The sequence below is a fragment of the Lepus europaeus genome, chromosome 6 (genome assembly GCF_033115175.1).
Source record: "Lepus europaeus isolate LE1 chromosome 6, mLepTim1.pri, whole genome shotgun sequence".
In the NCBI taxonomy this organism is placed as follows: domain Eukaryota; kingdom Metazoa; phylum Chordata; class Mammalia; order Lagomorpha; family Leporidae; genus Lepus; species Lepus europaeus.
The window spans coordinates 2,409,631-2,479,086 of record NC_084832.1 but is presented as its reverse complement, the minus strand read 5'-3'; the positions used below and the strand labels follow the sequence as shown (position 1 = coordinate 2,479,086).

General features: G+C 61.1%; 1 protein-coding gene across 1 annotated transcript; it reads right to left on the bottom strand.

The window, feature by feature from the left end:
* Positions 1-11,281: 11,281 nt before the first annotated feature.
* On the bottom strand, positions 11,282-39,371 carry ANKRD10 (ankyrin repeat domain 10). Its single transcript, XM_062193931.1, has 6 exons — positions 39,054-39,371; positions 37,522-37,674; positions 33,817-33,908; positions 22,765-23,000; positions 14,809-14,904; positions 11,282-12,713 (listed from the first exon to the last, which is right to left on the bottom strand). Exons 1-6 carry the CDS (start codon positions 39,261-39,263, stop codon positions 12,244-12,246), a joined length of 1,257 nt encoding a protein of 418 aa, XP_062049915.1. The 5' UTR covers positions 39,264-39,371; the 3' UTR covers positions 11,282-12,243.
* Positions 39,372-69,456: the final 30,085 nt, after the last annotated feature.

Here is a 69,456-nt window from a genome sequence, read left to right as displayed (position 1 = left end):
CTCCTGTGACCCTGAGTCTCTTCGTGTTCCCGTGACCCCGTGTGTCCTTGTGTCCCCGGGTACCCTGTGTGTCCTTGTGTCCCGTGACCCCGTGTGTCCTGGTGTCCCGTGACCCTGTGTGTCCTTGTGTTCCCGTGACCCTGTGTGTCCTTGTGTCCCCGGGTACCCTGTGTGTCCTTGTGTCCCGTGACCCCGTGTGTCCTGGTGTCCCGTGACCCCGTGTGTCCTTGTGTTCCCGTGACCCTGTGTGTCCTTGTGTCCCGTGACCCTGTGTGTCCTTGTGTTCCCGTGACCCCGTGTGTCCTTGTGTTCCTGTGACCCCGTGTGTCCTTGTGTCCCGTGACCCCGTGTGTCCTTGTGTCCCGTGACCCTGTGTGTCCTGGTGTCCCGTGACCCCGTGTGTCCTTGTGTTCCGTGACCCTGTGTGTCCTTGTGTTCCCGTGACCTTGTGTGTCCTTGTGTTCCGTGACCCTGTGTGTCCTTGTGTTCCCGTGACCCTGTGTGTCCTTGTGTTCCCGTGACCCTGTGTGTCCTTGTGTTCCGTGACCCTGTGTGTCCTTGTGTTCCCGTGACCCTGTGTGTCCTTGTGTTCCTGTGACCCTGTGTGTCCTTGTGTTCCCGTGACCAGGTGTGTCCTTGTGTCCTGTGACCCCGTGTGTCCTTGTGTTCCAGTGACCCTGTGTGTCCTTGTGTTCCTGTGACCCTGTGTGTCCTTGTGTTCCTGTGACCTTGTGTGTCCTTGTGTTCCCGTGACCCCGTGTGTCCTTGTGTTCCCGTGACCCTGTGTGTCCTTGTGTTCCTGTGACCCTGTGTGTCCTTGTGTCCCATGACCCTGTGTGTCCTTGTGTTCCTGTGACCCTGTGTGTCCTTGTGTCCCATGACCCTGTGTGTCCTTGTGTCCCTGTGACCCTGTGTGTCCTTGTGTCCCGTGACCCCGTGTGTCCTCGTGTTCCCGTGACCCCGTGTGTCCTCGTGTTCCCGTGACCCCGTGTGTCCTTGTGTCCCCGTGACCCCGTGTGTCCTTGTGTTCCCGTGACCCCGTGTGTCCTTGTGTTCCCGTGACCCTGTGTGTCCTTGTGTTCCCGTGACCCTGTGTGTCCTTGTGTCCTGTGACCCTGTGTGTCCTTGTGTTCCTGTGACCCTGTGTGTCCTTGTGTCCCGTGACCCTGTGTGTCCTTGTGTTCCCGTGACCCTGTGTGTCCTTGTGTTCCGTGACCCTGTGTGTCCTTGTGTCCCTGTGACCCTGTGTGTCCTTGTGTCCCATGACCCTGTGTGTCCTTGTGTCCCATGACCCTGTGTGTCCTTGTGTTCCGTGACCCTGTGTGTCCTTGTGTCCCATGACCCTGTGTGTCCTTGTGTCCCATGACCCTGTGTGTCCTTGTGTTCCCGTGACCCTGTGTGTCCTTGTGTTCCCGTGACCCCGTGTGTCCTCGTGTTCCCGTGACCCTGTGTGTCCTTGTGTCCCCGTGACCCTGTGTGTCCTTGTGTTCCCGTGACCCCGTGTGTCCTTGTGTTCCCGTGACCCTGTGTGTCCTTGTGTTCCCGTGACCCTGTGTGTCCTTGTGTCCTGTGACCCTGTGTGTCCTTGTGTTCCTGTGACCCTGTGTGTCCTTGTGTCCCTGTGACCCTGTGTGTCCTTGTGTCCCCGTGACCCTGTGTGTCCTTGTGTTCCCGTGACCCTGTGTGTCCTTGTGTCCCATGACCCTGTGTGTCCTTGTGTTCCTGTGACCCTGTGTGTCCTTGTGTCCCTGTGACCCTGTGTGTCCTTGTGTCCCGTGACCCCGTGTGTCCTCGTGTTCCCGTGACCCCGTGTGTCCTCGTGTTCCCGTGACCCTGTGTGTCCTTGTGTTCCCGTGACCCCGTGTGTCCTTGTGTTCCCGTGACCCTGTGTGTCCTTGTGTTCCCGTGACCCTGTGTGTCCTTGTGTCCTGTGACCCTGTGTGTCCTTGTGTTCCTGTGACCCTGTGTGTCCTTGTGTTCCTGTGACCCTGTGTGTCCTTGTGTCCCATGACCCTGTGTGTCCTTGTGTCCCATGACCCTGTGTGTCCTTGTGTCCCATGACCCTGTGTGTCCTTGTGTTCCGTGACCCTGTGTGTCCTTGTGTCCCGTGACCCTGTGTGTCCTTGTGTCCCATGACCCTGTGTGTCCTTGTGTTCCCGTGACCCCGTGTGTCCTCGTGTTCCCGTGACCCCGTGTGTCCTCGTGTTCCCGTGACCCCGTGTGTCCTCGTGTTCCCGTGACCCTGTGTGTCCTTGTGTCCCATGACCCCGTGTGTCCTTGTGTTCCCGTGACCCTGTGTGTCCTTGTGTCCCATGACCCTGTGTGTCCTTGTGTTCCTGTGACCCTGTGTGTCCTTGTGTCCCTGTGACCCCGTGTGTCCTTGTGTCCCGTGACCCCGTGTGTCCTCGTGTTCCCGTGACCCCGTGTGTCCTCGTGTTCCCGTGACCCTGTGTGTCCTTGTGTCCCATGACCCCGTGTGTCCTTGTGTTCCCGTGACCCCGTGTGTCCTTGTGTTCCATGACCCTGTGTGTCCTTGTGTCCCGTGACCCCGTGTGTCCTTGTGTCCCGTGACCCCGTGTGTCCTTGTGTTCCGTGACCCCGTGTGTCCTCGTGTTCCCGTGACCCCGTGTGTCCTTGTGTTCCCGTGACCCTGTGTGTCCTTGTGTCCCATGACCCCGTGTGTCCTTGTGTTCCCGTGACCCCATGTGTCCTTGTGTTCCCGTGACCCCGTGTGTCCTTGTGTTCCCGTGACCCTGTGTGTCCTTGTGTTCCCGTGACCCTGTGTGTCCTCGTGTTCCCGTGACCTTGTGTGTCCTTGTGTCCCATGACCCTGTGTGTCCTTGTGTTCCTGTGACCCTGTGTGTCCTTGTGTTCCCATGACCCTGTGTGTCCTGTGTTCCCATGACCCTGTGTGTCCTTGTGTCCCGTGACCCTGTGTGTCCTTGTGTCCCGTGACCCTGTGTGTCCTTGTGTTCCTGTGACCCTGCGTGTCCTTGTGTTCCTGTGACCCCGTGTGTCCTTGTGTTTCCATGACCCTGTGTGTCCTTGTGTTCCTGTGACCTTGCGTGTCCTTGTGTCCCATGACCCTGTGTGTCCTCGTGTTCCCAGGTACCCTGTGTGTTTCCCAGGGCCATGGCACATGCCTGCGTCTGTTCTTTCTCACTGATGAGCAGCATTGCTTGGGACACGATCAGCCTCCTGGGGACGGCAGGGCAGCGACCCGGCAACGCAGGAGAGGGAGTGATACGAAGCCAGACGGAGCCGCAGTCACACCAGTGACAGAGTCTGGGCTGGGGACAGCATCCATAGCAGTCATCCCTCGTCCCTGCCCCACCCCTGGCTCACTCTGCAGGAAGCACGGGGATGCTGGAGGCCGTGAGGCTGGGCACGGAGGCAGGGGAGCCAGCAGGGAGCCTCCGGGGCCCGGCCGCGGTCCTGCAGGTCCGGAAGTGAGCAGTTAGAACACAGTGACGCTAAGCACTGATGGTGAACGAAGTCCTCAGGGTCTAGGAGAACGCACAAGTTCACAGCAGGAACCACAAGCGAGTGGACACGAGGGGCCCACGCCCCACCCCTGCCTGCAGGGCAAACAACACGGGGCAGGCGGCCGTCAGACGGAGGCTGTGGCCAGGTGGGGACAGAGGCCCCGGCAGCCCCAGAGGAGCCTGCTCTGCACAGCACCCCCAGGAGCACCTGCTCGCCGTTGGCAGCTCCCCTGTGGCTGGCCTGCAGATCCTGCCGTGTCCACACGGCTGTGCCCTGAGACCGCAGGCTCGGAAGACGTGCACACACCAGCCAGCAACACCCATTCCACCCACGCGCCAAGGTCCCACTTACTCTCCTACTAAAAATAGCCGCCGTAATGTCCCCAGCCTCCTCCCGCTCTGAGAAATCAAACACTGCTCACTGGAAGCTGCCGTCGCCTGCGGCTGTGAGGAAGCTTCTAGAAAAACCGCACAAACCAGTGCCTGGGATGCCCACGTGCTGCCTAGAGAAGAATGAGAGCGGGCCGCCGCACCTCCCCGTCCGGGCAGTGTGCCCGCTCCTGCCCGGGGCATCTCCTGCCTGCCCGCACGGTGCCAGAGCCGCCCCCCAGCCTCCCTCGACACCTCACTGGCGGTGGATGGCGGTGCTGGCCGGGGTCCTGCGGCCCGGGTGCTTCCTGGCGTGCTCAGCTCTGCCCCGCTCACGGTGCCTCCGATGAGTCCACGCACCTGCCCCGTCACCTGAGGACGCTTCTCCCCGGTTCTGCACCATCCGCTGGGCAGTGCCCGGTGCTTCCAAAGCGGTCACGCACACACGGCCACGTCCACCCTCTCCGGGATTGACGAGAGTCCACACTGCTGCCGGCTCTGCCATGGCCTGACTGTCGGTGTGAACTGGCGCTGTTAGCCTCCACCCTCCACCGTGACTAGTGAGGTTGGGATTTTCACACGTGTAAGCCTTGTGCCAGACTTCAGCTGCCACTCCAAGGGGCTGAGATGCGCACTTGCCTCGTGGTCAGAACTGTTCACATTTCCACCGGTTCCTTCTGGGAGGGTCCCTGTGGTCTTTTTGCCATCAGTGTCTCGTGTGATTGGCTGTGGTGAGACAAAACTCAGTGTGGTCCCACTCTGAAGTCCTGTGCTCAAACCCGGTCACAGCGGCTGGGCCACTTCAGCCCCAGCCCCTGCCACACACATGGCCAACACGGCCAGCGCGGTACAAGCAGCGGAAAACACTTGCAAATCCCGCGCCCACAGGGCCGACGTCCACAACCGGGAGAGCTACAAAAGGACGTTTGAGAACCGGCACAGCACTCGAACAGCCGCTCCCTCCACGGAAGAGCTACAGCTGCACAAAACAGGCGTGAAAGATGCCCACATCACCGGGGAAGGCCGCGCTCAGTACTGCACTATCACCTCCCTCACCCAACAACGCCCGGACAGGTACTGAGCCCTCACCTCCCTCACCCCCCTCACCTCCCTCACCCCCCACAGCACTGAGCCCTCACCTCCCTCACCCCCCTCACCTCCCTCACCCCCCACAGCACTGAGCCCTCACCTCCCTCACCCCTCACAGCACTGAGCCCTCACCTCCCTCACCGCTCACAGCACTGAGCCCTCACCTCCCTCACCCCCCTCACCTCCCTCACCCCCCACAGCACTGAGCCCTCACCTCCCTCACCCCCCACAGCACTGAGCCCTCACCTCCCTCACCCCTCACAGCACTGAGCCCTCACCTCCCTCACCCCCCACAGCACTGAGCCCTCACCTCCCTCACCCCTCACAGCACTGAGCCCTCACCTCCCTCACCCCCCACAGCACTGAGCCCTCACCCCCTCACCCCCCACAGCACTGAGCCCTCACCTCCCTCACCCCCCACAGCACTGAGCCCTCACCTCCCTCACCTCCACAGCACTGAGCCCTCACCTCCCTCACCCCCCACAGCACTGAGCCCTCCCCTCCCTCACCCCTCACAGCACTGAGCCCTCACCTCCCTCACCCCCCACAGCACTGAGCCCTCACCCCCTCACCCCCCACAGCACTGAGCCCTCACCTCCCTCACCCCCCACAGCACTGAGCCCTCACCTCCCTCACCCCCCACAGCACTGAGCCCTCACCTCCCTCACCCCCCACAGCACTGAGCCCTCACCTCCCTCACCCCTCACAGCACTGAGCCCTCACCTCCCTCACCCCCCACAGCACTGAGCCCTCACCCCCTCACCCCCCACAGCACTGAGCCCTCACCTCCCTCACCCCCCACAGCACTGAGCCCTCACCTCCCTAGCACTGAGCCCTCACCTCCCTCACCCCCCACAGCACTGAGCCCTCACCCCCTCACCCCCCACAGCACTGAGCCCTCACCTCCCTCACCCCCCACAGCACTGAGCCCTCACCTCCCTAGCACTGAGCCCTCACCTCCCTCACCCCCCACAGCACTGAGCCCTCACCTCCCTCACCTCCCTCACCCCCCACAGCACTGAGCCCTCACCTCCCTCACCCCCTAACCCCCCACAGCACTGAGCCCTCACCTCCCTCACCTCCCTCACCCCTCACAGCACTGAGCCCTCACCTCCCTCACCCCCCACAGCACTGAGCCCTCACCTCCCTCTCACCCCTCACCCCCATAGCACTGAGCCTTCACCTCCCTCACCCCCCATAGCACTGAGCCCTCACCTCCCTCACCCCCCACAGCACTGAGCCCTCACCTCCCTCACCCCCCACAGCACTGAGCCCTCACCTCCCTCTCACCCCTCACCCCCCACAGCACTAAGCCCTCACCTCCCTCACCCCTTACAACACTGAGCCCTCACCTCACACACCCCCTTCACCCCCCACAGCACTGAGCCCTCACCTCCCTCACCTCCCTCACCCCCCACAGCACTGAGCCCTCACCTCACACACCCCCTTCACCCCCCACAGCACTGAGCCCTCACCTCCCTCACCTCCCTCACCCCCCACAGCACTGAGCCCTCACCTCCCTCACCTCCCTCACCCCTCACAGCACTGAGCCCTCACCCCCCTGACCCCCCACAGCACTGAGCCCTCACCTCCCTCACCCCTCACAGCACTGAGCCCTCACCTCCCTCACCCCCCACAGCACTGAGCCCTCACCTCCCTCACCCCCCACAGCACTGAGCCCTCACCTCCCTTACCTCCCTCACCCCCCCACAGCACTGAGCCCTCACCTCCCTCACCCCCCACAGCACTGAGCCCTCACCTCCCTCACCCCCCACAGCACTGATCCCTCACCTCCCTCACCCCTCACAGCACTGAGCCCTCACCTCCCTCACCCCCCACAGCACTGAGCCCTCACCTCCCTCACCCCCCACAGCACTGAGCCCTCCCCTCCCTCACCCCTCACAGCACTGAGCCCTCACCTCCCTCACCCCTCACAGCACTGAGCCCTCACCTCCCTCACCCCTCACAGCACTGAGCCCTCACCTCCCTCACCCCTCACAGCACTGAGCCCTCACCTCCCTCACCTCCCTCACCCCCCACAGCACTGAGCCCTCACCTCCCTCACCCCCCACAGCACTGAGCCCTCACCTCCCTCACCCCCCACAGCACTGAGCCCTCCCCTCCCTCACCCCTCACAGCACTGAGCCCTCACCTCCCTCACCCCCCACAGCACTGAGCCCTCACCTCCCTCACCCCTCACAGCACTGAGCCCTCACCTCCCTCACCCCCCACAGCACTGAGCCCTCACCCCCTCACCCCCCACAGCACTGAGCCCTCACCCCCTCACCCCCCACAGCACTGAGCCCTCACCTCCCTCACCCCCCACAGCACTGAGCCCTCACCCCCTCACCCCCCACAGCACTGAGCCCTCACCTCCCTCACCTCCCTCACCCCAACAGCACTGAGCCCTCACCTCCCTCACCCCTCACAGCACTGAGCCCTCACCTCCCTCACCCCCCACAGCACTGAGCCCTCACCTCCCTCACCCCCCACAGCACTGAGCCCTCCCCTCCCTCACCCCTCACATCACTGAGCCCTCACCTCCCTCACCCCCCACAGCACTGAGCCCTCACCCCCTCACCCCCCACAGCACTGAGCCCTCACCTCCCTCACCCCCCACAGCACTGAGCCCTCACCTCCCTCACCCCCCACAGCACTGAGCCCTCACCTCCCTCACCCCCCACAGCACTGAGCCCTCACCTCCCTCACCCCTCACAGCACTGAGCCCTCACCTCCCTCACCCCCCACAGCACTGAGCCCTCACCCCCTCACCCCCCACAGCACTGAGCCCTCACCTCCCTCACCCCCCACAGCACTGAGCCCTCACCTCCCTAGCACTGAGCCCTCACCTCCCTCACCCCCCACAGCACTGAGCCCTCACCCCCTCACCCCCCACAGCACTGAGCCCTCACCTCCCTCACCCCCCACAGCACTGAGCCCTCACCCCCCACAGCACTGAGCCCTCACCTCCCTCACCCCCCACAGCACTGAGCCCTCACCTCCCTCACCTCCCTCACCCCCCACAGCACTGAGCCCTCACCTCCCTCACCCCCTAACCCCCCACAGCACTGAGCCCTCACCTCCCTCACCTCCCTCACCCCTCACAGCACTGAGCCCTCACCTCCCTCACCCCCCACAGCACTGAGCCCTCACCTCCCTCTCACCCCTCACCCCCATAGCACTGAGCCTTCACCTCCCTCACCCCCCATAGCACTGAGCCCTCACCTCCCTCAACTCCCACAGCACTGAGCCCTCACCTCCCTCACCCCCCACAGCACTGAGCCCTCACCTCCCTCTCACCCCTCACCCCCCACAGCACTAAGCCCTCACCTCCCTCACCCCTTACAACACTGAGCCCTCACCTCACACACCCCCTTCACCCCCCACAGCACTGAGCCCTCACCTCCCTCACCTCCCTCACCCCCCACAGCACTGAGCCCTCACCTCACACACCCCCTTCACCCCCCACAGCACTGAGCCCTCACCTCCCTCACCTCCCTCACCCCCCACAGCACTGAGCCCTCACCTCCCTCACCTCCCTCACCCCTCACAGCACTGAGCCCTCACCCCCCTGACCCCCCACAGCACTGAGCCCTCACCTCCCTCACCCCTCACAGCACTGAGCCCTCACCTCCCTCACCCCCCACAGCACTGAGCCCTCACCTCCCTCACCCCCCACAGCACTGAGCCCTCACCTCCCTTACCTCCCTCACCCCCCCACAGCACTGAGCCCTCACCTCCCTCACCCCCCACAGCACTGAGCCCTCACCTCCCTCACCCCCCACAGCACTGAGCCCTCACCTCCCTCACCCCCCACAGCACTGAGCCCTCACCTCCCTCACCCCCCACAGCACTGAGCCCTCACCTCCCTCACCCCCCACAGCACTGAGCCCTCCCCTCCCTCACCCCTCACAGCACTGAGCCCTCACCTCCCTCACCCCTCACAGCACTGAGCCCTCACCTCCCTCACCCCTCACAGCACTGAGCCCTCACCTCCCTCACCCCTCACAGCACTGAGCCCTCACCTCCCTCACCTCCCTCACCCCCCACAGCACTGAGCCCTCACCTCCCTCACCCCCCACAGCACTGAGCCCTCACCTCCCTTACCTCCCTCACCCCCCCACAGCACTGAGCCCTCACCTCCCTCACCCCCCACAGCACTGAGCCCTCACCTCCCTCACCCCCCACAGCACTGAGCCCTCACCCCCTCACCCCCCACAGCACTGAGCCCTCACCTCCCTCACCTCCCTCACCCCAACAGCACTGAGCCCTCACCTCCCTCACCCCTCACAGCACTGAGCCCTCACCTCCCTCACCCCCCACAGCACTGAGCCCTCACCTCCCTCACCCCCCACAGCACTGAGCCCTCACCTCCCTCACCCCCCACAGCACTGAGCCCTCACCTCCCTCACCTCCACAGCACTGAGCCCTCACCTCCCTCACCCCCCACAGCACTGAGCCCTCCCCTCCCTCACCCCTCACAGCACTGAGCCCTCACCTCCCTCACCCCCCACAGCACTGAGCCCTCACCCCCTCACCCCCCACAGCACTGAGCCCTCACCTCCCTCACCCCCCACAGCACTGAGCCCTCACCTCCCTCACCTCCACAGCACTGAGCCCTCACCTCCCTCACCCCCCACAGCACTGAGCCCTCACCTCCCTCACCCCTCACAGCACTGAGCCCTCACCTCCCTAGCACTGAGCCCTCACCTCCCTCACCCCCCACAGCACTGAGCCCTCACCCCCTCACCCCCCACAGCACTGAGCCCTCACCTCCCTCACCCCCCACAGCACTGAGCCCTCACCTCCCTAGCACTGAGCCCTCACCTCCCTCACCCCCCACAGCACTGAGCCCTCACCTCCCTCACCTCCCTCACCCCCCACAGCACTGAGCCCTCACCTCCCTCACCCCCTAACCCCCCACAGCACAGAGCCCTCACCTCCCTCACCCCTCACAGCACTGAGCCCTCACCTCCCTCACCCCCCACAGCACTGAGCCCTCACCTCCCTAGCACTGAGCCCTCACCTCCCTCACCCCCCACAACACTGAGCCCTCACCCCCTCACCCCCCACAGCACTGAGCCCTCACCTCCCTAGCACTGAGCCCTCACCTCCCTCACCCCCCACAGCACTGAGCCCTCACCCCCTCACCCCCCACAGCACTGAGCCCTCACCTCCCTCACCCCCCACAGCACTGAGCCCTCACCTCCCTAGCACTGAGCCCTTACCTCCCTCACCCCCCACAGCACTGAGCCCTCACCTCCCTCACCCCCCACAGCACTGAGCCCTCACCTCCCTCACCCCCTAACCCCCCACAGCACAGAGCCCTCACCTCCCTCACCTCCCTCACCCCTCACAGCACTGAGCCCTCACCTCCCTCACCCCCCACAGCACTGAGCCCTCACCTCCCCCTCACCCCTCACCCCCCATAGCACTGAGCCCTCACCTCCCTCACCCCCCATAGCAGAGCCCTCACCTCCCTCACCCCCCACAGCACTGAGCCCTCACCTCCCTCACCCCCCACAGCACTGAGCCCTCACCTCCCTCTCACCCCTCACCCCCCACAGCACTAAGCCCTCACCTCCCTCACCCCTTACAACACTGAGCCCTCACCTCACACACCCCCTTCACCCCCCACAGCACAGAGCCCTCACCTCCCTCACCCCCCACAGCACTGAGCCCTCACCTCCCTCACCCCCCACAGCACTGAGCCCTCCCCTCCCTCTCACCCCTCACAGCACTGAGCCCTCACCTCCCTCACCCCCCACAGCACTGAGCCCTCACCCCCTCACCCCCCACAGCACTGAGCCCTCACCTCCCCCTCACCCCTCACCCCCCATAGCACTGAGCCCTCACCTCCCTCACCCCCCATAGCACTGAGCCCTCACCTCCCTCACCCCCCACAGCACTGAGCCCTCACCTCCCTCACCCCCCACAGCACTGAGCCCTCCCCTCCCTCTCACCCCTCACAGCACTGAGCCCTCACCTCCCTCACCCCCCACAGCACTGAGCCCTCACCTCCCTCACCCCCCACAGCACTGAGCCCTCACCTTCCTCACCCCCCACAGCACTGAGCCCTCACCTTCCTCACCCCCCACAGTACTGAGCCCTCCCCTCCCTCACCCCGCCCCCCACAGCCCTGAGCCCTCCCCTCCTTCTCACCCCGCCCCCCACAGCACTGAGCCCTCACCTCCCTCTCACCCCTGATGGCTCACAGCACTGAGCCCTCCCCTCCCTCTTACCCCTGACTGCTCACAGCACTGAGCCCTCCCCTCCCTCTCACCCCGCCCCCCATGCCGCTTTGCCCGCCTACCCTGGAGAAACACACAGGTCACAAGCAATAACCGGGTGGGTTTTTATTCAGTTCATAAAGGACAGTTTGAAAACAAAATACTAGCAACACTTCTAGACCGTTGGTTTGTCCATCTGACATTTCTCTATCTGCACTGATTTTATTACAAAAACCAGAAAAGTAAAAATTCATTACAATATTTGCACGTTGTGCCCACTAGTTGCCTAAGCAAAGTGAATTTCTATAAAACCATGAACTCAATGCAAGTTTATCAAGAGAGATAAAATCCTCCCAGGTAACTGGACATACATAGTGGTATATACTTTAGAGCAGAAAAGCCCCCCAACAAAAACAAGAGAAAAACAAAGCGCTAAGTCAGAACGGTCAGTTAAATATCCCCACCTGACGGTTCCTACCAGTAGGACTTCCACCACGCTAGGGAGCCATTACCCGTGGCAGGAAGTCCAGAGACCGAGTAGGAAAGTGGCATAGAAACAGAAGTCAGACGTCGCCCCAGGCACCGGGCGCCATCGCAGCAGGCAGCTCCGGGGGCCATGCCCACGCCCACGGCCAGACCCGGGGATGCTCCAGGGCCCCACTGAGCGACACCGGGAGAGAAGGGTCGTGTTTCTTCATACCAACCATGCCAAGAAGCCCTGGTGAGGCCGCACCTTGCACAGGGAGGCCGCTGTGCTGTCAGCTACGCCGCAGGCGCCAGCCCGGCGGGCTGGGCTAGCAGGTGCCTGCCTCTGTGGACCTCCAGCAGGGATCCCTGACTTTGACAAATGGAGAACCGGGACAGTGTAAGGAGAAACGGTGGAGACCGGCGCCAGAAAACCCGGACCCCGAAGGCGCACCTCGGGACGGGCCCGAGGCCCGGGGCTGACACCGGCGCAGGAGCGAGCACGCGCGGGGAACCTGTAGAACCAGAGGCTGCCGCTCAGAAAGGGAGAGTATAAAAAACGGTGCTGCGGGCTGGCTGCCTGGAGGCCCGGCCGCCGGCCTCCCTTAGGAGCCGTGGTAGAGGTGCATGGTGCCCAGCAGGGCGCTGTCGTAGCGCTGTGCCACCTTCACGGAGTCGGAGTGCTCCAGCACGCTGTTCAGCTCGGGCAGGCTCTCGGCCGTGTCCCCGAAGCCGTGGTAATGTCCGTAGTGCAGAGTCTCCTCGGGGTCCTCCACCCAGCTGGGCCTGCTGGCCACGCAGCTGCTCGGGCTGCCGTTGAGGTGCAGGGAGCCGCACATCTCCGCGCTGCCGCTCCTCTCCGGCTCCTCGCTCCGGTTCACACACACAGAGCCCTGGTCGCCGGCGAACGGCCGGGCCGGCGCCAGCGCGGGGCTCATCCCGGGCGGCCCCGCTGAGCACGGGCCACTCCTGCCTTCCATGCCACCGAGCCGGGCCGGGGAGGGGAAGTCCGAGTGTCCGCTGATGACACAGCCGTTTGTCAAGGCATTCGATACGGAGCTACTGTCTTTCATATCTGCATTAAGAAATACACCTGTCACCAGAATTCAGAACCAGCACTGGACGAGAGATTTTAAAATGCTTCACTGCTGACCCAATTTTAAAGGATTCTGGTTTTTTTTTCTTCTATACAAACCAGTTTCTTTTCCACAGGGGAGGAAAAAAACCCACAAAACGTGCGTGAGAAGGTTGGAAAACACGAGACAGGAGCGCGGGCAGCCGCACGGGGAGGCCACGCCGGGGAGGCGCCCGAAGCCGGTCTCAGCGAGGCTCCCGTGAGCAGTTCTGAAAACCAGCCCTGCGTAGGTCCATCCTGCGAAGTGAAAACGCGCACAGAGCTCGGGTCCCAGGGAGACGCACGAGGCCGTGCGGCCGGTGTGGGCAGCTCTTCTCCACGCTCTCCTCGCAACGGGGCAGGAAAGGGGGCCGCGTTCTCCCGCGGGGACTCCCGCGCAGTCTGCCGGGGGCGTCTTCCGAGCCCCGCCATCCCAGGGACCTGGACAGCCAGTTTCCTTTCAAAAGCCACGCATGTTGTGGGGAAATGCGCACGGGTTACCCTGTGTGCGCACACACATCCTGGAGGAGGGAGACGGCTTATGGGGGAAGAGGCCAGCCCAAGCCTCTGGGCAGCGCGATGACCTGCCCGTGTTCCGGAGCTACACAGGCTCAGAGGTGGGGACAAAACGATCTGGTGCTTGGTGACACGGACTCCCATCTCCATCCTGTGCTCCTAGGCAGGCATGGCAGAGCTCAGTTCGGACAGCCTCGTCCTAACCACGCCCTACCACCCCACCCCTCACCCACGGCTCCCCCGGCCCCCACTGGGTCTCCCGGCCAAATTCAAGAGTTCAGAACAAGTGCTTCAAGGGCCAAATGTAAAATGGAGAGGGGAAGAAATGGAACTGGCTGTGCCCAGGGAGCGCCCTACGTTCCTCCTCCAGGACAGAGGTGTGGCTTTTCCTGGGTGCTGGCCCCAGCAGTCACCCGCGCCTACCACCACCGCACCAGGGTTTCCTCTGGAGGTCGGCAGGCCGCTCCCCTGGCTGCTCCACACTGTCGTGCCCACGTGGGAGCGCCCACCCCTGCCAGCCACCGGGGCCACTCTGGCTGTGCCACAGGCTCGGGCTGAGTGGGGCGAGGGCTCCGGCTTCCACCGCCCCCAGGCTAAGGGCAGCAGCTGAACACGGTTCTTAAGGAACGCATGATCCTACGACGGCGTCACCGGAGACACAAACAGCCCTGAGGTCCTTTGGAAGGATTCAGAGCTAACTCTGCGGCCCTGTGATTGCCGGGGGTGGAGCTACGGGTAGCCCAGAAACCCCGTGTGAGGGCGGGGCCCTGCAGCCTTGCTGTCCATCTCCGGCCGGGGTCAGGCAGCCCCCACGACAGCCGGCCATTGACTAGCGGCCGAGCCGAGCACGGGGCTTCACGCCCCCCTTCCTCTCCAGGGGAGACGTTAGCATGAAGACGGGACAAGCAAACTGCTTAAAGAATGGGGCATTTTTAAAGAGCTGATCTTCGTGCTAGGAAAAGGCCCGAAGAATTTCACAGATGCCTTTGTTCCTGGGGCTCTGACGGCAGCGGGGGACCCCAGGGGAGCATCCTTTCACCACCCTGGGCCCTGGGAGACATGGAGCCTTTGAGATCTGAGAAACACGCCTGTCCCCTCTCTGGCAGTAATCACAGCCCAGACGTGTCCGCGGCCTTCGCTCCCGGCTCCGCGCCGTCTGTGCTTACGAACACCGGGAGCTGCGCACCTCAAGACTTCTCAGAAAATCAAAAAAAAAAAAAAAAAGAAAAAAAAAAAAAAGAAAAAGAAAAAAGAAAAAAGAAAAAAGCAAACCTCATCACAACCAAACAAGGCACATGGACGGCCAAAGCTTCGCACCCGGGGAGGGCTCCACAGCAAGCAGCACGCCACTCCTCCTCGTGTCTACACACGCCGGGACGCGCCGGGGAGCACCGCGGCCCGCGGCACCCGGCTCAGAAGTAGTGGGCGTACTGGCTGCGGCACCGGCACGGGGTCTGCATGGCGGACACAGTGTATATCTCTATCTCCTTCGGGGCCACGGCGCCGGCGTGGCAGCGGGAGGGAACCTGTGCACCCCCACCTGTTAGGGCACCACTCTCTCTGTCAACGTGCATCCTATCCGCTTCGTCTTCCGCCTCGCCGTTCGCCAGCGGCATGGCGCAGTCCAGGCCCGGAGCTGCGGGGAAAACAGACAGCGTCTTAGACCCACGGGAAGAGCCGCTCCTGCCCGTCAGCCCTGGCCCCCGGCGCCGCCAGCGCGGCATGCGGCTCAGAACCCGGCTCCCCACACTGAAGGGCGCCTTTTCATCAAAGCCAGGAAATCCCAGGTCCCTGTTCTAGAATTTACCGGGCAGCAAAAGTCCCAACATAAAAATGGTTACACAGCCCGGGCACAATTCTGAACAATTTTTTTTTTTTCAAATTCAGCATTTTCCAAAAGTACAAAGGCTTTCAAAAAAATTTAAGGATGCACATTGTGAAAAAGCTACGCGTGGATTTCAGTGAAATGTTGGCAGCAAAATTGTCTTTAACTCCAGTTTCCCACAAACCTCTGGCAATGCCCTCACACCGAGACAATTCTTAAATAACGTAAAAACCAGTAAATGCACCTTGAGGTCACAAGAAACTCGCTGGCCTCCTGAGCGGACGCCGCGGCTGAGCCTTGCGCTGGCACCAGACCCGAGCTCCGGGCCTGACAATGGATGTGCCAAGTCTCTGATCGGGCAGATTGGCGCTGCTGCACACGTCTGCTCCAACACGCCCGCACCTCCTCTCCCCCCACCCCTCAGACACAGCCTGGCCCCGGGTGCGTGGCCTCTGCCCTCGGCAACAGCAGCTTTCTTAAACCAACAGGGCCAGAAGTCCCTGGTGCACCTTGCACGCTTTGCCTGTGTCTGCTCCAGGCGACTCGCAGGTGGCTGTCGCCACAGTCCCCAGCCCGAGGCCCTCGTGGTCTGGGCTGCCTCACCTGCCTTCCCTGCCTTGGCGTGCATTTCTGGTTTTTGGTTATTTTTAAAAATATCTTTATCATTTAAAAAAAAAAACAAAAAACATTTAGCTGAAGGGCAGAGTTACGGGGTGGGGTGGGGGCATATCTTTCATCCACTGATTTACTCCCCAAACACAATGGCCATGGCTGGGCCAGACCAAAGCCAGGAGCCAGGAGCTTCTTCCAGGGCCCAAGTACTTGGGCCATCTTCTTCTTTTTTTTTTTTTTTTTTTTGACAGGCAGAGTGGACAGTGAGAGAGAGACAGAGACAAAGGTCTTTCTTTGCCGTTGGTTCACCCTCCAATGGTCGCTGCGGCTGGTGTGCTGCGGCTGGCGCACCGCGCTGATCCGAAGCCAGGAGCCAGGTGCTTCTCCTGGTCTCCCATGGGGTGCAGGGCCCAAGCACTTGGGCCATCCTCCACTGCCTTCCTGGGCCACAGCAGAGAGCTGGCCTGGAAGAGGGGCAACCGGGACAGAATCCGACGACTTGGGCCATCTTCTACTGTTTTCCCAGGCCATAGCAGAGAGCTGGATTGGAAGTTGTGCAGCCGAGACTTGAATCAGTGCCCATATGGGATGCCGGCACTGCACAACACCAGCCCATTTCTGGCGCTTAAATACCCAGAAGCATTTCTGGGCCAAGTAATGCAACAAATGACAACTCAGTACGACAGATGTCTCAACACAGGGAGATGTGAACTTTGCAGCTTTAATTGGTTCTAATTTTACAGGCACACCGGTTATTTTTCTGCACTGGTTCCGGATGATCCTCCAAAGATGCGAATGCCCAGAAAGAGAAACCTAGATTCTGTGAGGCTGGATGGAAACAGGGCGGCAGGATTCGTGTGGCTGGGAAAAGGCGGGAGGCCCCCCAGGTAGAAGTGTTCCTGAGATGTGGGTGCTCTACACAGAGGCACCTGCGGCCTGCCCTCCCCCCCCGCTGTGCCCCCAGACCACATAAGCGCCGGCTGGCTGTCCTGGTGAACGAGACACCTTACCCATAGGCCAAGGCCAGGCTGGGGCTGCAGGCGGCTGGAGGAGGGGCAGCAGGGCCAGTCTCCTGCCTCCACACTCCAGGCACCTGCAGAGCAGGGACCTGCACGGCATCTCTAACCCCAGTGCCTGGGTCTGCCTTGTATTCAGGTGCCAGCGTCCCTGAAGTCAGTGGCAACCAGAGGTTGTATGTGCAATCCCACGCCGCTGAAGAGATCAACACACAAAACAGGCCAGCGCTGTGGCGTGGTGGGTAAAGCCGCCACCTGCGAGGCCGGCATCCCACATGGGCACCGGTTTGAGTCCCAGCTGCTCCACTTCCAATCCAGCTCCCTGCTAATGGCCTGGGAAAGCAGTGGATGGCTCAAGTGCTTGGGCTTCTGTTTGGCCCAGCCCTGGCCACTGGGGAACTTGGGAAGTGAACCAGTGTGTCTACGATCTCTCTCCAATTTTGACTTAGAAAACAAAAAAAACAACCCACACAACAAACTCCTGACAGCCATGACATGAGGGCGCAACACACACACACACACACACAGACAGGGGCTCACAGAAGCAGGGCTGCTGTCTCCTCGCTGGGCCCAGTGCCTACAAGCACGCCCATGTCCACTACGCCCACTCCCCAACCCAGAAGCGGACAGCCGAGCAGCCAGGAGCCCTGCAGAGCCGTCCCGCCAAGCGTCCAGCAGTGGCTGGGACACCGGGCAGGGCCACTAGGGGGCAGGAGAGCTGGGGGACACTGAGCAGTACCCACTCCCACGGGGAGGAGCAGCTGCAGCTCCTGTGCTTACCAACGCAGGGTGAAACCCCAAGGCTGGCTCAGCCACCCAGTTCTCCGATGTGGGAAACTCGTGAAATAGCCCCAGTCTCCCCTCCGTAGCGTCTGTCCCCACCACGGGCCAGCCCCTGCTGCCCAGCACCACAGCCTGGAGGCGCTCAGCGGCTGCAGGAAGTGCATTCCCAGCTCCTGGCTCAGAGCCAGCCCCCGGGGACCCGAGTGGTGCGTCCTAGCACAACTGCGAGGCTGGAGCCGTGAAACGAACACCCAGCCTGCCTCCTCACGACCATCGCTGAAGAATTCACCCCGCAGACGGCTCAGGACGGCCAAGTGCCTCCTGCACGCCGCCTTTCACCCTTAGGTCTTGGGAGGGCTTGTTCTCTCCCCTCCTTCCCCTTGACACATGAGGAAAAGTCACCAACACGTCTGAGGACGCCACCTGCAGTGACGCCTCACCCGAGCCATGGCCCGGATGTGCCCGGCCTCCCCCGCCCTCAGCGGTGAGAACAGAGTGGTCAGCCTGCCTGGACCTCAGGGGCCAGCATGTGCTGTGACCCCGCTGTCTAAAACCCAGGTCTCACTCACAGGGCGCTGCTGCGCCACTGCAGTGACCTCATGGCCCCTGGGGCACCTGTCACAGCAGCCTGGGTGCTGGGAGCCACCTTGGTCCATCTCACAGGGACACAGGGGACAGGGGCAGAGGCCTGGCTAACCGCCAAGACCACGTGCACATGTGCCCAGGGCTCACAAAAAACACCCCAGTGTACTGGACCGTGAAGGCAGGTAAGTCCCGCTGTGATGTGCCCCAGCCGGCACACACTGGACCTGGTCGCTGTGACCCCCGCAGGAGATGCTTGTTCCCCCATGGCAGAACCACGTCCACAGCCACCCCCAGCGAGGTGGGGTCAGGGAGCAGTCGGCCTTCCCTGAGGCAGTCCCTGGTGGCCTCCTGGGTGCCCTGGGAACTGGGGAGACCGGAGTTCCCATCAAGCAAGCAGGGAAAGACAGGCCCCCGCAGCTCCCTGCCAATCACAACTGTGCTGGGAGGCTCTGCAAGTGACCTCCGATGGGGCTGGACTCCTGCCAGGGAGGGGTTAGGAATGACCCGAGCTCACGGGGTGGCTGGAGCAGGCAGGTGCAGACGGCACCGGGCGTCCTGGAAGAGGCGCCAGAGGGCTCTGGAGTTAGCAGGGAAGGGGAGCTGTGAGACAGGAACGCAGCCTCCGAGCCGTGCAGAGGACCACGCGGGCACACAGGACGGGCCTGCCGCCCAGCAGTGCTGGAGCAAGTCAGACACGGCTCTGGACGGGCCAAACAGAACCACAAGCACGTCCGTCTGGCCACGGTCTAGGAAATGTGGACAGCTGCGCACTGCTGCTCTGTGTCACTCACGGTCACTACCGCAGAAGGGACGGAGGAGCAAGTCTTCAAGCCTGCCAAGGCGAGGGTGACATGACGGACAGGCCTCACTGCCTGAATCCACCCCGGGGGAAAGGGATTTACTGCACACCCAGTCCACCTGCGGCTCCCGTCCCTGCCACCGCGGGCAGCTCCCCCCGGGATGGAGAGACACGGGGCTACAGGGGCTGTAACCGCGTCCCCAGCCCCCTGCAATGGCAGAGTCTGATGCTGGGCCTGACGGTGCTGTCACTCAGAGGGGACTGCCACTCTCCTCTGGCCCGGACCCCGACGACTGTGACACAGCTGGGTGGAGTTACTGCTGAGGGTGACCCGGGACGCTAGCTGACCTCAGCTGACCTGCACAAGTGCAGCTGTCACCCTGGGCTCCACTTGCCACGCCCCCTCTGATAAACAGAAGAGCTGGCAGGATGATACTTTCTGTACAAAATCCCACTGGGCCAAGTATGATCCGCAAGCACTTCTCACGAAGACACCCGCTCTGGCCACAGCCCGGCCCTCGGCAGCCCACACCCACGGGGCCACAGGTCACGGCAGGCACCCACTTCCAAGCAGCAACACAGCGGCAGCAACTGGCCATCTTCTGTGTCCGGCTTTTCCCAGGGAAAATGGCTTCGGATCCAACTACCTGAGTGGAGTCCGAGTCACGAGCCGACGGCGCAGATCCACGCCCTGTGGGCAGCGGTGGCACGGTCAGCCACCCCTGCTGAAGTCGGCCCAGCCTGCAGGACTGCTGGAAGTAACTGCTCTTATGAACACGAACTCGGTCTAAGTGGTTCTTAAACTTCAGCGGGCCAAAGTGGACTTTATTAATGAGGCCCGAGTTACACAGCCTATACGGACAGGACAGCCCCCAAATGACAACTGCACATCTGGCCAATGTTTCAGATGAAGTCACTTCAAGAAGTACTGTGTGTGTATGTTACGAGGGGAAGGAAAATACTTAACTCTTACTCCAGTGTGAGCCCCAAAGGCCAACAAGAGGAAAAGTGAGGCACACAGATGCACACAGCGAATCAAGTAACAAGAGATGACAAAGTGACTGAGCGCTAAAGCAAGCTACCCTGCAAAGTCAAGCAAACCCTGGCGAAGCTCACGGCAGCAGAGCAGCGAGGCCCACGGGGCACAGCTTCGCGGTGCGCACATCCGGGCTGAGTCCTGCTGTGATGTCCAGAGCACCCGCCACCACCCAGCGCATTCGAGAGGCGCTTCACCCTCACTGAACAGACACGCGTGGCCCAGCGTCTTCCCCGAGGCCAGCACCCTGGGCCGAGAACGTGCAGTGGGGAAGGCTGCTGGGCCAGCGTGACGTGCAGCCACCAGGGCCTCTGACCGCGGGCACACACACAAATCCCTGTTCAGAAGAGCCAGCCTGCGCGGTAACCAGGCTTCGGAACGCAAGCAGTTCCTGGAAAAGCTTCGCAGGATTCCTGAGCAATGGCGTACCGGCCAGGCCTACTGACCTCAACAGCCCCCCAGGCATGTTTCCGAGTCTGAGCAGAACGTGACGTGTCGGGGCCAGCACTGGCAGCCCACCTGGGCGTGGATTCGAGTCCCGGCTGCTCCACTTCCAACCCAGCTCCCCGCTAATGGCCCAGGGCCGGCCAGACAGCAGAAGACGGCCCAAGAGTCTGGGTCCCTGCCACCCACTTGAGACCTGGAAGAAGCTCCTGGCTCCAGGCTTCTGCATGGCCCAGCCTCAGCCGTTGCAGCCATCTGGGGAGTGAACCAGAGGATGGAGGATCTGTGTCTGTCTGCCTCTGCCTCTAACTCTTTCAAATAAATAAATCCTAATAACAAAACAAAAAAAGAAGTGTCACTTTTGTAAAAACACTGAAGAGGATTTAAGGTTGATCAACAATTAAAGGGGAAGTCACAAATCTTTAAAGCATATTTATCCCATAAATCAACACACTTGACAAAATTCATGCGTGAGGTCAACCCTAAAGTATTAGAAAAAACCCCAATGCATGCTGGGAAGTGGCAGAACCTCTCCTCTGAGAAGCGTTCTGCCAAATCCACTCTTCCATGTCATGCTTCTGACTTTCATGGCATTTAAAAAAAATTTTATTTATTTGAAAGGCTGATTTCTAGAAAGAGGAGAGCGAGTGAGCGAATCTTCCACCTGCTGGTTCACTCCCCAAATGGATGCCAATGGCTGGGGCTGGGGCTGGGCTAGGCCAAAGCCAGGAGGAGCCTGGAGCCTGTTCCAGGTCTCCTATGTGAGGGCAGAGGCCCAAGTACCTGCGCCATCATCCGCTGTTCTCCCGGCGCAGTAGCAGGGAGCTGGATGGAAGCAGAGCAGCGAGGACCTGAACAGGTGCCCATATGGGATGCCAGCACTGCAGGCGGTGGCTTAACCTTCCATGCCACAGTGCCAGCCCTGTATGGCATCTTTTTCTTTTCTTAAAGATTTATTTACTTGAAAGAGAGAGGAGAGGCAGAGAGAGAGAGGTCTTCCATCCTCTGGTTCACTCCCACATGGCCGCACCGGCTGGAGCTGCGCCGATCTTTAGCCAGGAGCTTCCTCCGGGTCTCCCACGCAGGTGCAGGGGCCCAAGGGCCTGGGCCGTCTCCCACTGCTTTCCCAGGCCACAGAGAGAGCTGGATCGGAAGTGGAGCAGCCGGTGCCCACATGGGATGGCGGCACTGCAGGTGGCAGCTTTACCTTCTATGCCGGCCCTACGGTATCTTTCTAGAAATTATTGTGCTCACAACTTATGAAAATCCTGAATTCAACCAACCATCACATTTAAGGTTATAGATTCACTTCTATATAAAAGTCACCCAATCACCAGGTTTTTGAAAGTACCAGGATTTAAACAGCCGTGAAGCAGGTGGGAGACATTTTATTAGCTCATAGAGGAACAGCGTCCTGTGTGGACACGTACTCCAGTGGAGCGCGCGAGGCGAGCAGTGCACGGAGGGCAATGTGGACCCATGTCCAGCTTATATTCAACCCAGACCCCTGCACATCTTCAAGTGATGAACGCGGCTATGCTCGAGCTGTTTTTTTGAAAACGCAGAAGGGCACACCTTCCAGCTGACCCTGGCAGGGCTGTCCCAGCGACCAGTGAGTGCACACGCTCCTCCCTGGCGAGAGCAGCTCTCGTAACGAGAGTGACCAGCTAACCTTCTTACGTGCAAACTCCAGAACTGTCCTAAAAGGAAAGAGGTCAAGGAAAACTTACAACTAAAGTGACGGGGCTGGCGCTGTGGCGCAGTGGGCTAAGCCGCCGCCTGTGACACCCACATCCCATCCCATACGGGAGCTGGCTCATGTCCCGGCTGGTCCTTGGACCCCTGTACCCACGCGGGAGCCCAGGAAGAAGCTCCTGGGTCCGGATCGGCCCAGCTCTGGCTGTTGCGGCCATTTGGGGAGTGAACCAGCAGATGGAAGATCCGGAAGCTCTCTGTCTGCAATTCTGCCTCTCAAGTAAATAAAATCTTAAAACAAAAACCTAACTAACCTTAGAGGCGTAAACCTGCGCCATCAAATGTACCTGGGCCTTGCTATGGACGTAAACCTGGGGCACGGAGACCGGCTGAGGACGCTTTACTGCCAGCCCACTCAAGATTCTCAGTGACATTCGCAAGAGACAAACAAAACCAGGCACAGGGGCAGACGTTTTTTAATAGTTACAGTTCAACCGAATACAGTGAGTGAAGAAAATACTTCTAATCCGTGGCAGGTAAACGTGGGTTACGCACAGCGACACCGGAGCTGTCCAGGCTCCCCCTCTGTTTAAGTGGCAATCCGGGCCGGCACCAGACTCCTCCAGGCCCACACTGGTGACCTGGCGCGAAGTTCACACTGAGAAGAAAACGGTTAAGGGGACCCCGCGCCGGGCGCTCACCTTCCGCCCTGGCTTTCTTCGCTCCCATGGGTTCCGGGTCTTGCAAGCACCTCTTCCGATGTGCTCCCCCGCCAGCGTGGTGAGGAAGCACCTCCTGACGGCCCCCATTCAAGGGGCCGTCCTGGCAGAAGCGGCTCAGGTGGCGGTTCTGCAGGCTCAAGAGAAACCGGGTGCACTCCTGGAAGCCCTGCGTCTGAGCAATGTCCGCTGCCGTCAGGCCACTGGCATTTCTCAGGCTGCGCGACACAAACACAGCGAGTTACAGCCCGCGGCAGGCGCCCGCTCTGCTCCTGTCAGCTGACTAGCTAGCTATCTGAGGGCGACAGAGGAGGCGAGTCTACAGCAAGGCTGGGTTCAGGACGTGGTCACCCTGCCGGTAACTAACTCCGCTCACATACATTTGATTTCTCAGCAGGATTTGGGAAGCAGTAATTAAAAGAAATCAATACACTACACTTTAAAAAAGCCATCTTCCTATTTAACGTCTCAAAATAATGCTTAATGTTAGTCTGAAGGATCTGAACTTAGGCTAACTTCAGACTTAACCTGCCACTAACTGCTCTACTATCTGCTCTTACTTGTAATAACCCACTCTTTCAGCTCGAGTAAAATCATAACAAACAAACATGTACTGAAATTGTCCATGGCATTCTTTAACAGGAAGTGGCGGCTCACCAGCCACCAGCGCTTTCGGCGACTCGTGACACTGTAAGTGGAAGGACCCCCGAGGCCGGCTCCAGCGGCCACCAGACTGCAGGCCGCAGAGGCCGAGTGCCCTGTTCCGCTCTGGGAGGAGCATCCCCCAGCACAAGTGAAAAGCCTCTCCAGCCGGGCCTGGGGATGGAGAACCGCCCACCTGGCCAACAGCACTGAAACACAGAGCTCCGCCCTCTCGCCAGGATCTAAGTGACAAATCCAGATACAGATCAGCTGACCTTGCAAACCTCACTCAGGGCACCGAATCACCAGTGAGGAACAAAAGCTGGAGTCCCTGGAAGAACACACACCGGGGACTCCTCGGCGGCACAGGGCGCACACACCTGCACCAGCTGCGGGCCTGTTCCGTGCCGGGGAGACGGCTAACCCAGGACCCAAGGCTGCTGTCCTTGGGGCTATGTCAACATAAAAACACCAGAAGCTGAGTCAGAGACATGGGCTCCGTCTTCTACCACAGGAAGGCACAGCTCCGTCCTCCTACCTGCCACAGCACCCGTGAGGCTCCAGGCTCAGCAACAAGAAGCCCGCACGCTCTGGACACCCGCAACACAGGTCTCCGGCTTCTAAAGCGTGAGACAAAGAAACACTCCTCACTTGGACAAGGTCCACACTCAGTTCAACAGGCACAGAAGAAGCACAACTTGAGAATCCCAGAAACCACGGGGCTGTTCGTGACCCAAGCTGACACTTTCCTTGTCAGGAGCCTGCACGGCTGTGAGTTCTGGTGAACAGTAGCCCAGCAGTTCTAATGTGCTTATGAATCCCATGACAAGGCAGCTCCACCGTGTGGGCACGCACGCATCACACGCGTCCAATAAGGTCAGCTCGTTAGGGAGACACAGCACACCCAGGACACGGTACATGGCTGGGGGACTTCTGGGAGGGGTCCTGGGTTTTCTGAAGGGACACAAAGGAAAACAGCCCACCAAGACCCTCGCTCTATGAAGAGCAGGGTGCCAGATGGGAAGCTGACAGAGCACACATGCAAAGTCCCCGATCCAACTCCCTGGGGAGGCCTGGACTCGCACTCCAGAATCAGATGGTGTCGGGCAAAGCAAGGCACCAACAACGGCACTGGTGAAGGCCACTCCTAGGGACTCCGAGGTAAACAGCGGCAGGCACAGGTTCAAAAGGCCTAGACGGCCACAAGTGCCAGTTCACGGAGGAAAACTCACGTGCCAGCCAAGGACTCTAAGTGCTCTGGCGGGAGTGTGCACCTCCACCCAGGTAGCCCTCAAGGTCTCCCTGCTGCACCTGCTCCCTTCTCAAGGTCTCCCTGCTGCACCTGCCCCCACCTCCACCCAGGTAGCCCTCAAGGTCTCCCTGCTGCACCTGCCCCCACCTCCACCCAGGTAGCCCTCAAGGTCTCCCTGCTGCACCTGTCCCCTCCTCCACCCAGGTAGCCCTCAAGGTCTGCCTGCTGCACCTGCTCCCACCTCCACCCAGGTAGCCCTCAAGGTCTCCCAGCTGCACCTGCTCCCACCTCCACCCAGGTAGCCCTCAAGGTCTCCCTGCTGTACCTGCTCCCTCCTCCACCCAGGTAGCCCTCAAGGTCTCCCTGCTACACCTGCTCCCACCTCCACCCAGGTAGCCCTCAAGGTCTCCCTGCTACACCTACTCCCTCCTCAAGGTCTCCCTGCTGCACCTGTCCCCTCCTCCACCCAGGTAGCCCTCAAGGTCTCCCTGCTGCACCTGCCCCCACCTCCACCCAGGTAACCCTCAAGGTCTCCCTGCTGCACCTGTCCCCTCCTCCACCCAGGTAGCCCTCAAGGTCTCCCTGCTGCACCTGCTCCCTCCTCCACCCAGGTAGCCCTCAAGGTCTCCCTGCTGCACCTGCTGCACCTGCCCCCTCCTCCACCCAGGTAGCCCTCAAGGTCTCCCTGCTGCACCTGCTCCCACCTCCACCCAGGTAGCCCTCAAGGTCTCCCTGCTGTACCTGCTCCCCATCAAAGTAGCAGCACTGGAGCCAACCACATTTCCAGGTAGTTTTAGGTACTATGTTCAAAACTTAGCGTTTCTACCAAAAAGAGCTCGTAAGATATCAGCCCACCTGAGCCACATTAGCTGTCTGGAGCAAGCTGGCCAGGCGGGTCCATCCCAGGAAAACTGAACTTCCCTTGGCTTCTCAGGCAAGCTTGAAAGGGAGAGCAAACATTCTGGAAGTACCGGTCTGATGGCAGAAGGTGGACCAGGAGTGACGTGAAGAGCCAGTCCGAGATGGTGATTCTGCTCCAGGTCTAGGGGCCCCGTCTGTGTCGCACTGCCAGGAAGCGTCCTCTCTGCGTCCAGCACCCACCCGAGGTCTCGGTCCTACCCTGTGCAGCGTCACCGGGAACGGGAGGGCTGAGGCCAAGCTAACAGCATCTCTGCTGCCAGCCCTGTTCTCACCTGACGCCGGCACAGCCAGCACCAACGTCCGTCCCTGGCCCACTCATCTGCACCCGTCACCTCCTCTCCACACCTGTGTCCTCTGCTCACACTGCCCCCCCCCCCCCCCCGGGGTGGCCTCACATCCTCACCCCCCGCTCAGGTCCTTGGTGCAGTCCGAGCACTCCGACTCGGCAGGTTCCCGCGAGCCTCCACTTCTGGGGAGCGGGGTTGGCCCGGTGGTCAGGCCTCCGAGCCGGCCCCACCCGACTCCACCTTCCCATCACCACAGACCCTGGGGGGCAGCAGTGCTGACTCAGGTGACTGGGAACCACCCACAGAGACCACGGTGCTGCGCTCCTGGTCCCGCCTCAGCCCAGCCCTGGCTGCTGCAGACACTCGGGAAGTGCAGTGAAGTGGGTGTGCTCGCTCGCTCACCTCTCAGCAAACAAACACACAAAACCTCTGCTTAGCGTCACTGAAACCTGGATTGCATACGATTTTATAGGTCATGAAATATTCTTCGATTTCTGTCCAACTAGTACAGTTGGAAGACCCATCCCCAGCTCACGGCCGGCCACACGGCACGGCGGCAGGGCACCCACTCCTCTCGAGGTGGCTCTCCTGAGAACCAGCTGGTGATCTGAAGCGCTATTCAGTCCAACAGACCGCCCTAAACCTCACGTACAGACACGTGCAGGGGCTTCAGAAGCCCCTTTGGCGCCCAGGTGCGCGTGGCAGCGGAGCTCCTCGCCAGGCCCGCGCTCTGTGCTTCCTCCGTTACTCCGTTCTCACGTGAGCTTGCCTCGCTGTCGAGTGACACCTCCGCTGTGGAGCTGTAATGGCTGAACTAGCAACCCTGGCTAACACGTACCAAATCTTTGACTGTAACTCTGTGCAGCAGTGTTCCAAGTTTGTCACCCCCGCTTTGTTTTCCTGAAAGGCAGCGGGGTGGGCACACGGACCCGGAGGGGCAGGACTGTGCTACTTGGCACCCGGCTCACCCTTCGTCCCCATTCACCGAGAGTCCTGAGCGACCAGGCAGGAACCCGCAGCCACTCCCGGCGGCCTCAGCCGAGACAGGATGAAGCTAACCTACAAGGCAGTACTGACGCTGTCCCAAAGGGAGTAGAGGAAGACACTTTAAAACTCCTCTGAGGGGAAGACGCTGTGGCAGTGGGCTAAGCCCCCGTCTGCAGACCAGCATCCCCTACGGCTGACAGCTGGAGTCTCGGCTGCCCCGCTTCTGATCCAGCTCCCTGCTGATCTGCCTGGGAAAGCAGTAGAAGATGGCCCAAGTGCTTGGGCCCCTGTACTCACGTGGGAGACCCGGAAGAAGCTCCTGGCTCCCGGCTTCAGTCTGGCCCATCCCTGGCAGCTGCATCCATTGGGGAGTGAATTAGCAGAGGGAACATCTCTTTCTATTAAAACAAACACAAAACCCCCGAGGGGCCGGTACTGTGGCGCAGCAGGCTAAGCAGCCACCTGAAGCGGCAGTATCCCATGTGGCTACCACTACTGGTCCAGTTCCCTACCGATGTGCCTGGGAAAGCAGCAGCAGCAGAGGTCCAAGTCCTTGGACCCCCGCACCCACATGGGAGACCAGGAAGAAGATCCTGGCTCTTGGCTTTGGCCTGGGCCAGCCCTGGTCCTTGTTGCCATTTGGGGAGTGAACCAGTGGAGGCAAAGATCTTTCTCTATAACTCTGTCAAATAAACAAATAAAACTTGAAAAGAGAGGAAACTAGGAGGTAACCTGAGCGTCCACGGTGCCTTCAGACTCCATCTTTAAACAGAGCGGAGCTCCCTGGCAGGACGTACGCCCTGCACAGACCGGCCCGGCCCCGGCGTGACTGCTGCTGACGGCGGGCAGCTCCAGGCCCTCTCCCTGCTCCTGACGGCCACCCGGAACTGGCTCTAGACCACTGAACCAAACGGGCTGCACGTTATTATGGAACCATGACGACTGCTTCCTTGCACCTAAGTTCTGGCTCCTACAACGCCCAGCAGGAGTGGGCAGGGCGGTCGGTCACTGGGCAGGCAGGCCACCTGCTCTCTCCCCGTGGTTCCTAAGGTTCTCTCCAAACCACAGCACCGGAACACAGGCGCCCCAGGCTAACGTGCGCTATGGACGAGGTGTTCTGCTGAGTAACTGGCGGTGACCACACTCGGGCTGAACACAACGCCGCTGTGCCGCACTGCCAGCCAGTGTTCCCGAGAGGATGCAGTGTAACTCCGGAAACACCCCCCCCCCCCCGACAGCCTGCCGCTTCCACTTACAGTGCCACAACCCAGAAGCCGTTCTCAGATACGGAGTTTTGGTCGGTTTTGTTTTGGTGATTTTTTAAAAATTTTTTTCAATTTTGTAAAACCACGGATCAGGAAACTCCTGAAATGCAATTTTTTTAGAATTCAAGCTGTCACATCACCTCCGTGATGTTTTTTGTTAATGCCATGTGACAATAAAAAAAAAAAACCACAATGTTTATATAAATATTTCTGTTAAAATTCTGATCTCAACTTAGCTATTGTTAGTTTACAAATAAAAAGGTAGATATCATAAATTAGGGTAAGCAAAGCATGCAAATCTAAAGAGTCTATATCTGAATTCCTAGATTAGCATTAAAACCAATCACCGCAACAAATACCTCAACAGTATGCCTCGTGTGCAGAAAGGAAGCCATACTGACACTCAATGCCACAACCGTAAGGTTCGGAGAAGCACCTGTGGCAGTTTCAGCCGTTTCTATATGGAATGCTCCCCCTTGCTAGGGTTACTTGAAAAAATCAAGTCAATTCGAATTACGTAGCTGTAAGACATTGACATGTGTGGTTTTTACAGATTCAGAATCTTCTGTGTGATTTAAAACGGGCAATGGTTCATACACAGGAAACTTAAATAATAAGGGATCACATATTCGCAGGCAACATTTGGATTAAAAATACATATACACATACAAGGTGCAGGAGCACAGCACTGTGCCCGACCAGGAAGCCACGGCTTGAAAACACTGCCCTTCAAATTCTCTCCCGTAATTTCTCAGCATGAAGCCAATTTCAATAGGTCAATATTTCAACAAGTTTAACAGTACGGACTAAAAACCATCAACTCACGATTCTGGTTACTTTAAAATTTGGTATGTTGTATCTCAAATACATTAGTAACTACTCCTAGATGGGAATAAGCAAATACATGGTATCATTAAAAAAAAAAAAAAAGATAAAAACATCACCAAATGTCCATTTGTACAGACAGAACATAAGCAAACATCTGAAACATCTTCAAGAAAGAAATACATGTGTATTTTTAACCCTTTGGTATCCAAACTCTCAGAATTAGAAAGACTTTCTTAAATATATTCTTTAGTTAATTATACGAAGAAGCTATTTAAAAAAAACAAGTTTCTATCTGAATAGATTTGGTGCCAAGTTTTCATTTCAATCCCAACACTGCTGAGGACAGTTCACCTTGCAAGTAAATCACAATTATGTTTGTGTACGTTACAATCCACGAGCATCACACCTGGAGTTTGAGAAGTGCTTCCCGCGCTCCCATTACGACTCAGCACGGGGAAACACGTCTGGGTTTGGAAACCACCGACAGCAGTATCTACTGAGGCAGCGGTTAAACACCTCTTCCACATCCATCATTTAACGCGTATGAAAAACGACTGAATTCTAACTACACTCGCCGAAACTCTCACTCACAGGATCTGATCTTTCGGAAGAGCTGCAGGAAACGCGCGGTCAGCGCAGCCTGCTCTGAGGATGGCCAGGGGTCAGGGCAGCTGCACGACCATCCCGACGGGCAGGAGTGAACAAATGAGAAGTGACCGCAGGTTTCCAAGTTAAGTCTGGGTCACATTCTGCCAAGGGCAGTGGCGACAGGTGTCTGCCACTCGGGGAACGCGTACCTCCCGTGCCGCGGGCAGAGGTGGGCTGCCACTCGGGGAACACGTACCTCCCGTGCCGCGGGCAGAGGTGGGCTGCCACGTCTGGGTCACATTCTGCCAAGGGCAGTGGCGACAGGGGAACGCGTACCTCCCGTGCCGCGGGCAGAGGTGGGCTGCCACGTCTGGGTCACATTCTGCCAAGGGCAGTGGCGACAGGTGTCTGCCACTCGGGGAACGCGTACCTCCCGTGCCGCGGGCAGAGGTGGGCTGCCACTCGGGGAACACGTACCTCCCGTGCCGCGGGCAGAGGTGGGCTGCCACGTCTGGGTCACATTCTGCCAAGGGCAGTGGCGACAGGGGAACGCGTACCTCCCGTGCCGCGGGCAGAGGTGGGCTGCCACGTCTGGGTCACATTCTGCCAAGGGCAGTGGCGACAGGTGTCTGCCACTCGGGGAACACGTACCTCCCGTGCCGCGGGCAGAGGTGGGCTGCCACGTCCAGCCCCTCAGGCCTTACACTAAAGCAGCTCCACCTCGGCACTGCCTGCAGCACCCACGTCCGTGAGCGGCGCACGGCAGCCGACCAGCTGTTTTCTCCATGAGGAGGGAAAGGGCAAATCAGAGTCCCTGAACTCGCTGACGGAAGGCCACACACGTCTTCTCCAGCTACCCAACCACCAAGCATGGTCAAGTTTCTCCTGGGATCCAATGAAGCTAAAACACAAACAGCCCAGTGGCGACATGCTTACCATGAGCCAACGGCTTCTAAAGAAACCCAGAACAGTGGCCAGCGCTGTGGCTCAATAGGCTAATCCTCCGCCTGTGGCGCCGGCACCCCGGGTTCTAGTCCCGGTCGGGACACTGCATTCTGTCCCGGTTGCCCCTTTTCCTGTCTAGCTCTCTGCTGTGGCCCGGGAGTGCAGTGGAGGATGGCCCAAGTGCGTGGGCCCTGCAACCCATGGGAGACCAGGAGAAGCCACCTGGTTCCTGGATTCGGATTGGCGCAGTGCGCCAGCCGCAGCGGCCACTGGGGGGTGAACCAACAGAAAAAAGGAAGACCTTTCTCTCTCTCTCTCACACTGTCCACTCTGCCTGTCAAAAAAAAAAAAAAAAAAAAAAGAAACCCAGCACAGACCCTGCTGCTGACGCTGGCCTCTGCACAGGTGCTACAATGGGCTGGCAGATCTGAGATGCCAGTCATGCCGGTCCCATCCTCAACCCAGCTAAGTCCCTCCGTCTGCGCTCAGGGCCCAGGGACAAGGACAGGGAAGCACTTCCCACTTTCTCTCTCAGAAAGTAAAGCAGCAGCCAAAACCCCTCTGAGCCAAGACTCAACAAAGTGAATTCTCGGCTCAACAGGAACGGTGGGTGGGTCTCTGTCACCAGTCTTCAGGCGTTTTTCCAAAACTCACGCCGAGACTTCACCACAGGCGTCCACAGGCAAGCGAGGCAGACGCTCCCGCTGCGACCTAGAGCCCCACGCGGCACGCCAGCACCAGCTGCAGCGGGCAGCCAGGGTGACGACCACTGAGCGCCCCTCGTGAGAACGACTCACGGGGCCGCAGAGCCGTTAAAGTACACAAACACGGGGTCTGGGCGCAGAGCGGAGCTGCGTCCACCGAATTTCAATCCTCAGAGCCATGGCAAGTAATACAGAACCTCCACGGAAAGGAAAACTTGGCACCAAAACTCAAGATTTAAAGTACGAGAAGAAAAAGAAAGTCCGTTCACATACTCACGTGCGGTGCTAGACAATTTACTAGGGCGCACGGCAGCCGCAAGCCACGCCACACGGACGCGCCTACATCCACAGTGAGCCCTGTGACAGCCCGTCCCAGCCCAAGACACTCAGTACACTCGCCCCCATTATTAGCTACCTGATGACCAAGAGAGCACAATTTCAGACTGCGGCCACTTCACGTAGCAGATATATGAAAGGCAAAGTAGGAATTAGAGCAACGTTATTAATTTGAAAATACTGATAATGAGGAAGCTTTTACTCTACTCACAGGAAAAGAAAAAATTTATATTGTCTTCTAAATAGTACAGCATGTAATGTAACAAATTAATAACCTGGTTCCTTTTGAATCGGAAAAAAATAACTTCTAGTAAGAAAGTTAACTGTCCCCCTTTGGTCTTCAAAATGGAAAAGGCTCGTCACCTGCCAGGACAGGTGCGTCACAGAGCAGCCACAAAGAACCGAGCACACTGGAGGGGACCAGACTGTCACGTGCTGGCCGACCACACGGGGGACACCGTGGAAGCTCCCGCTCACTGGAAAAGCAGACATCTTATCTAGATGTTAAATGCAAATAAACACACATAACAACAGCATTCTACAGTGATCACGGGTGTTCTAGCTCCAGGCCAAAGACTTGTCATTTTAAGAACTGCTTTTAGCTATGTAGCTTAGGCCAAGTACTTCTAAAAAAAAATCTGGCCGCTCAGTCCAGGGAGGTCAGCACAGTGCGGGTCCCGAGGGGGCAGCTCAGATACTGAGAAGGAAATGGCCTGGCCCAGAGGCCACGCTCAGCCACACCTGCTGGGAGAGACATGCAGGCTCCTGGAACCAAGGACAGAATGATAAATAAAAGACTCTCATTTTTAAAAAAGATACCTCCTTAAAAAAACACAAAAAAACCAAGAACACAGTGTGCAGTGTTAGATGTCTATTGGCACAAAAGATCCAGCTACCCCTTAAAATGAGAACCAATATCCTTTTAACAAAATCTTCAGGATTGATTATTGTTTAGAAAAGTAAGTTTTAAAAGTTCAACTTCTAATTATCCATTATTTTAATACATGACAAGCAATGTTATATATGACTATTTTAAAATCAAACCTTCTGTTAAAGTAATCAAAGATTTGAATTTTTAATCTAAATATAGCTGGAAAAAAAAAAAAAAACACCCAGCATCTATAACTTTGCTTTAAAGTAACTCATTGAGAATCACCTTGAAGTTTTACAGCTGTATAGTGAACATCCATATTAGCAGTTGTTTTTACATTACCTTCAGGCATAACTACATACGGAGTCACAAGGGTCCCTGCAATGTAAGAGTTAACACGGCCACAGTTATACCACCAACTCCCGACGAGCAGCGGGGCTGAGCCCAGTTAACGGCTCGCCTCACGCTCGCCGATGCCAAGAGACCACCGAGACTACCGGCAGCCGCTGGCCGCTCCGCAGCCTAGCATCGTGTCAGTATTTAAGCGTCAAAACGACGAAATGGAAACCAAAGGGTTAAACTAAGTTGGTCTGGTGGGTTTCATTTCTCCCAAAGCCCCGGTTTTCACATTCCCAACTGGAATCAAGTGGTTCACAACGAATGCCCACGAATCATCTGCGACACTTAGGGTCGAGTCATCAGTCTGGTTATCGCGGCTCGACAGCTTACACAGCACGTAAGGTGACAGCCGCGTCCAGCGTGTTAATGCTGTCAGCTGCAGGAGAGACATCTCACAGTGGGAATCTTTAAGAGAACGTTAATGCAGTGAATGGAACACCTGCAGTACAGCAAGCACACCCCGTTACGGCTAGCTAAGGGTCCTGCGTACAAGAGCCCTTTTCTGAACGAACCTTTCAACACTGAGCCGCTGTGTCCGGCCACAAGGGAGCTGGCTGGGGGATGCCATGAGACAGGCCGGCAGGCAGCGCCACCTCCGGGCTGTAACGCCCGCGTCCCGGGCCTGCTAATGGGAGGGAATCAACACCAGAAAAGCCAGTGCTCTTAAGAATGCTGTGAGCCCGAGAGGCCTGGCGGACGTTCTAAATCCAAGGCCCTGGTTTCCCGACTGGCACTCAGCAAGGAGCGGTCTGAAGACTCGCCCTGGGTGACGCCAGTTAGCGGCAGTCAGCGGTGCCGGGCTCCCAACCTACTTTGTGAACCCTCTCTGGAGTCCTGCGAGCCTCAGGAGCCCGCTTCTGCTCTGGGCCATCATCCACGCGGCTTCGTCAACACAAGCGCTCTAGCGGGGAAATGCTACAGCTCCAGGAATTGTGCTGGCTCTGAACTCTGCCCTCAGACAGGACCCCCGACCACCCCCACGGCGGGAGGGGCGCCTGGAGACACTCACTCGACACGAGCCCCGCTGGCCACCAGGGCGCTGATGCAGTCCAGGCTCCCGGAGCGAGCCGCCTTGTGAATGGGAGTCTCGCCCTCACAGTCCTGGAACACAAGAGCAGAGCCAGACTGAGACCCCGCCCACGCCACGCACAGGCAGGAGGCCGCGCCCCCGGTGTGGTGCAGAGCTGCAAGCACACAGGTGAGGAGGGGAGCAAAGCCAGGGACACCCCCAAACTCCTGCAGCTGCCGGGGGTGACAGCACAAGCCCTCAGCGGCGCTGACCAAGGCACTTGGTGCTGGATCTTGGCAAAAGTGCATCATTAAAAAAAAAGTCATTCAAACAGTAAACAGAGCCAAGAAAAGGACCTACCAGTTCCACTCTCACCTACCCCGCTCCTCGGGGTCTACCACAGGCTAGGCCAGGCCACCTTCAATGCCTGAACTTGGACTGAGCCCACATCTCAGGGACGGTTAGAGGAACACCAGGGCCAAACAGCAAGCTCTGCGACAGGCTGGGGGGACCGGGCCTCACGGTCACCCTGACAGGGGAGCCCGCACACAGCCTCCGCGGCGTGAACAAAGCCCCAGACACGCAGCTTCCACAGGCTGTCAGGCCAACAAGGAAGGGTCAAAGACACAAGCAACCAGGAGGGGCCGTCTGTGTGAGGAAACCTAACCGCAGACCGTGCGCCTGGGACACTGAGGCCGAGCAGCGCCGTCACGGCGGGGAAGGTGGCGGCACGGCCACAACCCTGCGACAAAGGGACGGAGTGCCGCGACTATGCCCGAAAGAGTGCCCTCGCCACGCCGCAGGGGAGCACGGACTCCTCCCCGTGCGCGTGGACCCGAGGTCTGAACAGCTGAGACCGAGCACCCGACAGAAAAAGGAGAAACACAGAAAACCATGTGGCCATTCGTGTAGATCTAGCTAGCAAATCCAGTGTTTTGTTTTTTTTTCCTCTTCCAAAGCAAAAACCGAGCCCCATTCTCCCAAAAAGGAAGGAAGTACTACATACTAAGGACAAGTAAAAACTACACAAAACACGGGCAGGAAAATGACAGCTGCTACACCAGAAAGCGCAGAAGGAGAGGAGCCAAAGAGGCAGAGAAACCCGAGATGACACACAGGTACCCGGGGGACAGACGTGTCCTCAGGCACGGGGCTCTCTGCCAGGACTGCCAGGAGCAAGGTGGCTTCTACAACGGTAGCCCGTGGCTGACCGGACACTGGACACGCCTGGACTCCTTCACGAGGCGCGCCGGGTGTGGCACAGGGAGGCCGCCGCACAGGGCCTGGGCTCACCTCCACGGCAGGGACACAGGGACACGAGCCCCACCACTGAGGCCTTTACAGCTATCCTTGGGACAAAGTGAGGCAGCAGGGTCTGTTATTCCACGAGAGACATTCAGGAAGCTCATCAAAAACACGAAGACCAAGGACACGTGGATTTCAACAGTCTTGCGTCGGAACATGCGCTCTTCTAACTCTCCCTGCCTTGAACTTTCTGGGTTTCCCCATACTACAAAACGACGGTGGGGGACTAACAGACAAGGATAAAGCCGTCTTCCTGCTCCCGCTCTGTGCTCCACAGGGAGAGCAGGCCACACGGGCCGCACACTGCACCCCCAACAGGCCATCCGAGCGCCGTCGGAGCCAGGGCACACCCCGGGCAGTGCAAGAAGGCGGCTCTTTTGATTTCCATAAAGCAACATCCAGCGGTGGCAGAATTCCAAGAGAGATGGCGAGCCTCACCCAGCCTGGACAGTCGAGACGAGCCAAGAACAGAGGGCGCGAGACAGCACATCGCGCTCAGGCATCTCGGGCCCACCTCCGAGATGCTGGACACCCTGCGGGAACTGGCGAGAAGGGACCCTGATGGTCAACAGCCTACCTGTCACACACCGAGTTCCAAGAAAGGAGACGTCCCCCGACAGCGAAGACAAGAAAGGCCCAGATCCGGGTGCTGCCAAGTCCACGCGAGAACAGAAAAGCCGCCGCCTTTGGGGTCACCAGTGTGTGTGGGGAGCTGAGAACAGGGCCACTGTGACCTCAAAGGCCGCGGGGTGCCCATCGCGAGAGGCCCCACTACAGGGCCAACAGTGCCACCCCACCTTAGGTATTCCAACACGCGAGGGGCTGCGAGGAGAGAGCGGGGAGGCTCCCCAGGGGCACCTCAGAGGAAAGCGGGGGCTGGAGCCCCAGCCCCCTGCGCCGCTGAGAACTCGGGACTGCTGGGAAAGGTTGTCTGAGCAGCCCTAGACAATTTCTTAGAATCAGACGCTGCTTGACGAAAATGAAACTCCCGATGAATACTGCTGAGCAGGCCCCTCACTGTCAAGGCGACGGCCATGGCCACAGCCTGCCCCCAGCCCGTGGCGCCCCTTCTCCTGGGAGACGGGTCGGGGGTGGACAGACAGCTGATGGCCAGCACAGCACGGGCGCCCCGTGGCAAGGCTCCACGTGCACACGGGGAGGGAGGCGTGTGTGTGGAGATGGAGCAGTGGGGGAGCTCGGCCAGCCCACGTCGCCCCAACTCCAGTCCAGCAGCAGAAACACGTCTACGACCCGCGGACAGCTCGTCTGCAAAGCCAAGTCACCGACGACCCGGCTCACTCAGGTGACAGCAACGTGAAGAACCTGGCACGTTTACGTCCACGTCTACACAGCTGCGCGCTGAACATGCAAGCACGTGGGCCCTGCCAGAGTTCCAGAGCCCTGGCTTCAGCCTGGCCCAAGCCCAGCCACCCGGGAAGTGAACTGGCAATGGAAGACCTCTCTCTCTCTCTGCCTTTCAAATAAAGAAGGAAAGAAATCTTCACATACGAAAAACAGCAGAGGGGCTAACGCTGTGGCGTGGCAGGCAAAGCCACCACCCCGCAACACCGGCATCCCACACGGGTGGGGCGGCTCCACTTCCTACCCAGCTCCCTGCAAATGGCCTGGGAGAAGCCGTGGGCAATGAACGAGGCGCTTGGGCCCCTGGCAGCCACGTGGGAGATCCGGATGAAGCTCCTGGCTTTCGGCTGGGCCCAGCCCTGGCCACTGCGGCCACCTGGGGAATGAACCAACAGCTCTCTCCCCCTCTCCTTCCAATAAATAAATATTCAAATGAAAACCACCACGCGCTGCCCCATGCAGGTGTGTGGCCTGGGCCGCCGCTGCCCCATGCAAGTGTGTGGCCTGGGCCGCCGCTGCCCCATGCAGGTGTGTGGCCTGGGCCGCCGCTGGCTTGGATCTGCGCCCAGAGGTCCCCACAAGACCATGGCCAACGGCACACTTCGCAGGATGGCGCCTCCCCCACTCCCCTCTAACCACAAGTGCTCCAGACACCACTCTGCCCGCCCACCACATGCCCCAGGGCATCTGAAGCAAGGCTCTGGCTCACTGGGGAGCTGGCTGCTCCGGGGCAGCGCCACACTCATCCGTGGAGAAGCAGCCGGGCTCCGCGCCAGACGCCTTCGGCGACTGGCTGTGACCTTGGACCCATGAGCCTGGCTGGGTGATTCAGGAACAGGTGAAAGCTCTCTATAAATGAGAGGGGCCATTCTCCAGAGACCGCAGGAGCACACACCCCAGCCGCCCTCGCCCTGCCCTGCCCTGCCCTCGGGGAGCAAGTGCTCATTAGAGCCGCCAGCCACTGGAGATGGGGCCCGGGAGTAACCACCACTACAAAAAGAAGAGCAAGTGCCAACAGACGCCAGGGGACCTGCTTACTGGTTTGTTAATGTTGGCTCCCGCTTGGATCAGCCAGACCAGGCACTGGGGGTGTCCGCCGAAAGCCGCGCTGTGGGCCGGGGTCTGGGCGAAGCGCGTAGTGCAGACGTTGAGGGCGGCTCCGGCTCTCACCAACTGGACCAGGCACTCCAACTTGGAAGGCAGCGGGGTGGGACAAGAACACACAGACATGAGGGTAAGCCACCCACGGCACCCGGCCCAGGGCCCTCTCGGCGGCCAGTCTCCCCCAACACCATGCAACTCCGACAAGGCGTCTGTCTCAGGACAACGGGACACCCGGCCGTGAGCGGACCCCAGTGTTCCCGTGCTCCTACAGCTGAGAAGCCCAAGTCCAAGGACGAGAGGGCGTCAGGCAGAGAACCAGCTTCGTGCACGCGGAGTGAGAAGGCGTCCGGCGGCCGGACTGCCCATGGCGCACAAGCGCACGGGCATCCTTCCACCTGTCAGCCCCGCCACACGGGGGTCCCCCACACAGGGGGTCACCCCTGGCGCACACCGTGCACCACGGGTCGGGCTGACCTGCGCGGCTGCCCTCGGGCGTTCTGAACTCCCCAGAGACCTGAGACGCTGACCTGACCGCGGGGAGCACAGGGGCACTACCGTGGGGGGGGGGGGGTGTCACACTGGCGAGGCCCGATGCAAACACAGGGCCATCCCCGTGTTGTCTAAACACAGCCCCGTGCAGCCCAGGCCCCCAGCACGGTGGGCCCCAGCTGGCCAGCTCGGACGAGCCGGCGGGGCCCCGACTCCGCCACCGCCGGGCTCCACAGACCCTACCCGAGCCTGGGCGCCCAGGCCTCCCGGTCACCCCGCGGTCAGCTGACGCGCCGGCGCCCCAGGGCCCGGCCCTGGCCGGTGTGGCCCCAGGGGAGCGCCCCTCCAGATGGACGACCCCCCCCCGCCTTTCAAACAACAGATCTGGGGGGGGGCTGCGCGCCCCGCCACCCCGCCGCGGCCAGTCCCTGCGCCACTTCCGAGGACGCTGCACCGGGGGGCTGTGGTCCCACTTCCTCGGTGAAAAAACGCAGAGTGTCCGCTGGCTGCAAGACGCGGTGGAGCCTGGCCCGACAGAAGCCGCAAGGCGGGCCGGCCCCTGCCCCCGCCACAGCCCGGCGGCGGGCCTGTCTCGGCCCCGGCCTCAGAGACCACCCCAGGGGTGCAGAGGCCGCCGCCCCGCGAGCAGCGGCCGCGGAGGAAGGCGGACGGCCCAGCCGCGAGCGCCGCTGAGCGCTGGCGCCGGCCTCCCGGGAGCGCTCCCCGTTTGAAATGAGGCCCGCGCGCCGCCGCACATGCGCGCTACGCCCCGCGGCCGCGCCAACGGCGCCGACCCCGCTTCCGCTCCGCGCCCCCCGGCCGTGCGCACCGCCGCACATGCGCGCTGCGCCCCGCGGGGCGCCGGCGCCTCCGAGTCCACTTCCGCCCCGCGCTCCCGGCACGCCCCGCGCCCCCCGCCTGCCCTGACCCCCGCAGGAAAGCTGCGGAAAATGGCGCCTTAAAGCGCCCGCGCCCACCTTGCCAAAGTGCGCGGCCCAGTGCACGGGCGTCCAGCCGTAGAAGGAGTCCTCGGCGGCCAGGTGGGCGCACGGCGTCTGCTGCAACAGCGAGCAGAGCGCGGCCAGGTCCCCATCGCGGCAGGCGCGGTGCAGCGGGAAGCGGAGCGACAGCAGCTCCTCGCTAGAGAAGCCCGCCTCCACGCCGGCGCTCGCTCCCGCCGCCGACATGGCCCGTCACGAAGAGCGCGCGGGTACCGGGCCGAGAGGATGCGCCGGTGAGGGCCGAGGCCGCCGCCGCGAGAGCACAAAAGAACGAGGCCAGCGCCGCCGCCGCCGCCGCGTCCACCGGCTGCCGAGTCGAGCGCGCACTGGGGCCGGGGCGGGGCCGGGGGCGGGGCCAGGGCGGCGGGGCGGGGCCTACCTGGAATGGGCGCCGGGAGCGGCCGCGATGGGACCAGCAGTGGGCGGGGCCTGGGCGGGGGCGGGGCCCGGCTAGAATGGGCGCCGGGAGCGGCCGCGACGGGACCGGCGGGGGGCGGGACCTGTAGCAGGGGGCGGGGCCTGGCTGGAATGGCGCCTGGAACGGCCGCGACGGGGCCAGCATGGGGGGGCGGGGCCAAGGCTGGATGGCGCCCGGATCGGCCGCGACGGGAATAGCGGGGGCGGGGCCTACCTGGAATGGCGCCCGGAGCGGCCGCGACGGGGCTAGCGGGGGCGGGGCCAAGGCGGCGGGGGCGGGGCCTACCTGGAATGGCGCCGGGAGCGGCCGCGACGGGGCTAGCGGGGGCGGGGCCAAGGCGGCGGGGGCGGGCCTACCTGGAATGGCGCCCGGAGCGGCCGCGACGGGGCTAGCGGGGGCGGGGCCAAGGCGGCGGGGGCGGGGCCTACCTGGAATGGGCGCCGGCGCCGCTGAGCGGGCGGCGCCCTTTTCGCCCTGAGGAGAGGCGGAGGCCGCCCTTCCGCGCACGACGCCGGGCCCCGAGGGAGGGCGTGAGGTGGGTGTCCGGCGCCCGCGAGTCCCGGGCCGTCCCGAGGCGCGCCTGCCACCTTGAAGAGCTGGGTCAGCAAGAAGGGGACGTTCTGGCGGCGAATGCCGCCGGGACCAGGGTGCCGGTGCCGTGGGCCCCCGGGAACAGGCCTGGCCGTGCGGGACCCACTGAGGTGCTGGTCCTCCCGGAGCGCCCCGCGGCGGGGAGCTGGGGGAGCGGCGGCTGGGGCCGCGTCCGTGCGACCCCAGCACCAGGGTTCGCGGCCCAGCGGGGCCGGCGGGGAGGGAGTCCGGGTACCTCCTCTGACGAGGCACCCAGATCTGCAGGTTAGATGGTTGGAACGGGGTCCCCGGACGTGGGAGAAGGGAAACCGAGGACTCGCGCGTGCAAACAGATGGCGAGTGTGTCCTGCGGAGGAGCTGCCGGTGGGGCTGGGGGCTGGGGCTGGGGCTGGGGCTGGGGCTGGGGCTGGGCTGGGCTGGGCTGGGGGCTGGGCCTGGGCGGGGCTGGGCTGGGGGCTGGGGCTGGGGGCTGGGGGCTGGGCTGGGCCTGGGCTGGGGCTGGGGCTGGGGCTGGGCTGGGCTGGGCTGGGGCTGGGGCTGGGGCTGGGCCTGGGCTGGGCTGGGCTGGGCTGGGCTGGGCTGGGGGCTGGGCCTGGGCGGGGCTGGGCTGGGGGCTGGGCCTGGGCGGGGCTGGGCTGGGGGCTGGGGCTGGGGGCTGGGGGCTGGGCTGGGCCTGGGCTGGGGCTGGGGCTGGGGCTGGGCTGGGCTGGGCTGGGCTGGGGCTGGGGCTGGGGCTGGGCTGGGCCGGGGCTGGGGGCTGGGCCTGGGCCGGGGCTGGGGGCTGGGGCTGGGGCTGGGGCTGGGGCTGGGCTGGGGCTGGGCCTGGGCTGGGCCGGGGCTGGGGGCTGGGCCTGGGCTGGGGCTGGGGGCTGGGGCTGGGGCTGGGGCTGGGGCTGGGCTGGGGCTGGGCTGGGGACTGGGGGCTGGGGGCTGGGCCTGGGCTGGGTCGGGGCTGGGGGCTGGGCCTGGGCGGGGCTGGGCCTGGGCTGGGGCTGGGGCTGGGCTGGGCTGGGGCTGGGGCTGGGGCTGGGCTGGGCTGGGGGCTGGGCCTGGGCTGGGCTGGGCTGGGCTGGGCTGGGCTGGGGCTGGGCTGGGCTGGGGGCCTGGGCTGGGGCTGGGGCTGGGGCTGGGGGCTGGGGCTGGGCCTGGGCTGGGCCGGGGCTGGGGGCTGGGGGCCTGGGCTGGGCCTGAGCTGGGGCTGGGGCTGTGCTGGGCCTGGGCTGGGGCTGGGCCTGGGCCTGGGCTGGGCCTGGGCTGGGGCTGTGCTGGGCCTGGGCTGGGCTGGGCCTGGGCTGGGGCTGGGGGCTGGGGCTGGGCCTGGGCTGTGCCGGGGTGGGGGCTGGGGGCTGGGGGCCTGGGCTGGGCCTGGCCTGGGCTGGGCCTGGGCTGGGGCTGGGGGTGGGGCTGGGCCTGGGCTGTGCCGGGGCTGGGGGCTGGGGGCCTGGGCTGGGCCTGGGCTGGGGCTGGGCCTGGGCCGGGGCTGGGGCTGGGGCTGTGCTGGGCCTGGGCTGGGCCTGGGCTGGGGCTGGGCCTGGGCTGGGGCTGTGTGTCAGGGCCCGCTCCCCGCGTCACCTTCCAGGGAGGAGCCGGGCTTGGGTTCCCGGAGTGTGGGGACCTGCGAGGAGGCTAGGCTGTGCCGGTGTGGGGACGGTGGTGATGGGGTGTGGGGTCGGGAGCCCACCGTGCGGGCGCCTGCAGCAGGGACCAAGGTGGGCTCGAACCCTGCACTTCTCTGCCCTCCTCCCTCTGTCCGTGTCCACGCGCCTTTCTGGAAGGCAAATCTGGAATTCAGAGCAGCTTCCCATCTACCGAAGTGTATGTCTACACGGGGTCCACAGCGGCCTTCCGGAAGTTCATGGAAAATTCCTATCGTGACAAAAACCACACACAGGCTTCTGAAATTTTGTGTACCCAAAAAATAAGCTTAGCTTTTAAGGCTTTCACACATACTTGTGAACTAGCCTCGTACGCAGAGTTGAAACCCCTCTGGAAACAGGCGCCTGTTTTTAAACGGAAAACTTCATCCCGTCCTCCTCACTGGCAGAGCATCAGTGATTTGATGGGGCTGGCTCAGTGTTTTCTTTCTACCCCTTTAACAAAGGTACCGCAAAATAAATTTCTTCAAGCACTGCTCGGACTGGACGCCTCCCACTCAAGGTGCCCAGACCGCTGGGGGAGAGGCCCTGGACACCAGCCTGGGTCTATGAATGTCCCTTGTGTGGCCAGGGCCTTCCTGCCTCTCCCTGAACTGCTTACCGGGCCAGCGTGTGGGGCCGCCCTGGTGGTCGTGTCCAGCACCAAGCCCCTCTACTCTGAATTGGATTGTGCCCCCCTCCCCATCCATGTGCTGAAATCCTGTCAACCTAAGTAAAAAAGAGAGAGAGAGGGAGGGAGGCCTTCCAAAAATGATGTTTATTTGGAGTAGCCGAGTGCTGCAGTGGGAGTGTGTGTGCTGTGGTACACTGAGGCACTTTCAAGGAGGCTGAGGCAGGAGCGGCTCCACTGTGAGGATCCATCAGGTGTTTTTAGACAGCAGACCTTGTGGATAGCCAGGGTGGCGTGAGCGCGAGGAAGAACAGATGCATGCTGGGTAGCCGTCCCGGAAGAAGCACTCTGTGTGTCAGGTGTGGGGGCCTCTCTGCAGCCTGTGAGTCACTCTCAGGGGGTCGCCCAGGAGGACCCTTCCCACAGAACCTCCTGGAGCTATTGTTGATTTTTGTTCTGGTTGCCACGGGTGCCTCCATCTTGATCTGGACTACTTTCGTTGTCCTAATCTCACATTGTGACCTTATTGGACATAGGGCCATTGTGGATAGGAGAGATGGGTCTCACTGGAGTCGAGCGACCCCTGATGGATATGAATGGTGCCCTTACAAAAAGGGGACGCGTGCACACAGGCACCAGAAGCCCTGTGCCGACTGGAGAGAGCAGGAAGATGCTGCCACGAGCCCCAGGGTGCCGAAGATGGCAGCACACTGGGAGCTGGGAGACTGGAGTCGATTCTTCCTGTAGCCTCCGATGGAGCCAGCCCTGCGCCACCTTCATCTCGGCCTACCAGCCTCCAGAGTGAGAGAGAGAGGACACATCTGTAGCTGAAGCCATTCAGGAAAGCGCACGGGCTCAGGGCTGGGGAGACGCCTGTCCCGCGAGCTCCCAGCCCTCTGGCTCCGGCACCGCCCTGTCCAAAGTCCCTGCCTTGAGGGACAGCTTACTTCCCTCTGGGCAGGCCGGGACGGCCCCAGGTGCCTCGTGAAGTGCTTGTCACCTGCCAGTGAAACAGTTTCGAAACCAGACAGGTGGACATTACTGTTCGTAAAATATTTATTGATTTTTATTGATTTAATTTGCTTATTTCGGAGAGTTCTCCCAAGCCCTGATTCGCTCCCCAAATCCTACAGCAGCCAGGGCTGAGCCAGGAGGCAGGAGCTCCATCCGGGTTTCCCCACGTGCGTGGCAGTGGCTCCTGCGTGAGCCACCACCTAGCAGGAAGCTGGAATTCGGGGCGAAGCCTGGACTTGCCCCAGGCACCGTGACACGGGACGTGAGTGTCCTGAGCGGCGTCTCCATGCGCTCCAGACGCCACCCTGTGTGAGGAATGGAAAGCCTCAGCTGTGAGGAGGGGGCTGAACTCCTGTGTAAAGACCCTAAGACTCTAGAATCTTACTGATGGTGCTGGGTCTTACTTTTGTTTAACAAAAAGCGGTGAGCACAACACTCTTTCAAACACAGAGACCTGGGTTCTACACAGAACCAAGGCCAGAGCTGCCAGACTGGGGAAAGGAAACACAGCAGGTGCCCCTACTCAGGGAACCAGGCGGCCGGGGGGGTGGCCAGTCCAGGGAAGACCTGGGGTGAGGATGACCCGCAGGTGGTTTCCTGGCACCTTGACCTCTAATCTGGGAACCATGCAGCCCTTGAAAGTGTTTTCAACCACTTCCCAAATTTGCCCATGTGGTGACCACAGAGCAAGCTCCCAGCGAGTCATGGCTATTATTAACTGTGCTTGGGCAGGTCCACCTGTGAGGGCGTTGCTCGCCTCCACCCAACACAGGTGCCAGGCTCCAGGCCACGCTGCCGCCTGCTGCCAGCTGGACCGACCCTCGGACCTGGGCCACTGAAGGGACTCGTACTTTCCCCACCCCTAGCATCACCCCTGTTGTATTGATTCCTGGGAACATTCCAGAAGCAGGAGCGTTCACCCTGATTGGAATCTCCAGGACCCAGGAAGAAATCCTCATAGCCACCTTGTGTTCTGATGGGACTCGGGTCAGGAAGTCAGAATGGCTCTCGCCTGCTGTTACACAGTGGAGCACAAGACACCGCGCGAATGCGGGCGTGCCAGGGCGCAGGTTGCGAGGGGATAGGACCGCCTGGCTGTGTCGCCCCCTCCCGCACCCCAGCCTCCCGCCTGTTCCGACTTGAAAGCAGCCTCCAGAAGGGACTGGGGCATTTGGGGAGGCAGCCTGGGACGGCACAGAAGCCAAAGCAAACAGCGCAGCCCCAGCGTGGGGGAGGCCCGGGGAACTGCTGCTGGGCCCGTTAAAGCCATGGTGGAGGCCCCGGGGGCTGCTGGGCCCGTTTCATTGTCACTGTGTCCTCCCTGGGCCCTCAGGCTGCTGCATCTGCTTGCAGGGAGCCTGTGCAGGTGTCCCTTGCTGGAGGGACTTTCTTTGCCTGTCTGGCCGAGCTTCCCCATGTAGTAAGGGAGACAGTAGCTACCCTGTCTAGGTCGAGGCCCATTGACAGGGTCAGGTGAGATGCAGACGAAGGTGTAGGTTGTGGACTGTTCACCAGCAGTCTATAGAAATCTCAGCTAACAGGCCCAGCCGGTTAAGCCACCGCCTATGACGCCGGTTCGAGTCCCAACTGATCCACTTCCAATCCAGCTCCCTGCTAGTGTGCCTGGGAAAGCAGTGGAAGGTGACCCAAGTGCTTGGGAAAGCAGTGGAAGGTGACCCAAGTGCCTGGGAAAGCAGTGGAAGGTGACCCAAGTGCCTGGGAAAGCAGTGAAGGTGACCCAAGTGCTTGGCCTCTGACGTGGGAGACCTGCAGGGAGTTCAGCTCCTGGACTTTGGTCTGGCCCAGCCCTGGCTGTTGCAGCCATATGGAGAGTGAACCAGTGGATAAAAGATCTCTTTCTCTCTCTCTCTCTCTCTCCCTCCCTCCCTCCCTCCCTCTCTCTCTCCCTCTTCCTCTCTACATGTAACTCTGCCTTTCAAATAAATAAATAAATGTTTTTTAAAAAACAGATAAAATCTCAGCTACCAATTCTTTCTGATATTAGCTCTTGCCATTAAGTTCTTTGTTGTTCTCCAAGGCTGAATCCCAATGGTTACGGCCCCCAGAGACTGTGTTGTCAGACACTGGCACCGCTCTGAGTGCACACCTGGTGCCGAGAGCGTCCCCAGGGCTTCCTCTTGCCCTGCTCCTTAGAGAGGGAGGGGCAGTGCCAGGCACCGCCATCTACGAAGGCCACCGATGACACAGCATGCTGACCTTGGTAGGTCACTGCTGTCCCTACCCCTACACCCCAAGAGTGGGGTGGCCGTGCCGTCAGTCCCCACGGTACAGCAGAGGAGCCTGGGACTACTGACAGCTCGGGTCAAGACGAGGAGGCGCTCCTGGGCAGAGGACCCAGACTTGGGCCTGGGCCACTCTGCTGGCCCCTCACTGCAGCCTGCCTCTGCGGAGCGCTGGCCAAGAAAAGCCGGGGTGAGGCTTGAGAGTGAAAGCAGGGTGAGAGGGAGCGAGGGAGAACAGCCGAATGGCGGCGTGGATCTCAGCGAGACCCGTGGGGCACAGCCGCTGAGTGACACGAGCAGGCCTGACCTTTAATAATGTCAGCTGCCGGAAACACCGCGGACCACGCAGTTGTTTGCCAGTCGGTTACCCAGGGGTCCACGTTCAGAACCCCACCGGGGAGGACACGCTGATCGACACGGCAGAGGGGCCAAGGGCGTGGTGGGCAGCACACTGCAGGGAGACGTGGACACTCAGTGTGGTGAGGCTGTCGCTCCAGCAATGCTTCTGCCCTGCACCTTGCCGGCCCCGCCCATCTCTGCCCCCTCCCCCAGCCTCGGGGACCGAGGTGGCCTAACCGGCTGGGCCCTGTTAGCTGAGATTTCTATAGGCTGCTGGTGAACAGTCCGCAGGCTCCCAGTCCCCGCTTGGCCTCTGCGGGGAGCAGCCCTGGCCAGATTCACCACAAACTTTCCCAACCGCCAGCCCCAGGCCCTTTCTCCAGCCCCAGGCTGTATTCTAGCTCTCAGGAGTTGGCCACTGCTCCTCTGAGACGTTTTGTTCTCGTGGCTTCTGCAACACCAGCTGTCTTGTCGGACCTCTCAGTGGTCCAGGCCCCCTGGGCCGGGGCCTAGATCCTGCCTGGGTCTTCCGGATTCTCTCCCTAGGCAAGGTCATTTAACCCCACATCTTCAGATGCTATTTATATGCTGCTGATTCCGGAATTTGTGCCTCCAGCCTGGCCCCTCCTCGGAGCCTGGGAACCATAAATCCGGTGGCTGAGTTAATATCTCCTTTTGGATCCCTTGGCGGCGTCTCCACTTGGGCCCCAGATGAGATTCTTGAGTCACTCTCCCCGCACCTGTCACCCCTCCCACACACGGGTGGTGTTCTCCCGTTCCGTAACTGACACCGGTGGGTTTCCAGTGGCTCGGGTCCAGCCCCCTGGGATCAGCACTCCTGACTCCTTCCTGCAGCCCAAGGCTGGCCCCTGGGGGGCTTCTACTCCCACCCCCACCCGCACTCTCTTGCTTCATCCAAGGCAACAGCCTCCCAGCCGCTCCCGGGCAGCAGCCAGATCCAGACAGAGACTCAGCTCCCTGATGGGCACTGTGACTTCAGCCCGGCTTTTCCTGGCTTTCCGGTCATGGTCACACGGCCTCTTCTTTTCTGGAAAGTTCCACGTGCTGGGAAGGGTCTGACCCAGGACTCAAGCCGCCTCCCCGTCTGTCCGGCCTCAGCTCAAACGTGGTCCCTGCAGAAACCTTTGTCCCGAGCACTCGCTGGACTTGGTTTTTCTGTGCCTCCGGCCGGCTGCCCTTCTCATGCTTGCCACTGCGGTGACCATCTTGTTCACTGCCCTGGCCGCACTCGGCAGACATGTCCCAGACGTGTCCACTGGTCGATTTAACAAGTGACGTGCAGTCTCGCCCAGTCCACAGCAGAGCGGCACCTTCAGGAATCGGGCTACTCCTCTGCTTGTTCCCCAGCCCGAGCATCCTTACGAACCTCTTTAAATGGCTGCCAGAGGACGGTGCAGGCTGCACAGCCCAGCCCGTGAGCTGCCAGTCTGAGCACCATCCCCACGCTGTCAGTTGGAGCTTAGTTTGAGTGTCCCCCAGGCGCCCCTGTGCTAAAGGCTTGGTCCCCAGAGTGTTGTGTCAATGATGTGAGGAGTCAGGTGGGTTAATAGATATCAGGGAATCCCAGTGGAATTTGGGGTGAAAAATATTTTCTTTAGCAAGAAAAACAGGCCACCCTCTGTGAGAATAGCAGGACACTCCTCCTGAGCTCACAGCTTATAGTTATCTACCCCACCCTTCGCAGGCCAGACTGGACGGGGAACTATAAATGAGGTCTTTTGATGGTTTTGTCCCCGCCTGGTAACCGAATGCCAATCTAATCGTCAAGTTTTTTGGTTTCTTTCCTTTGAAATTGTACTTAAAGCTGACTGCCACGGGACCCTTTGGGTTTTCCTCTCTGGGAAACCCCTCTCCATGCTGCTCTGGCTGGAGGTCCTTGATTCTAATAAATACTCTTAAATTTTTTTGCCGTGTCCGCTTGGAAATTCTTCTTCCATGTGAGACAAAGAACCGAGGTAACAATACTTTCTCCTCCAGTGGAAACTCCGTCCAATGGTGCTTACAGCTGGGGCTTTGGGGAGTGATGAAGTTGGACATGTTACCGGAAAAGCGAGGGTTCTTGTCTTCAGGCAAGAAAGAATTCAGGCAGAGACAGAGAGTAAGTGGAAAGCAAACAGCAAGGCTCATTCGGGCAGGGACGTCCGTCAGAGCGGACGGGCACCTCTCCAGACAGCACCTGAGGGGGTGCCCGGTCTACACGTAGGCCAGGGTTTTTAAGGGGTGGGTCTTGTCCTCCCGCCTCTTCTCCTCCTGGAACAAAGGACTTTTTGGATGTAAACACGAAAAATTCCTTTCTGAGTTTTCCCCCTGAAGTTATCAGACAGGAGGAAGCCTGGCTGGGGTCTCTCGGGCAGGACCCCCTGGAGGATCTGGCTGGGGCAGGGTGTTTGAAGTACAGAGGCTGGGCTGCACCTGGAAGGTCGTCGGGAGCACTGAGATGCAGATGCTGGGCCTGGGTGTCAACTCCTTAGACCTTTGTCACTCACACAGGAGCTCATTTCTGACTTCCTGCTGTCGGGATGGAGCCTGGCGACTCCACCCTCTCCACCATCTCCACGACGAGGAGAAATGGAGAAGGCACTGCTTTTGGGGCATGTGTTTCCATTTTTCATTCACGGCCAAGCATTGAAAGGATTTTCTAGGCTGGCGCCGCGGCTTACTAGGCTAATCCTCCGCCTTGCGGCGCCGGCACACCGGGTTCTAGTCCCAGTCAGGGCACCGATCCTGTCCCGGTTGCCCCTCTTCCAGGCCAGCTCTCTGCTATGGCCCAGGAAGGCAGTGGAGGATGGCCCAAGTGCTTGGGCCCTGCACCCCATGGGAGACCAGGAGAAGCACCTGGCTCCTGCCATTGGATCAGCACGGTGTGCCAGCGCACCGGCTGCGGCGGCCATTGGAGGGTGAACCAACGGCAAAAGGAAGAAAGGAAGACCTTTCTCTCTGTCTCTCTCACTGTCCACTCTGCCTGTCAAAAAAAAAAAAAAAAAAAAAGGATTTTCTTTGAGACTTTCTCTCAGGGAGACTCCTCTGTTTGGAGACTATTTCCTGCTTTTTTGTTGTGTAGTTGATTTGGTGCTTGATTCCTGGATGGTCAGCCAATGTACCCTGTACGATTTCCGTTCTCCCAAACGTACAGAGGTTCGTGTTGTGGGAATGTGGCTGGCTTTGGTGGGTGTCCGTGGGTCCCTGAGCAGGCAGTGCGACCTCCCCCTGCAGAGTGGCGTCTCCCATGACTGCCTGTCAGCAATGCTGGCCAGTGATGCCATCCAGTTCTCCTGTGTTCCTGCTGACCTCACGTCCGCCGGTTTACCTGTTCTCTCTTCTGTGAAGGACCTGGACTTGTGTCTTGGAATTCCACTTTGACGCGTCTCTGTTTCTGAGCTCTTTGTATTCAGCAGCTGCTCCAGCTACACCGTCTCCTGGTGTCAGCACTGTACCACTTTGGGGGAGGTGGCAAAGCCCGACACCCACTTATGTCCACTTTGCTTCCCCACTTTTCAATACTCTGGTGAAAAACTCCCCAGAACTGAGTTAGCATCGCAGCCGCGTGGGGATCACAGCCCAGGAATGTTAAGTGCGGTCAGTTGTGCTGCAGCTGCTCTCCACAGCGCTTTTTGTCTGGCAAAGCGGAAAACCTGTGTCCAATAACAGCACCCCCTTCTCCACCCCCTCCCCAAACCTCTGCTGTTCTTTCTATTTCTGAATGGTCCCTCACACAGGTGGGATCCCCCAGCATCTGTCTGTGTGACTCCTTACCCTAGCACTCCGTGTTCTCAAAGGTCACGCATGGGGTAGTATGTGTAGCATCCGTGTTGTGGCACTGCCTTTGTAAGGCCGAGTATTCCGTGGTATGTTTATGCCACAGTTCGTTTATTCATTCATCTGGCAATGGATGCTTGGTTTGCTTCAACCGCAGGCCACTGTGAGCAGTGCGGGATGTGAACGCTATTACAAGCGGACACTACTGTGTGAGTGTGCACTTCTATATGAGGTCGTCTACCACCCCAGATGACGGAGTGGTTTTTTGCTCAAACAGCTAAATACGATTTTTTAGACACTCTGCACTCTGTTGTTGCTTGTTCCTTCCTGAAGTCTCAGGGCTCTTCCTGGTGATGTTTCTGATTGGAGAACAATCTTTATAGGTTTTTCAGAGTCGGTCTGCTGACAGTAGATTCCCAACAAGGTGTTGGTTTCTTTGTCAGTCCTGAGGGCTGTGTTTGCCAGCTGTAGAATTCACAATGGACAGTTCTTTCTGAACTTGGAAAATGCTGTGTCACTTCCTCTGGCCTCCATGACTCAGGAGAGAAATCTGTTATTTTAATAGTTTTTTCCTTAAAGGCAGTACATTGTTCCTTTCTGGGCGGTTGAAGATTTTTCGTCTTTTGTTTGCAGAAGTGTGTGATGTGCTTTGGGCTCATCCAGTCAGGGACTTTCTCACATTCTGTGTGTTTGTGCCTCTCCCTAGACGTGAGGGGTTTTCAGCCATTGTTTCTTTGCATCCCCTTTTCACTTTACGCCCTTCCTGTCCACTCCGCTCCCTGGTCTCTGGGGCTCCGCTCATTCCTTCCCATCTACTTCCTGCCACGGAGAGTGGGTGATTCCCATTCATCAGTGCCTGAATCCACGGATTCGTCCCATGGTCACCTCCACTCTGAAACTAAACCTTTAAAATCTCATTTACATACTTCCCAGTTCTGTGAATGCCATTCGGCTCTTACACACTGCGTTGGTTTCAAGAGTGTTTGCAATTGCTTGTTGAAGCTTTCTTGGGAGTGTGGCTTCCAAGTCTGGTCAGCTGGTTCCGGCCTCTCCTTGCCTCAGCACTGGCCGCTGTGTTAGCTTCCCGGGGAGGCTTCCAACCCTGGAAGCTCTTCCACAGCTCTGGGGGTGGGAGGCAGGCAGGGATGCCGTGTCTCGGGCTGCACCTATGCGGAGGCTCCTTGCCTTTTCCTTGTGGTGGCTGCCGGCATCCCTGGGCTGTGGGCTGCACAGGCCCAGGCCCCGCCTCGCCTCTTCTCTAGCTCGAATCTGCCTCCCTCTCTCTTGTGAGGACACTTGCCTGGAGTTAGGGACTGCTGGATGATCCAGGATGACCAGGCCTGAGTCCTCACTTGCAAAGCTCTTACTTCCAGACAAGGTCGCATCTGTGGTGCCCGAGACTCAAGTGCCCCTGTTTAACTCACCACAGCACCTGTTGTTCGTCTTTCTTTCCGTGCTCCTGGGTTCTTGCTGTATTTGGTGATGTTTTACTGGACCCCCCACATTTGATTTACTAATGTACTGAATCGTTACTATTTGAAAGGCAGAAATACAGGAAGAAATCTTCCGTCTACTGTTCTCTTCCCAAATGCCCACAACAACCGTGCCTGGACCAGGCCAAGGCCAGAGCCTGGAACACAATGCAGGTCTCCCCCAAGGGTGTCAGGAGCCCAGGCCCTGGAGCCATCACCTGCTGTCTTAGCGGAAGCTGGAAGCAGGAGCCGTTCCCAGACGAGAGCCCAGGCGCTCGCTCCCACATGTGATGTAGGCATCCCAAGCGGTGTCTTGGCTGCCGTGCCGAACACCCACGGCCTGACCGCGACACATGAGCACCATGTGAGACTCTGGGTCTTACCGGGTCACACCGCACACACAGCGTGTAGGTGTGGGTGGGGGCAGATGCTCAGTTCCCTTCCGGGCCCCACCCATGCAGGGTAGGGTAGGGCAGACCCTGCCTGCGCGGGCCCACTGTCCCTGGGAATTCAGACGTTCAGCATCAACTTGACTTCACTGTCTGTAGCTGTTTTTCCGTGTCATTTAGATTGGAAACATTTTTACATGGTCAAAATTTTAAATCATTGGCGTTTCCGGTTTTGAAAGTTGCTATCATGAGAGATAAGGTTCAGAGGTAGAACAAGAGAAGGGGAGAGTCAGGCGCATCTGTTTAACCCATAGCAAGATGATGGAATTTTACAAAAGATTGATTTGAAATGTGGAGTTTACGGGGGGCGGGGGAGATCTTCCATCCATTGGTTCACTCCCCAAATGCCCGCCACCATCAGAGCTGTGCCAGTCCAAAGCCCCCAGGGGCCAGGAGCTTCATCTGGGTCTCCCACGTGGGTGCCGGGGCCCAAGCACTTGGGCCGTCTTCTGCCACCTTCCCAGGCGTATTCGCTGGGAGCTGCATCGGAAGCAGGGCAGCTGGATTTGAACCAGCATTCCAATATGGGGTGCAGGCGTCAGAAGCTGCCGCTTAACCCACCGCACCACGACATCGGCCCCGGAAGGAATGTTTCACGTTTTGTCCTGTCAGGGGGAGCCTGCTGTGTCAAAGTGCCTCCCGGCGGAGACTGATCCCAACCCAGTGTCCCGGGTGGCAAATGGTGACTTGGGAAGACCTAGACTGGAGTGGCGCTCACCGCTCACCACTCCCCACTTGGCGCCGAGCACGGGGGTGACACCTGCCTCCCGCACTGCTGTGGGGACACGGGGCGTCCTGTGCGTGGAAGCAGGTGACAGAGCACACCGTGCAAGGCCGGCTGGGAGGTCAGCAGGAAGCGGTTACACGGTGATGCCCGTCTCCTGCCCGCCTACCGATACACCGTCACAGGATGGCTCCGCCTCGGTAGGAAGCGTGGAGAACGGGGCATACTTGCCTCGCTCCACCTCAGGCCTGCTGGGTGGTCCTGTGTGCTCTCTGCCCCCACCTCACAGGCGTCCGGGGGTGTCACAGAGGCCCCACCGCTGTTGTGCGTCAGGTAGAGAGGGGAGAGATGTGTCCCATGAGAAGGGAGTACGGGGCCCGGTGTCATGGCGCAGCCAGGTGAGGCGGCATGAGCTGGATCGGAGCAGAGCAGCTGGGACTGGAGCTGGTTCCCCGACGTGGGATGCTGGTGTTGCAGGTGGCGGCTGAACTACCGCGCGGCCAGCACCGGACTGGTTCATTTTGATAAACTGGAACTTCGGTGCATTGACAATTACTTGGCGATGGGTCATTTCCTGGGGATTAAAACACTTGTTTTTCTCTATAGGGATCTTGATTTCCATCAGGGTTGATACACAACACATGGAGCAGCTCTCATGCTGGACTATGCTAGTGAGCAGCCTGGCCATGCACGAGGTCAGCCCAGGGTCCGTCCCACACCGTGGAAACCCAGCGAGCAACACCCACCGTGCATGCATGAACACATCCAGGCACACACACGCCCCCACATGTAGACGTGGTTACACACGCGCACCCAGGCAGACCCATGCATGCACACCTTCACGCTGTTGGTCCCTCGGGGGAATCCTGGCCGCTATGCAGGTGCCCAGGTCCCTCCCAAGCGCATCAGTCAGACAGCAGCAAGCTTTGGATCCGTGGTTTTTTTTTTTTTTGGTTTTTTTGTTTTTTTTTTTGCTTATGGCTGGGCTAGGGAACTTTTTCTGCAAAGGGCCGTTTGGGTATTTATAACATCATTCGCAGACCATACACAGCTATCAGCTTAAACATTAGCCCGCTGCAGGGGTATTGCATTTCGAATCCTGCCCGCGTTTGCCTCGGCAGGGCCAGGCCAGAGGATCAGGCCCACAGGCTGGGCGTTTGCCACCCTGGTTTAAAGGAAAAAAGCCACAGCGCCTCCCACCTAATATTAAATGTTAATTTATTTGGCACCCCTTGGGCGAGACAGTTTTCCTTGGTACTGCGGGCGAGCATCGTAGCCAGAGCGGCTCTGGCCCCGAGGGCGGCGCGGGCGGCTGGGTTCCGGTGCCGGGCCTCACTGCGGGCCCAGCCTGCTCTGGTAGTACATGGCATTCAGCACGCTCTGGTGCAGCCGCTTCCTCTTCCGGAGATTGCTGCCTGCAGGGAAAGAGGAGACTCTCCTGGACCCCCAGTGCCCCCGCAGGCGCTGGCTGAGCGAGGGCCCGTGAGCCCTGGGCCCCGGGCTGCAGGTACCAGAGTCCTCCCACCGCTGCCTTCCTGGGACTGTCTCCTGCGAGGCCTCCCCCAGGCACAGGTGGGTCCTGCTCCCACGGTGAGCATCAGGCTCTGCGCCACGCACCCCGCAAACGTCTCCTCCAGCCCCCCAACCTGAGCTGGGGCGGTGCTGGCCCCACCTTGAAGAGGAAGACCTGCAGCTCAGGGCAGGTGGTGTTGGCTCCCACAAGCCCGGAGGGGAAGCCCTCACCGGAACCCTGAGCTCGTGCCCCCAGGGCCCATGGAGAGCAAAAACTCTGCTTCCGTTTCCCAGGTGGACTCTGGGGGCTGGGGGAGGGAGCCACCCTCGAGAGGTTAGGTCCGGAGAGGGCATTCTGGGTGGCAGTGCTGGCGTCGCCCTGGGCACCCACAGAGGGTGCTGGAATGCAGGGACAAGCCAGGGAGGCCAGGCTTGCGGGGCGGATGTGACTGGCAGTGAGTCAGAGCACAGAGGGGACAATGGCAGGACCCGGGAGACCCCCCGAGAGGGGGACCAGCGGAGCAGTGGGAGGGCAGGCCGAGGAGGCCCGAGCAGAGGGAGGGTATGGGCCCCGGGGGCGCAGTCTGTTCGCCTGGTGCCTTGGTTCCCCACATGCTCCCTGGGAACCCACAGGGAGCCCCGAGCCTGGGGCTGGGGGGCAGGTGGGTCCCCTCCCATCAAGGGCAGCCAGTGTGGGGCCTGCCCCTGTCCACGCCTTGCAGGTCCGTGTGTCATCCACCCCTGGAGCAGAGGCCCTGGGTTAACTCTGTTAACCCAGCCCTGTGGCCTTTGAGTTACTGGAGGGGGATCCTGTTCTCATCTCAGAACTGTCAGGCCCCGGGCAGGGACCGGACAATGGCCCTCGTGAAATCCACACGGGAAGTGGCAGAAAGAGGCTGCCCGAAGAGCCGCTGCTTGTGGGGGGGGGGTGCTGCTGTGGAGGGGCGCCGCAGGTCACGTGGCCTGGGGTGTCGTGGCCCAGACCTGGCTCTGGCCCCGCAGAGTCAGAACGTGGGGCTGGGGCGTGTCTCCAGCCCATGTGTGACGACAGCTGGCACGGCAGGGAGGGCTCATGACGTGCCGCGGGTCTCCGTCTCGTCGACTGCTAAACAGGACGGGAGGGCCCACCTGCCGGGTGGTGGAGGGTCAGGGGCTGGGTGGCAGAGTCCAGACCCCCGTGAGCTCCGTGAGGCACAGATGGGGCCTGGCACCTGGAGGTGCTGATCAGCATCGGATGAGTGTGGTCTGAGCACGCCAGATGTCGGCGCTTGGTCCTGGTGCCCAGATCCACAAAGTCAAGGGTGCGGCTTGGCAACCGCCCGTTCACCACAGCCTCGGCAGTCTGCCTTAGCAGCAGCTCCGTGTGAACCATGGGAGCTGTCTTCAAAGCCACCGTTGGCCAGGGCTGGGGTGGCGGCTCAGCAGGTCAGGCCACCTGCGACACCAGCATCCCACATGGGCCCCCGTTCCTGTCCTGGCTGCTCCACTTCCGATTCAGCTCCCTGCTAATGTGCCTGGGAAAGCAGCAGAGGATGGCCCAGTGCTTGGCCCCTGCACCATGTGAGAGACCTGGATGGAGGTCTAGGCTCCTGGCCCCGGCCCTTGCAGCCATTTGGGGAGTGAACCAGTGGACAGAAGACCTCTCTCTCTCTCTCTCTCTCTGTCACTCTCTCTCTCTCTCTCTCTGTCACTCTCTCTCTCTCTCTCTCTCTCTCTCTCTCTCTGTGCTTCTCTCTCCTTCTCTGTAATTCTGACTTTCAAATAGATAATTAAAAAAGTAAAAGCAGAAACCTGGCTTTAGCTGTGCTGACAGGCGTGGGTGTGTGGAGTGCAGGCAGGAGTGCGCAGGTGATGCTGGGATGGCGTCTCAGCCCTGGACCCTCGGCGCTGACACTGACACTGACACTGACACCCTCAGAGGCTGGGAGGACGTCTGGACACACCCACCGTGCTCCAGCCTGGCTGCCATGCAAGGACTGGCTTGCAGAAGAGGCCCAGAGGTTTCTGGGAAGTTCCACAAGAAGCCTGGGGCCAGCAGGAGAAGCCATGGGGGCTGTGTGCAGGCCATGTTGAGCAGCTAGGAAGCGGCCGTCGGAGTGGGAGGCCTCTGTCTGGGTGGGGGCGGCCTGACGGGCCGGGGGCCTGGCCACAAAGGGGTCAGGTGGAGGCTGTCCCATGGTGCGGCTCAGCCTCAGGTTCCTGATGATTGCTGGGACAGGAGGCCTGGCCCGCCCCGTCCAGCTGAGAAGGGAGGGGCTCCCACGCTGACGTGGCCGGGACTGGACTTGCAGGTCAGGTGTCCATGCACTTAGGCCACAGTGAAGCTGCCTCGGAGCCACAGGCACAACCCCTGCCCTGCCCAGCGATGCCTGCAGGACACCTGACCCTGCAGTGGCCGCGTGTGCTGCTGTCCACCCCATCCTCACACCTTTCCCTCCCTTGGGTGAGCTGCCCCTCCCCCACACCTGTCCCACCCCCCCAGGTGAGCTCCCCACACACACCTGTCCCCCCAGGTGAGCTCCCCCTCCCCACACCTGTCCCCCCAGGTGAGCTGCCCCCCCCACACCTGTCCCACCCCCAGGTGAGCTCCTCCTTCCCCACACCTGTCCCCCCAGGTGAGCTGCCCCTCCCCCACACCTGTCCCACTCTCCAGGTGAGCTCCCCCCACCTGTCCCACCCCCCAGGTGAGCTCCTCCTTCCCCACACCTGTCCCCCCAGGTGAGCTGCCCCTCCCCCACACCTGTCCCACCCTCCAGGTGAGCTCCCCCCACCTGTCCCACCCCCCAGGTGAGCTCCTCCTTCCCCACACCTGTCCCCCCAGGTGAGCTACCCCTCCCCCACACCTGTCCCACCCCCCAGGTGAGCTCCCCCTCCCCCACACCTGCCCCCCCAGGTGTCTCCTCCCTCCCCGCACCTGCCCCCCCCCCCAGGTGGCTCCTTCCCCTCACCTGCCCCCCCAGGTGTCTCCTTTCTCCCCTCACCTGCCCCCCCAGGTGTCTCCTTTCTCCCCTCACCTGCCCCCCCAGGTGTCTCCCTCCCCCACACCTGGCCCCAGGGGCCCTGCCTACCTATGGCCCTCCGAAGACTGCCGATGATCTTCTCCAGGGCGGCCAGGCTTTTAAGCTGGTAGAGCGTCTCTCTCTCCTCTTCTGTGGGGAGAACGGAGGACCAGTGTGACGGGCGGCCGTGGTTAGTTCTCCCGGTCGGCAGGCTGGCCCCCAGGCCGCGGCGAAAGCTCTCATCTCAGGCCCGTGCCAGGCTCCGCACACTGTGCTGTCACCACCCAGAGCAGGGCGGGCCACGCCGGCTGGCTGCTCTGTCTCCTGGGACCTCGGCACGGAGCAGCCGTTAGATGGCGGCAGGTGTGGCCGAGAACCCAGCAGGAAAGCGGCGGCAGCCACACTCAGTTCCACCCTGCCTCCTCTTGGTGTGGTCACCTCGGTCCAGCCCAGCACACAGGCGGCCGGCCGTGCTGAGCCCTGGCCCTGAGGAGGCGGTGCCCACACTGTCAGCTGCCAGTCGGTGCTGCTTCTCTCTTGGGGACACCAGTGGGGGGGGGGCAGAAGCAGCAAGTGGGTGTTTGCCTGCACCCTGGGATGTGAGCCCTTGCTGCCTCTCCCCCAGGGCCGGCCACCTCCTCAGGCCCCAGGGCTGGCCACAGCCGGGAAGCCCAGGGGTGTAAATGCCCCCGAGTCCTTTGCCTGGCTCGTCTACACTGACATGCAGCCACCCTTGGCCTTTCCGAAGTAGCCGGCCTTGGCAGCTTCTTGCTCACAGCCGTCTTTCTGGGCCAGGCCCGGGGACACGCCTGGTGGCCTTCAGGCCTCAGCCATCGGCGGGGCTCGCGACATCGTGCCGTTGTGCTGCGTCCTTGCGGCTCTCTGTATCCAAAGCAGAAGCAGGAGTCCCAGGGCATCTTACTCTGCCTTTCCTGGCTTTGGCCCTGGCTCTGCGTTTCTTGCCGTTGAGTCCTGCTGCTGTGCACGGCCTCCCCCTCCCCCACCCTGCGCTGGCCCTCATGTCGTCTGGGCAGGGCTCTGGGCCGAGGCCACTGTGGCAGCCAGGGCTTTTGCAGTGGCTCTGCCCTGTCGCTCCATCAGGTCCCTGTAGGGCACCCAGGACTGTACTGCTCTGCTTGCCCGGCGTGTGCAGACCCTGAACCCTGTGAGGCGGCTTGACAGGCTCTCGGGCACGTCAGCAGACAGCTGGCACACCACAGACAGAAGCCTAAAATCCTTTGTGTGGGGTGTCTTAGCAGCTGACGTCTGGCAAAATGAGAAAACGCACCTGTAGGTGGATAACTCACAGCTTGGTCAGTCGGCGAGCACGCGCCATATGCCAGTTCACTGCTGGCTGCGAGAAATGGAAACGGGTGACCCCTCTCGGATGGACAGACATGGAGAAGTGGTGGGCACTCATCCTGCGGCCCCCCGGGGACTGCACAACCTGCTTGTGGAGACACAGCCACGCCTCCAGCCATGCCGGCTGCGTCTGAGTGACTGGCACGTCGCGGCACCGCCCACATCTCCAAACCCAGCCGGCCCTCCAAGTCCATCAGCACAAGCTACGTTGCCCAGAATCGTGTATTTCCTCGTCACTGCTCCCTCAGCAGCACGGATGGCACTCACCTACCTGGAATTTGCACTGTGTTAGTTTCCGACACAGGGGAGTAGGTGTGGGCTCTGGGCACACACGATGCCATTTCCTAGGAGGGGCCCGAACATCTGCGGCCTGGGCTATCCTTGGAATTCCAGAACCAACCCCTCATGGATATGCAGGGGCATTGGAGGCTACCTAGACACTGAACACAGCACCAGCTATAGTATGTTTGTCCCACTACACAGCTGTGAGAGTCACAAAGCCGCAGACGGCCGCGCAGTGATGCCGGGGCACACTGTCAGTTAGACTAGAGAAAGTGCAGTTAGACTAGAGAAAGTGTTTGCCAGCAGGCGAGCTGCCCACGTCCCGTTGCAGAGTCCCTACGTGCAGCTCCTGCCCCTGACTCCTGAGTCCAGCCGCCCGCCAGTGCAGACCTCAGGAGGCAGCAGGTGTCGGCACAACTGATTGATTGGGTTCCTGGCACTCCCATGGGAGACACGAGACCAGGACTGAGTTGTGCAGCTCCTGGCGTCAGCTCCTGCCTGGCCAGCCCTGGCCTGTGGCTCTGGGGCGGTGAGCTGGTGAGTGGGAGCTCTCTGTACTTCTGTTTCTCTCTGCCTCTCAAATAGATAATTTAAAAAAAAAAAGATTTATTTATTTATTTGAAAGGCAGAGTTACATAGAACAAGATCTTTCATCTGCTGGTTCACTCCCCAGATGGCCGTAACAGCCAGAGCTGGGCCAGGCCAAAAGTAGGAGCCAGGAGCTCTTCCAGGTCTCCCGTGGGTGCAGGGGCCCAAGCACCTGGGGCCATCCTCTGCTGCTTTCCCAGGCCATAGCAGAGAGCTGGATTGGAAATGGAGCAGCCAGGACTCGAACTGCTGCCCATATGGGATGCCGGCTCTGCAGGCTGTGATTTAACCTGCTGTACCACAACGCTGGCGCCCACTTTTTCTTAAAGAAAAAATAAGTTATCTGTAGTGTGCAACTTTCACATTAAAAAGGGGGTGCAAAAAACACACATGCACCTGTTCATTTGTGCATGGGTGCACGGAAAGCACAAATGAGCAAGAGGTGAGACTGTGGCCTGTAGAGTCTGGGGGGAGTGGGGGCACAAGTGGGCTGGCGTGCGTCCCCTGGTGGGGAGTAGGGGCACAAGTGGGCTGGCGTGCGTCCCCTGGTGGGGAGTAGGGGCACAAGTGGGCTGGCGTGCGTCCCCTGGGGGGGAGTGGGGATGAGTGGGCTGGCGTGCGTCCCCTGGGGGAAGTGGGGACGAGTGGGCTGGCGTGCGTCCCCTGGGGGGAGTGGGGACGAGTGGGCTGGTGTGCGTCTCCTGGGGGGGTGGGGACAAGTGGGCTGGCGTGCGTCCCCTGGGGGGGGTGGGGGCACAAGTGGGCTGGCGTGCGTCCCCTGGGGGGGAGTGGGGATGAGTGGGCTGGCGTGCGTCCCCTGGGGGAAGTGGGGACGAGTGGGCTGGCGTGCGTCCCCTGGGGGGAGTGGGGACGAGTGGGCTGGTGTGCGTCCCTGGGGGGGTGGGGATGAGTGGGCTGGCGTGCGTCCCTGGGGGGGTGGGGACGAGTGGGCTGGCGTGCGTCCCTGGGGGGGTGGGGACGAGTGGGCTGGTGTGTGTCTCCTGGGGGGGTGGGGATGAGTGGGCTGGCGTGCGTCCCTGGGGGGTTGGGGACAAGTGGGCTGGCGTGGGTCCCTGGGGGAGTGGGGATGAGTGGGCTGGTGTGTGTCTCCTGGGGGGAGTGGGGATGAGTGGGCTGGCGTGCGTCCTGGGGGGTTGGGGACAAGTGGGCTGGTGTGTGTCTCCTGGGGGGGTGGGGATGAGTGGGCTGGCGTGGGTCCCTGGGGGGGTGGGGACGAGTGGGCTGGTGTGTGTCTCCTGGGGGGAGTGGGGATGAGTGGGCTGACGTGCGTCCTGGGGGGGTGGGGACAAGTGGGCTGGTGTGCGTCCCCTGGGGGGAAGTGGGGACGAGTGGGCTGGTGTGTGTCTCCTGGGGGGAAGTGGGGACGAGTGGGCTGGCGTGTGTCCCCTGGGGGGGAGTAGGGGCACAAGTGGGCTGGCGTGCGTCCCCTGGGGGGGGAGTGGGGGCACAAGTGGGCTGGTGTGCGTCCCCTGGGGGGGAGTGGGGGCACAAATGGGCTGGCGTGCGTCCCCTGGGGGGGAGTGGGGACGAGTGGGCTGGCATGTGTCCCCTGGGGGGGAGTGGGGACGAGTGGGCTGGCGTGCGTCGCTGGGGGAGAGGTTGCTGCTTGTCCGAGAGCCAAGGCCGTGCTTCACATGTTCCAGAATAATTGTATGAGCGTCAGGAGGAAAGGGGGCTCAACATGGAATTCACGGAAGACAAGCAAAGGGCAGGCCACATCAAGGAGGGTGGGAGAGGAGGAAGAGGAGGAAGCTTGGAGAGCCGCATTCCGTGGGCTGGCGTGTGTGCCATCCGGGGACCTCGGCCTGTGCTGTCAGCGTGCGTGTGCAGGGGCGTGTGTCAGCAGTTCCGGAACGACTTCCTGCGTGGTCTTGGCGTGGGCAAGCGGGCTCGTGGGAGAAGAGGGCGGCTGGGGCGAGCAGTGCAGGTCTGGATCAGGACGGGTCTGCCCTGGCGTGGGCACGTGCCTCTCTGCCCACCTGGCTCTGTCTGCTGGCATGGCCTGGGGGCAGCAAGCACCCTGGGAGCCCAGATCTGGGTCTCTAACACCATCCCGCCGAAAAGGAACCAGGGCTCCTTGGAGAAACACCTGCTCCCAGGCCTGGGCCAAGGAGAAGATGGGCCTGGGGTTTAGTGACTGCCAGAAAGACACAGGCACTCTTGGTGGCGAAGCCAGTGACTACCAGAGCAACAAAATCGGTGTCAGTAGTTTGCTGCCCATGGAACAAAGCCCACATCTCTAAGTTTACATGGCGCGATCGTGTCACGGACAAACGCATTAATAGCACAAAGAAAGCTCTTTCTTATGGCAGAAACTTAACCAATAAATATAGAAGGCACAGTGGACACAGAGCTGTCTAGGCCAAAGCCAGGAGCCAGGGACTCCATCTGGGTCTCCCATGTGGGTGCAGGGGCCCAAGCACTTTTGCCATCTTCCATTGTATCAGCAGGGTGCTGGACTGGAAGTGGAGCAACCAGGACATGAACTGGCTCAGGCCTCCCAAGCTCCAGAGGCTGCTCACGACAGAGGCTGTGGGGCAGACTGAGTGCAGAGTTCTGGGCCCCCCAGAGCTGCTGGGGGCTGGGGACGTGCACTTAATCCACTCTCCCCCTCACCCGACACAGCGTGGGAGCGTGACCACACCGGGATGTTCCACACTGTGTCCTCACGTGACACACGCCCCCTTTCTGGCTCTTAACCCTCGGGACAGAGAAGAGGTGGTGCCCTGTGCCCTGTGGGGTTCCAGCGTCTCCCCTCTGGGCCTCTGCACGCCGGCAGCGTGACCACACCGGGATGTTCCACACTGTGTCCTCACGTGACACACGCCCCCTTTCTGGATCTTAACCCTCGGGACAGAGAAGAGGTGGTGCCCTGTGCCCTGTGGGGTTCCAGCGTCCTCCTCTCTGGGCCCCTGCACGCTGGGTTTTCCCCAGCAAACTCATCTATGATTGGGGGAGGCTTTCCCCCTCCTGGGGAACCCCTGGGGGACACTCGCTCCCCTGTCCCCAGGGAGAAGCGACTCAGCCTAGTCTCAGGGCCTTGCTGCCCAGCTCCGGGCTATGGCTTCCCCAGAGCGGGCCCTGCGGTCTCAGCCAGGCCTTTTCCCTTCCCAAAGGAGATGTCCCATCTGTGTCTGTGCCCCTCTGTCCCACAGCCGCCAGGGGACCCTAGGCGGAACACCTCCCCGGGTGCGTTTACCGTCGAAGGACAGTCTGCCGGTGTTCCCAAAGGAGAACTGCTTCTCGTGCTGCTTCCCGGGGATGCTGAGGGGGCTGTCCTCTTCCAGGAGGGCTTCTTCCATGAGGAGCGTGCAAAAGATGGGAGAGGGGTTCCCTGGTTACACGCTGAGGGACAGTGTTGGGCCGTGCTCTGCTCACCAGTGTTGGGTTGGAGTCAGAATGTGTGGTGAGGAGCTCGCCTTGGCGTCGCCCAGCCCAGGTCCCCCGCGTGCGTGGCAGGGCCCAAGTCCTGGAACCATCAGCTGCAGCCTCCCAGAGAGTACATTAGCAGGAGGCAGGCTTAGGGAGTGAAGCCAGGACCCAGACCAGGCACTCTGGCACGCGGCGTGGTCAGCCTGGCCACTGCGTTAAATGCCCACCCTGAAAGCCCGCCCCTGTGCCTCGTGGGGTTGCTGGCCGGCCCTCCCCGCCCCGGCGGCTGCCCGGGGTCCCCGTGCTGCCTGATTCACCTGTATGTTCTGACCAGGTGAAGCTGCACTTGGGAAAGTGCGCTGTGTGCCCGCCCCGTCTCAGTGGCCGGGGCGCAGCCCGTGTTACACCTCAGTCCCACCTCCCTTCCGATGGGCTAACAGCAGCCGCTCTGCTCCCCGAAGCCTCTGGAGGGCGCCACGCGAGGTGCACGCTGGGCCCTGGCCACCGCCCCTGCACCTGTCCCTCGGGGGCTAACCCCACGTGCAGCCGGGCACAACCGCTGGAGTGTGCACACTGGGGACCACCCCGGAGAGAACAGGGAACTGCCCCTGCCCCGGGTCCCTGCCTCCGTGCCCGCAGAAGTGGGCGTGCAGTTCTTTCTTCCACGTCACCGCGTGCCTTTGTCTCAGGCACAGCTGGTGTCAGTGTGCTAAAACAGCAGGGCTGGGCCTGTCCCACAGACTCCCAGGGGCGCGTGCGACCGCGGGGCGGGGGGAGGAGGTGTACGTGGGGCGGGAAGAGGTGTACATGGGGTGGAAGCGCTGTACGTGGGGCGGGAGCGCTGTACGTGGGGTGGGAAGCGGTGTTCGTGGGGTGAGAAGCGGTGTATGTGGGGTGGGAAGTGGTGTACTTGCTTTTTCCTTCGTACTTTTTGGAAATAATGTTGCTAGTGGTTTTTGCATTTCAAGCACTGATGTTTTATTCGGATCCAAAATCTCCTGGACGAGAATCTCATCTGGGAAAAGCACACGAGAGCATAGTCAAGCCCGGGCCACAGGACCACCACCCCGCTGGCTGCCCGTGCCTGGGGCCGTCCGTGCACCCAGTGGGTGCAGAACAGGAGCCCCCTGCCCGGGGGGGCCTGGGCTGGGCTGGGCTGGCCCTGCCCTGAATTCCTGCAGAAACACCAAAACCATAAGGAAATCCTGACGGCAAACATCCCACCCCCCCCCCCAAAAAAAAAAAAAAAAAAAACCACCATGCCAGGAACTTGGTCCAGACGGGGCCCCCGTTCTCCCCTGCCCTGTGTCCCTCTGCCCCTCTCTGACACTGTCCCAGTCTGCTCGTGAGTTGAGCGAGCATTCTCTGAGCTCCCAACTGCTCTCCCAGGGAGGCCTCAGGACAAGTCCCCACAGCTCTGACCTCGAGGTTCCCGTCTGTGAGATGGGAGTGCATGGATCTCTGGGCAGACAGCACTGGATACCACGTGAGGGCCATGGCTATGCAAACAACACTGGATACCACGTGAGGGCCACGGCTATGCTGGTGGGCAGACAGCACTGGATATCGCCTGGGGGCCATGGCTATGTTCGTGGGCAGACAGCACTGGATATCACCTGGGGGCCACGGCTATGCTCGCCCATCTGCACCATGGCCGCCTCCTGGGCCAGGGCCAGGGCTGGGATGAGCTGCAGGGCCCCGCTGTGACCTGGCCTGCCCAGCCCTCTGGGTCTCAGTGTGGACAGTCCCCTGCAGGAGCCCCTGGGCCCAGGCAGAGCAGAGGCCGTGGGACAGCTCGTGTGTACTGCAGGTGAAGTGGCAGAGGAGAAAACACCCTGGGAAGAGGAAATGCTTCCACTGCGGGTTTGGGGGGCCCACCATCCATGGTCACCCCCTCTGGCATCTACAGAGCCTGGATTTGGGGACAGGGAGGCAGTGTGTGCACCCCCTGGGATCCTTTCGAGACCTCTGCAGAGGTCAGCAGGCCGTGGGCTCTGCCAGGGTTTAGCTGGGGGTGGATGGGATCATGGCACACGGATGCCATCGTGACCTCAGACGTGGCCTGAGTGTTGGCCAGGATGGCCTCACGTCAAGCTGCTGAACCCAGACCCTTGTCTGTGAGCCTGTGTGGTTCTAGCGCCACTCAGGTCTGTCCGCTGTGCACTCTGGATGCACCTGCTTTGTCCAGGAGATGCGCTGGGCAGCTGTGGCACGGAAGCACAGTTTTAAGTTCCCAAAAGCCCTGGGTGTCTGCTTAGCTGTGGGGTTACAGAGAAGGGGAGACTCTCACTTGGACAGCAGGCATGCCATGAGCTCCTACTGTGTACCAGACCCTGGGCAGATGCTGGCGCGGGGGTCAAGGAAGACCCAGCCTAGGTCCCTGTGTGCACCAGCACATTCCCTGGCTCCCGCTCTGCGGGAGGCCCTCGGTCTGTCTAACACGGCCAGATGGGCCACAGTGGGCAGAGCGACCCCAGAAGGAAGCTGGGAGGCCAAACGCCAGCTCCAAGTCCCAGCCGTCTGCTCAGAAGGTTCCTCCAGGCCTCAGCCTCCCGGATGTAAAATGAGGGGCACTGTCCCTGGGGAGCTCTGGCCACGTGGCCACGCACCACGGCGTGGCTGCCCCGGACTGCAGCGTTCTCTCAGTGCCGGGTACACGCTGCGTGGTGAAGATTCGGCGTGATAACAAGACCGAAACTACCCCTGGAGAACTGCCGGTCCTGTGTGGCAGCACCGGCGGCTGCGAGGCGCCTTTCTCCCGTGTCTCCTGCTGTGGCCGTGGAGCGTGTGGACCCCATCTGTGGCTGGCCTCCGTTGACCCGCGCCCCTCAGCCTCCCTGGGAGCTCTCAGGAAACGCTCAGGCCCACCAGAGCAGCAGGCCGCTTGGGGCAGAGGCGGGGGCGGTCCTGCCCCGGGGTGGGAAGCTGGGGAGGCTGGGGCCCTGCCTGTGTCCTCTCGGGTCCTGCTCTCCGGCCAGGGAGGCAGATCGGACTCAGGAGGTCTGGGTGGGGCCTGGGCCCAGGTGGTTCTAGCAAGCTCTGGGTGCCCCTGCTGGCCCCTGGACCTTGCTGGGGCAAGCGAGGCTCCCGGACGCTGGCCAGGGCTCCTGACGTAAAATTCTACTTCATCCTCTGGGTGTCTGACTCGCAGAGGTAGGCACGGAGGCTGTGGGCTGTGCCAGCGTGGTTCTGGCCCGATACCAAGCCAGTAGTCCACCGAGGGCAGCTCATGCCAGGTCATTTGGGGGGTGCCGCTGAGAAGCCCCGCCCTCTGCAGTGAAACCAGATGTGTGATATGAAGGGTTCCTTACCGAACACTGTGGCCACGTCGTCATCCAGATTTTTAAAAGTTGGTGACATTTCAGCTCTTGGATCTAGGAGAAAATAAAACCCTCTAGTTCAGCAGTGTGCGTGGACCGGCGCCAACTTCCCTGAACAGGACCCGGTTTGCAGGATCCTCCCAGCATGCTTTACTGGAAGGAGCCCTGTGCGGGCCCTGTCCCTCCTGTGTGGGCCCTGTCCCTCCTGTGCAGGGCCCTGTCCCTCCTGTGTGGGCCCTGTCCCTCCTGTGTAGGTCCTGTCCCTCCTGTGCTGGTCCTGTCCCTCCTGTGCGGGCCCTGTCCCTCCTGTGCTGGCCCTGTCCCTCCTGTGTGGGCCCTGTCCCTCCTGTGTAGGTCCTGTCCCTCCTGTGCTGGTCCTGTCCCTCCTGTGTGGCCCTGTCCCTCCTGTGTGGTCCTGTCCCTCCTGTGTGGTCCTGTCCCTCCTGTGCGGGCCCTGTCCCTCCTGTGCTGGTCCTGTCCCTCCTGTGTGGGCCCTGTCCCTCCTGTGCGGGGTCCTGTCCCTCCTGTGCGGGCCCTGTCCCTCCTGTTCGGGTCCTGTCCCTGTGTGGGGCCCTGTCCCTCCTGTGCGGGCCCTGTCCCTCCTGTGCGGGGCCTGTCCCTCCTGTGCGGGGCCTGTCCCTCCTGTGTGGTCCTGTCCCTCCTGTGTGGGTCCTGTCCCTCCTGTGCTGGCCCTGTCCCTCCTGTGCAGGGCCTGTCCCTCTGTGCTGGCCCTGTCCCTCCTGTGCAGGGTCCTGTCCCTCCTGTGCTGGCCCTGTCCCTCCTGTGCAGGCCCTGTCCCTCCTGTGCGGGCCCTGTCCCTCCTGTGCTGGCCCTGTCCCTCCTGTGTGGGCCCTGTCCCTCCTGTGCGGGTCCTGTCCCTCCTGTGTGGGCCCTGTCCCTCCTGTGCGGGTCCTGTCCCTCCTGTGTGGGCCCTGTCCCTCCTGTGCGGGGCCCTGTCCCTGCTGTGCGGGTCCTGTCCCTCCTGTGCTGGCCCTGTCCCTCCTGTGCAGGGCCTGTCCCTCTGTGCTGGCCCTGTCCCTCCTGTGTGGTCCTGTCCCTCCTGTGTGGGTCCTGTCCCTCCTGTGCGGGCCCTGTCCCTCCTGTGCTGGTCCTGTCCCTCCTGTGTGGGCCCTGTCCCTCCTGTGTGGGCCCTGTCCCTCCTGTGCTGGTCCTGTCCCTCCTGTGTGGGCCCTGTCCCTCCTGTGTGGTCCTGTCCCTCCTGTGCTGGTCCTGTCCCTCCTGTGCGGGCCCTGTCCCTCCTGTGTGGGTCCTGTCCCTCCTGTGCGGGCCCTGTCCCTCCTGTGCGGGTCCTGTCCCTCCTGTGAGGGCCGAGATGGCCCAGGAATGTCCCCTGGGACTGGGGTTTCTCATCCGGAGACGGGTGGGGAAGGTGCCCATGCCCGCGTGGCCCTGAGGACCGAGCCCATGATGCTTGGCGCTGAGACCCTGCCGCCTGGTGTCCGGGGCCGACCCCGGGGGGGAGGGGGGCAGAAAATGCCCCAGTTCCCCGGACGGCGGGGCTCGTCCACTGCTGTGAGCATGTGGGGGAGGCGGGACACAGCTCCCCCGCAGGAGCCACGCTTCCGCCTCCTCTGTGAGCCCCTGGAGTCCTTCCCACGGAGGCGCCTCGGGTTCCTGCTGGGTCACGTGGACGGGGGTTTGGGCTGAGCCTCGGAGAAGCCCGCTGACCTCTCACTAGGGACTCGTGCCCGGCAGTCACCCGTGTTCTCTGTCTCGCTCAGGAGCCCGGGTGTAAAGCCCGGCCCCTCCCCTCGTGGCGCGCTGAGCTGCCCGTGGCCTGGGGCTGCCTGGCCCCTGATCCCCGAGTGCCCAGGATACTCGCTGACCTCCGAGGGCGCCGACGCGCCTGTCCCAGGACGGCGCCTGAGTGAGTGGTCTGAGAGCTCGGAGGGGTGATCTGGGGATGGAAAAGGTGTGAGCCACGTGATGCCACGTGTGGCTCCGTGTGCGGGCGGGGCCCCGAGAGGCAGTCCGGGTGCCCCCGTGTGCAGATGAGCTGGGGAGTCGCGTGGGCAAACACGTCCGTGTCCACAGTGTGCGGCGTCTGACCTGCGGCTCCGCTGCCTCGGGACAGGGGCCGCCGTGCCGAGCGCAGGCCGCTGTGTGGCAGCGACGCTGAGCCCGGCGCCCGCCTCGGCAGCACCCAGCACACGCTTCCTGGGTCCTGAACTTGGCCGCTTTCTCTGTTAGAGGTCGCAGTACCTCGGGTCCTGGGTCAGCCGATTGGGGGGGGGGGGCAAGCCCGGCCCCTCCCAGGATGGCTGGGCGGAGCCTGCGCACCTTCCCTCCCTGAGCACACAGAGCTCTGGGAGAGTCTGGAGTTGCAGCACTAAACCAGTGACAAAGCGGATTTCCAAATGGCTTTAATGACGGCCCATCTGCATCCCAATGGGCTCATGTGCACCGAGAACAATGCGGGAGACGGGAGAGGTCCGCACGGTGCTGACGACGGCTTCCCAGTGTGCTGACCTCGCGGGGAGGAGACGCCAGTACAGTTCTCCTTGGACGAGACATTAATGAGCCATTAAGAATGGGGACAGCTGCGCGTGCAGCGCTTCGTTAAAAATATCCTCTTCACTCGTGTCTGTGCCGTGATTACAATGGAGGCCTCGTGCCAGTCAGCAACAAGCATGTGCGGCAGGGAGCTCGCGTTGGGCGGTGTCCTGCGTTTGCGGGGAGCGGCGTCCGTGTGTCCTGCGTTTGTGGGGAGCGGCGTCCGTGTGTCCGTGTGTCCTGCGTTTGCGGGGAGCGGCGTCCGTGTGTCCTGCGTTTGTGGGGAGCGGCGTCCGTGTGTCCGTGTGTCCTGCGTTTGCAGGGAGCGATGTCCATGTGTCCGTGTGTTTGCGGGGAGCGGTGTCCGTGTGTCCGTGTGTCCTGCGTTTGCAGGGAGCGGCGTCTGTGTGTCCTGCGTTTGCGGGGAGTGGTGTCCCTGTGTCCTGCGTTTGCGGGGAGCGGTGTCCGTGTGTCCGTGCGTTTGTGGGCAGTAGTGTCCGTGCGTTTGCAGGGAGCGATGTCCGTGTGTCCGTGAGTTTGCGGGCAGTAGTGTCCTGTGTTTGCGGGGAGTGGCGTCCGTGTGTCCGTGCGTTTGCAGGGAGCGGCGTCCGTGTGTCCTGCATTTGCAGGGAGCGGCGTCCGTGTGTCCGTGCGTCCTGCGTTTGCGGGGAGCGGTGTCCATGTGTCTGTGTGTCCTGCATTTGTGGGGAGCGGCGTCCATGTGTCTGTGCGTTTGCGGGGTGCGGCGTCCGTGTGTCCGTGTGTCCTGCGTTTGCAGGGAGCGGCGTCCGTGTGTCCGTGTGTTTGCGGGGAGCGGTGTCCGTGTGTCCGTGTGTTTGCGGGGAGCGGCGTCCGTGTGTCCTGCGTTTGCGGGGTGCGGCGTCCGTGTGTTTGCTGGGGCCACTGAGGGGGCCGCTTCACCGAGCCGCTCCCGCTGTCACCCCTCGCTGAGCCTTGTGCCTCGGAGCCGCCCTCAGCCACGTAAGCAAGACCATGCCTTGTCTCACCCACGTGTGCAGCCTGCGCACTGACCTCCATGGAGGGTTCGCTGTCGAGTGCTGGGATTTTGCTGGGGTTCACTGGGAGGAATCCGGACTGAAACCCCCTCCATCGCCAG

Coding starts and splice junctions, on each gene's coding strand:
- ANKRD10 (XM_062193931.1), bottom strand. CDS start 39,263: ATGTCGGCGGCGGGAGCGAGCGCCGGCGTGGAGGCGGGCTTCTCTAGC. Junction 37,675..39,053: donor GGGCCGCGCACTTTGGCAAG/GTGGGCGCGGGC, acceptor CTGCCTTCCAAG/TTGGAGTGCCTGGTCCAGTT. Junction 12,714..14,808: donor AGAGAGTGGTGCCCTAACAG/GTGGGGGTGCAC, acceptor TTCTTAATGCAG/ATATGAAAGACAGTAGCTCC.